Source organism: Silene latifolia, chromosome 9, assembly GCF_048544455.1.
Source record: "Silene latifolia isolate original U9 population chromosome 9, ASM4854445v1, whole genome shotgun sequence".
NCBI lineage: Eukaryota > Viridiplantae > Streptophyta > Magnoliopsida > Caryophyllales > Caryophyllaceae > Silene > Silene latifolia.
Window position 1 is genome coordinate 13,474,051 of NC_133534.1, and position 71,463 is coordinate 13,545,513.

Here is a 71,463-nt window from a genome sequence, read left to right on the forward strand (position 1 = left end):
TATTACAATTTGTTACACGGGGCATTTCCCCGTTTAATTCCCATCAGCTGTCAGTAACCCCTTCGTGGGCTTCTGACTGGAAGACGTCATTTCAGCGATACTGACCGTCCTCTTTGACTTCCACGAGCTTGAATTTCTAAGAGGAGGAGGAACATAATTACAATCTATGTAGGTTCGAACTGCCTTCGTTCTCGCTCCTCTGTCATCTTCTTTCGCATCCTTTGCTCCAGATTGATTGATACTGGTTGCACCCCGTCCCTTGACAGCTCCTTTCTTGCCTTTATCTGTACCTACGAAGGAAAACAACGAATTCTCCTCCTTTTTGCTCTCAGTATGAGGCGGAGGGTCAGCAATAATAGCAATATTCTCCAAAATTGGAGTGTCAATAATAGGGTCAACAGAAGAGAGGGCATTGCAAGGCTGAGCTTGCATGGGAGCCCTTCGGAACTTGGACTGATGAAAGGTCAGCTCCTCATCCCCTACCTGGAAGGTCAAAGTCTTCCCTCCGACATCTATCACTGCACGAGCAGTGGACAAAAATGGTCTCCCTAAAATGATAGGGGTGTGCACATCTTCGGGGATATCTAGGACGACAAAGTCAACGGGAATAAAGAACTTCCCGATCCTAACAGGTACGTCTTCCGCTACACCTAGTGGCCGTGATAGACTACGGTCGGCCATCTGGACAGTCATATTGGTGCAACTCAGCTTGGTCACACCAAGTCTCTTAGCTAGAGACAAAGGTAAAACACTTACGCTAGCGCCTAAATCGCATAGCGCATTATCAATCAACTGCATTCCTATGTGACAAGGGATCGAAAAACTACCCGGGTCTGATTGCTTGAGTGGTAGCTTATTTTGAGACAGGGTTGACCCCATCTCAGTCAAAGCTACAGTCTCATTATCATTTATGGTCCTCTTACGTGCTAAAATATCCTTCATAAATCGTAAATAAGAGGGTACCTTGGTAAGCAACTCAGTGAACGGCACGGAAACTTCCAAACTCTTCAGCAGCTCAACAAATTTGCTAAACTGTTGATTAATCTTGGTATTCTGCAGCCGCCTCGGGAAGGGAACCGTAATTGGAATCTCAAGTCCCTTGTTTCCCGCCTCCAAAGTGTCTTCCGGCGCAAGTTCGGTGTCCTTTGGGCGCTTCTTACCTCTCGAACGAGGCCTTTCTGGTAATTCATCGCTTAAACGAGCACTAGCAGGCTCTCGAATAAGCTTCCCGTCAACAATATCAGTCGATCGAGCAATGTGTCCACTCGATCGACTGTTTCTTCATCAACTTGATCGATCGAGCAACGGTCCCCCTCGATCGACCTTCTTGACTTCGATTCACTCGATCGAGCAGAGTGACTACTCGATCGAGGGCTTTCCTCACCAATTCCACTCGATCGAATCTGTTTTTTGACACGGACTTGATCGATCGAGTAATCGCTTGTCGTGAGTCCCTTTTTCTTAACAGACACTGTTCATTATCGATTCTGACTTCTTGTCCGATTTCGTCATTTCTGGTCCTTCATAAGAACGACCGCTTCTCAACTCTATCAAATGTACCGTCTCATTTGGGTTCTTGTCATTTTGAGTCGGTAAATGACCGGGCTTCCTCGAAGATTGATTTTCAGCCAACTGCGCAACTTGAGTTTCAAGTGCCTTGAATGCCGTGTCCTTTTGTTGTAACTGCTTTGCAATGGACTGCATCATGGTCTTTAGCTCACTTATCTCACTCACCCCACTAGATGACGAAGCACCTTGGTTAGGAGGGTTGAAAGACGGAGGCTTCGATAGCCTTGTTTTCGGTGTGGCGGAATGTAAGGTCACGCTGCTGATTTGGAGGAGCGGTGGGGTTAAGCACGTTGTTCTGATTACTCCACCTCAAATTGGGGTGGATATTCGGCTCATATTGAGCGTTGTTTTGCCTGTAATGTTGGAAGGCAGCACATTGCTCATAAGGACTAGGACAGAAATCAGAGACATGTCCGTCTACCCCACACCTCGCATGCACGAAAGGACCGTCTCGTCATAGCATTAACCTGGTACATCCCTCGGCTTGAAAGCTCCCCCTAGTTCATACTTGTCGAACCTAGCAGTAAGGGCTTCTAATGCAGCCCACCGAAGAGGATTCAGCACTCTCCTTTGGTTTCCCCTTGAATTCCCGTATTGACCCTATGAGTGGATAAATCATCTATGATTTTCCACCCTTCGTCGCCCCAAATTGTCAGAAAATCGACCGTTGGCTGCCGCATCTAGTATAGCTCTCTGATCATCATATAAACCATTGTAAAAATGGTTACATAGACTCCACTTCTCGAAACCGTGGTGCGGTATGGTTCGCACTAGTTTCTTAAAACGAAGCCACGCCTCATGGAAATTCTCGTCGGGCCCTTGTTTGAAGCTAGTTATCTGAGCTCTGATGGCTATGGTTCTCGAAGCAGAGAAATACTTCTTATAAAACGCTAATGCTAGCGAATTCCAATCTGTTATGCCGTGAGCAGCTCGGTCCAAATCCCTGTACCACTCCCTTGCAAAGATCGCGGAGTGAGAAAATAAACATTGTTTCTTTGATTTGATCGTTTGTCACACCGGTGGGAGGAGGTATGGAGCAAAGAGAATCAATGAAAGTCTCCATGTCCGAGCCGCATCTTCCTTCGCAGCTCCCGAACTGGTTTTTCTCTACCATGCTGATGTAAGAAGGCTTCGGTTCGAACTTCCTAGCATCTCCAGGCAGTTCGAACCCTTTATAAAGATTGTCAGCTGTAGGCTCGGAGTGACTAGCAATGGTTGCTTCCTCGGCCATTTCTGGTAATTCTGGAAAAGTGATAGACTCAAGTGATGAATTGGAAACCGGAGAAGACGGTGGATTGTCTTGAAAAGCTCGTTCTCGTAAAAAGCGCCGCGAGAACCGGGCTCTTCCTCTTCTGTTGCTCTTGAAATAGTCTCCTTTTTACGTGCAGAGACCTCTCAATCTCGGGATCAAAAGGTAGTAGTGGACCACCTTGCGACCTGCGCATAAGACGAAACTACAAACAAGATATGAGAACGGTTTAAGGAACGATGTTCCTTAAACCAAAAGAAGAATTAAAAATAAAAACAGCTAGTAATTGGAACAATTGCCTCCCAAGAAACGGCGCCAAAATTTGACACGTCTGTCGCGTACTGTCAAAAATAAAACCTAACGGTCTCAACTAAAAATGTAGTAGAGGCAGTCGAGTATCGAATCCACGGGGAGGAATGCAACTACTGACTATCTATTTCTAATTCTAAGGTAACAATTGGGGTTGATTAATTGTTGGTTCTAAACTACGGAGTTGAAAGGAAGAGAAATAAGGCAAGAGCAGTAAAGCAAGAGGAATGATTTAAAACTATCAATAAGAGGGAGACATGTCGGGAATTTGGTTCACTACGGTAGTACAACAACTTAGCAGTAAATGACTCAGACGAACTAATGCGAGACGGATATTAGAAGGTCCTTTCGGTCCACTTCCCACCCTAAAATACCGCTAACTTAACTTTCGTCCTCATTAGGGTAGTCTACTGTTTATAGCAGGCCTATTTAATCCAATCTTTCGATCCAGGGTTAATTGTAGCCAGATTAATGGGTGACATAGAAGCGTGCACTCAACTAGGTCGAGAATTACAGTTATATTGCTATAGTGACAGAGTCTCTTAAATCGGTTCGTCTAATTCATTTACTACGTCGTCATTATCCTACCGCAGATCCCCTAATCCCAACATGAAGGGGTTTAGCTACTCATATTCGTAATAAAACTAACAGCATGTAAAATTCCAGCAGATGACATAATGAAATGATAATAAAATTTGCTAATAGAAATTAGGGCAGAAAGAGACAATAACATAAAACAAGAATTAAACAACAAGGAAGGTTAATTATTATTAGAAGGGAAAGAGAATTACAATCCAGCAATTTCCGGCGTAAAGAACGAAATCCGAGCAAGGAATTCCAACGTCGGAAGTAACAGTGTCTAATGTAGAAGAGAGTAAAAGCTAGATAAAAAGAATACTCAATGAAAAGAGAAAATAAAAGATAGTTCCAAGATAACTAATAACCTAGTTAAACATAGGTTATATAGCCGAAAAGCCTAAGTGTTTATGCGGAATATACTAAAACACGGACTAATTAAAGCCCACAGACGAAATCCTCTCGATCGAGTAGGCAAAACCACTCGATCGACCAGTATCTCAGCAGGAACTCCTCGATCGAACAGCAGGGTTCTCGATCGAGGACTTGATCAAAGGCAGCTTACTCGATCGAGTAAGGAACAGCTCGATCGAGGACTTGGGAAGCTTAGGGACCATTCGATCATCCCATAAACTGCTCGATAGACCACTTGGTGACTCGATAGACCACTTGGGTCTTCAATTCAGCTCACGTCTTCACCCAAATGCTTCGTAATGCGTGCAACGACACTTCAAGTGCAGCATCTCACTCTGGGACAATCCCGTCTCCTCTAAATGCATGCAAAAAGGACGAAATGGAGCATGGTTCCGCTACTTCCGCGATTATCCCTACAAAAAGGACAAAATACACCAAAGTAGCCAATTCGGGGCAAAATACTATAAAAACAGTATATAAATGCATGGAAATACGTGCTGAAATAGGCCAAAAAGACTATACATTAGGCATGTATCAGTGAATTTGGTGGTTATTAATGGTGTTTATGGAATTATGGATGAATTATTGTGGTGTGAAATTGAATAATTATGGTGGAGAAATGATAAGAAAAGGAAGACAGACAGTTTGGGAGACAGACTCAAAAAATAGAGTGTTGTAAGAAGAAAAAAGGAAAATTTTGAGGGAAAAATAAGAAGTGCTTTGTGAGGAGAAAGGTGAAGATGACAATGGAGTTATATAGTACACTGTTAGTGATAGTGGGTTAACGGCGTTATAACAGAAAAAAAGAAAAGGGTAGATGGTGCACTTAAATGAAAGTTCGGGGGTACCATGTGCACAAACTTAAACGCAGGGGTACCACGTGAATTAAGCCAAACCTCAGGGGCACCACGTGAATTATCCCAAAGAAATTTGAGGGAGTATTTTTTAGGACGATTTTGCCCTTCTACTTTTCTTTATTAACCTTGTGTTTGTTTGATGTTTAACATCTCATTCATTCCCTTCCCTTCCATTCTTCATCTTTCTCTCATATTTTTCCTAAATTGATTTCTTCCATTGTTTTCCTTCTTCATCCTTCTTCATCCCCTAAACCCTATAACCCCAGAAATTTCAAACCCAAACTCAGAAATACAAACCCATAAATGCATAACTATACAATTAAAACCCAGAAATGCATAACTTAATTTAATGGCAACTTATTTTAAACACAAAAATTGAAAACCTATAAATTAGGATGGGCGAAATTAACCTAACTAATTCAATGGGTAGCAATTATAAAGTCGCAAATTAGGATAAACAACATTGAATAATTTCATAGCAATGATTGACAATGAATTTAACGACATTATCAAAGCAACAGAAATCAAAAAATAACCAACAAACAAATTTCAAAGAAGGTATAAAAGGGCAACTTACAGATGATTAGTAAAGTGATTGATGGTGACAGATGATCAATATATCAATAATTAAGATTTAATTGGGATTTATGCGAAAATTTGGGGGAATTTGAAAGGGGAAGATTTTGGGGAAAAATTGGGATGAAATTAGGGTAAAAACTGAAATGGGGAAGTGAAATGTAGAGTCACAGGTTATTCAAAGTTAGAAATACGCAGGGGCAATTTGTCATTTCACATAGTTTTTCGCCTGAAAATGGGTTGAGGTGCAATTTCTAACCTGAGCTATTAACTTGGGTGTAAATTAAAAAAAAAAATTGACGTGAGAGTAAATGTAAAAAAGTGAATTTGACGTGGGTGTAATTGATAATTAATTTACTCTAAAATGAGTAAGGGTGTTATTTTAAAACCGGGTGAAAGTTTAATGAAAAGGGGATGTTTAATGGCCCTAAAAAAAGGGGGTGTTTAATTCATTGCTACTCATCTAAATATCGATTTAGATATAGGAAGCCAAACTCAAAGAAGAAGAAAAAAAATTCCAATGCTAACGGTTATTTTTACTTGTGATGAAAAGGTACATGGTATCTCTCATAGAGTCATAGGTCACAACCACCTTTCCTTTTTTTACATTATTTTAATCGATTATGAGACTGATGGGGCATATTCTGCACCCGCTGACCAAGTCAACATATTGAGCAAGGTCAAAGATATCCACAGCAAGTCAACGACTTAGACAGCCTAACCGACGCACCCTGTCGGCCTGTCTCTTGGGTCCCGGCCGGGGCAACTAGCCAGCCGGGGCACACATCCGCGAACTCATATCCAAGACCCCTCGGCGGCGAGTCAACATGGCCCGCCGGCCTGCCATGGGCCCCTCGGCCGAGGGTAAACAAGTCTTTCCACCTGCTAGCCACTTGGCCACTTGGCCACTACGTGACAAAAGGTGAAAGTCTATAAATACTCCTCAACTCTCATTGAGGAGGAGATCCACAATTTAACCTAAGAATCACTATTCATCTGGTAATATCTTCCTTATCTCTCTACAATATATACTTCGCCAAGTAACAACAACTTCTCTCTCTAAGTTTACTGACTTGAGCGTCGGAGTGAGTACGCTCGGTCCAAGGCCGAGCCCTCAGTTTGTTCATTGTTTCAGGAGACCGCAAGGAGGATTCAACCAAAGACGTCATTCTACAAGCACGGGTGGTAACAAATAACTGCTCCGGAATTACACCCGGAATAATTGGCGCCGTCTGTGGGGAAACGATACTAAAAGCTAGTCACATTCATTCCCAAACAAAAAAAAAAAAAAAAAAAAAAACCTCCAAAAAAGCTAAGAAGATGTCAAAACAACAAGAGGTATTCGTAACTGACGAAACCGAATTCTGCCAAGATGATACCGTCCACAATTCTGGAGTTGCGCAGCCCTCCACCGGCCAGGTAATTCAACCGGAGTACGGGATGCCACTAATACCAGATACGCCGCTGCCCGCCAACTGGCCCTGTCAAGACGCCGGGGGAGCCCAGAATGCTAGTGGTAGACCTGAGTCCTTCCCGCACTCGCGGGAGGACGGCGTCGCCGTAGCATCGACGAGGCATTCCCCAGAGGAGTGAAAGAAGTCCGACTCGCCAGAGTCGGAGAAGGAGTCCGACTCACCAGAGTCGGAGAAGAAGCCCGACTCACCAGAGTCGGAGAAGAAGCCCTTCCCGCCACGGGGAGAGGAGCCGGACTAGGGATGTGAGGAGCCGATCGCCGCATGTCGTTCGACACGTGGTTAGACAGCCCTTCAGCGCCTACGTCCTAGATACCCCAGTGCCGACCAAGCTGAAATTGCCACCCATAGCATACAAAGGAGAGGGCGATCCGACCGACCACACCGAGGCTTTCGAGTCTTACATGTCGGTTTGGGAGCAACCTGATGAGGTTTGGTGCCGAGTCTTCCCAACGACACTGCATGGGATGGCAGAAAGTTGGTACAAGGGGCTACCCGATGGGTCGGTATACTGTTACGCCGACCAAAGGGACACGTTTTTAGCCCAATATTCTTGCAACAAGAGGAGGGTCGAGACATCAGACCTCCTTACTATCAGACGAGTCTCTCCGAAGTTATGTGAAGAGGTTCGACGCCAAGGTTCAGCAGATTCGTGAGCTGAACAGCGAACTGGAGGCCTTCGCGCTGATGAAAGGCCTCCCAAGAGGGGACCTAAAGAATGAACTCATCAAGTGCGGCGGCCTGAACCTGGAGTCCGCCAGGAAGATGGCCGATCAAGCCATAAAAGTGGAGGACTATCACAAAACCTGGGTAGGCCCCAGCGAGGCCGAGCACTCAGAAAGAAAAAGCCGCCGGGAGGACAACCCGGATGAAAGACGCCGTAACAATAATAGGTCACGGTGTGACAGGTCCACCAGGAAACAGAACTCGGCTAACGCCGGGAGGAGTTCGGGAACGAACCGCCAGAAGCGGTACAATGATCACACCCCCCTGGTCGTGTCTGCCGCCGAGGTCTTCGCCCTGAGCAAGAACGAGGGTTAGAAGTGGGAGAGGCCTCCCAGGCCGAGGAGTGACGGTGACACGAGCCAGTACTGTGAGTACCACGGCCACACCGGTCACCTTACTGACAACTGCCGGCATCTGAAGAATGCCATTGAGGAACTCATCCGGAAGGGGAGCCTCGGCAAGTATGTTGACAAAGGCCAAAAAACTGATGCCGGCGGTTCAAATAAGAAATCCGTCTTCGAACGGATAGGAGTAATCCATCTTGTCATCGGGCGCAACGAGAACGGTGGGTCCGCTCATGGGCACAAACGGCACCTGAACGAGCTGTATCAGGCCATCAACTTTGTGCCCAACACAGCGACTCCCGCTTCCAACATCCCCGATATAACTATTGGGAAGAAGGACTACGAGAGAGTCATCGCCCCTCACAGCGACCCACTCGTAGTCCACTTGGACATAGCCAACCATCTGGTGAAGAGGTGCCTGATTGACACAGGCGCTTACACAAACATTATGTACAGCGAATGCTTTCTCAACCTTGGTCTGAAGGTTGAAGACTTGAGCCCCGGCACCAATCCGTTGTACTGACTTTTTTCGGGGCCTACTGGTACCCCTTGGGTCAATCAGGCTGCCGGTGAGGTTCGGCGAGGGAAGTGCGGCCAAGAATGTTATGTCTGAGTTCGTGGTCATTGACGGCTCGTCTGCCTACAACGTTCTTATAGGCCGAGTCACCTTGAGCGAGGCCGATGCAGTAATGTCCATCCGGGCTCTGACATTGATGTATGTCTCGGACCGGGGGGAAGCGCATAAGCTCGTCTCAAAGAACGAAAAGGACGAAGTGGTCAATGTCCAAGTGTCCGCCAGAGGGTGCAACATGCAATCCTTCAAAGTGGCGAAGAAGTCAGAGAAGGGGAAGAGCCCATCCTTGCAACAGGAGGGCGAACGCATGGATACCACCGTCGGCATGGTCGAAGGAGCGGAGACCGAAGAGGTGGAGATTGACCCAGGCCGCACCGTAACTATCGGTGTTAACCTGGAGCCAAAATTCAGAGCCGCCCTCCTAGATCTGCTGAGGGAGAACAAAGACGTCTTCGCCTACTCAGCGGCCGAGATGCCAGGCGTGAGCCGGGAGGTAATTGTTCACAAGCTAAACGTACTCCCCACCGCTCGCCCTATCAAGCAAAGGATGAGGAACTCCTCAGCCGAGAAGGGCGAGGCCATCAAAGCCGAGGTAGATAAATTACTAGCGGCGGGCTTTATCATGCCTTGTACCTATCCTGAGTGGTTAGCTAATGTTGTAATGGTGAGGAAATCATCGGGGGCATGGAGGATGTGCGTGGATTTTACCAATCTTAATAAAGCATGCCCCATAGATTGTTATCCCTTGCCTCGAATAGATAGTTTAATCGACGCGACGGCAGGCTACACTATGCTGAGCCTGCTGGACGCCTTCTCAGGGTATCATCAAGTGTTCATGGCCGAGGAAGACATGCCTAAATGCGCATTCATCACTGCTAACGGCACATACATGTACAAAATGATGTCGTTTGGTTTAAAGAACGCCGGTGCAACTTACACAAGACTGGTGGACAAAGTGTTCCAAAATAAAAAAGGGCGAAACATTGAGGCTTACGTCGACGATGCTATTGTAAAAAGCAAGTCCGACAGCGAGCACTTAGCCGATTTACACGAGACATTTTGTTCACTAAGGAAATACAAGATGAAGCTCAACCCAATGAAATGCAACTTCGGTGTCCAGGCAGGTAAGTTCCTCGGCGTACTTGTCAGCGCCAGGGGAATTGATGCCAATCCAGACAAAGTCCAGGCAATCCTAGACCTGCCGGAGCCGAGGAATCGAAAAGAGGTTATGATGCTGACCGGGAGGATGGCGGCTCTATCCCGTTTCATCTCTCGGTCAGCCGACAAGAGCACCCCATTCTTCAAGGTGTTGAAGGGGAATAAAGACTTCGGCTGGGGGGAGGGAGCGAGCACGCCTTTCAAACAACCGAAAGCTCATCTTCGACTCTCCCAACCCCGTCTGTGCCGATCTTTGGGGGAGACGCTATATATGTACATAGCAGTTACCTCAGCCACGGTCAGTGCCGTGATCGTCAGAGAGGAGGACAAGCAGCAGCACCCAATCTACTTTGTCAGCCATACATTGTTGCCCGCCGAGAGAAATTACCCGCTGATACCCCGTGACGGTCCTAACCGACCAGCCGTTGGAGAAAGCATTGGAAAAATTTGAGCAATCCGGCAGGCTCATCAAATGGGCAGTAGAGCTATCCGGCTTCGGCATTCAGTACAAGCCGAGGCCCTCGATAAAGGGACAGGCACTGGCAGAATTCCTGGCCGAGTGCACATACCAAGAAGAGCAAAACCCCGGAGTATGGGAGGTATACACCGACGGGTCCTCCACGACGAACAGCTCAGGAGCCGGCATACTCATCACCAGCCGTAACGGTGACGAGTTTGAGTACGCCTTGAAATTTACCTTCTCGCCCTCAAACAACGACTCCGAATACGAGGCGGTGATAACCGGAGTCGAGCTAGCTAGGGCTGCAGGGGCGGAGCACATCATTGTGAAAACAGATTCACTTTTAGTGGCTAATCAAATCAGAGGAGAGTACGAGACTCGAGACGACGGAATGGTAAGATACCTGGAAAGGGTAAAAGCTGACACCTCAAAGTTGAAATCTTTTCAGATACAATGCATTCCTGTGTCCGAGAACAACCAAGCCGACGCTCTCTCAAAGCTTGCCGTTCAACCATCAAGAATGTCACCGAACCGTTTGGTGGACATCGGGAATGCCAAGAGCATTACTGAGGCCGTCGGCATGGTGGGTAACATAGAGACCGAGACGACGTGGATGACTCCGATAATGAAATACAAATTGACAAATGAACTACCGGAGGACCGCAGTCTCTCGCAGAAGATAAAGAGGATCGCAGCAAGGTACTTAGTGTTTGAAGGGGAATTGTACAGGAGGTCCGTGACGAGGCCACTCTTGAAATGCGTCGGTCCAGCCGACGCGGAGCTAATACTGACAGAAATTCACGAGGGCATCTGCGGCCATCACATGGGGGCAAGAACACTAGCCCACAAAGCTCTCCGAGCCGGCTACTTCTGGCCCACCATGCTTGCGGATTCCAGAGCCAAAACCAAAAAGTGCAACAACTGTCAAATGCATGCTCTGGTGATACATGCGCCATCCCGAGACCTGCAGCCGGTACTTAATCCCCTTCCTTTCGCACAGTGGGGGATAGATCTACTAGGGCCGTTTCCAACGGCATCCGGCGGAAGAAAGTTCTTGATTGTCGCCGTTGACTACTTCACCAAATGGGTTGAAGTCGAGCGAGCACTGCAAAGACGATGGCGTACCGTAAGAAAGGTAATGGGAAAATGTCATAACTCGTTTTGGGTTACCCAAAGTCATGGTATTCGACCACGGCCGAGAGTTTTGGAGTGACACAATAATGAGCTGGCTGGAGGAACTTGGTATCAAATTTGCATACTCCTCCGTCTGTCACCCACAGAGCAATGGACAAAGCGGAGGGCCTAATAAAACAATCCTCAACGGTTTGAAGAAGACAGTTGAAGACCTAAAGGGAAGATGGGCCGATGAACTACCGGCGTCCGTGGTCCCCTGCGAACCACGGAGAAAGAAGCAATGAGGTACTGATCGTTCCACTTAGTCTACGGTCCGGCGATCCCGCAATTGAAGCAACGGTGTCCGACATTCGAACGGCCACCTTTAACCCGGTTGAAAATGAGGAAGGCTTAAGAACCTCCCTAGACCTGGTCGAAGAAAGCCGAGATACAAAGACGCCTCAACTTGGCAAAGTATACCAAAACCGAATGAGAAGAGCTTACAACCGAAGAGTCCACAAAAGGGACTTGAAAGTAGGGGATCTAGTCCTAAGAAAGTCGGCCGCCACCAACAAAGGAAACATTCATGGTAAACTAACGGCCAACTGGGAGGGTCCCTACAAAGTGGTTGAAGAAATGAGGCCGGGTACATACCGGCTGACCGACATGAAGGGAGTGCCTCTGATGAGCCATTGGAACACTGACAATCTCAGGAAATACTTTGTGTAGCGGCGGAGGTGTCCAAAACAATTGTTGGCACCCCAACGCATGTTTACATCTAATGAAGAATCACCCAATTTTTCCATCAAAGTGTTTATCCCTTCCGCAGTCATATCGAGGTAGACGCCACGGCCCAAGCCAGGCAGTCACCCCAAGAACGCTGTCGCGCCGTAACCCCTAGTCGCCTCGGCCCACCGAAGGCCTGGCAGGGGACACAACGGTCGATACGCCAAAGAACGCCATTTGTCGCGCCAGTAACCCCTAGTCGCCTCGGCCCACCGAAGGCCTGGCAAAGGGCACAACGGTCGATACGCCAAAGAACGTTGTCGCGCCGTAACCCCTAGTCTCCTCGGTCAGCCGAAGGCCTGGCAGGGGACACAACGGTCGATACGCCAATATACGCTCTCGCGCCGTAACCTCTAGTCGCCTCGGCCCACCGAAGGCCTGGCAGGGGACACAACGGTCGATACGCCAAAGAACGCTGTCGCGCCGTAACCCCTAGTCGCCTCGGCCCACCGAAGGCCTGGCAAAGGGCACAACGGTCGATACGCCAAAGAACGTTGTCGCGCCGTAACCCCTAGTCGCCTCGGTCAGCCGAAGGCCTGGCAGGGGACACAACGGTCGATACGCCAATATACGCTCTCGCGCCGTAACCTCTAGTCGCCTCGGCCCACCGAAGGCCTGGCAGGGGACACAACGGTCGATACGCCAAAGAACGCTGTCGCGCCGTAACCCCTAGTCGCCTCGGTCAACCGAAGGCCTGGCAGGGGACACAACGGTCGTTACGCTAATATACGTTGTCGCGCCGTAACCTCTAGTCGCCTCGGCCCACCGAAGGCCTGGCAGAGGACACAACGGTCGATACGCTAACATGTTCACAACGGCGGTTGGGAAGCGCAAATCCGACGCCTCGGCTAGACCGAGAGTGAAAGAGGAAGCGACCAACACGCTAACATGTTCAAGAAAAAGACGTTAAACGCAGTTGAGATACGCATTCTAGCTGCCTCGGCTAAGCCGAATATAAAAATGAAAAAGCGCTCAATTAATAACGCAAGAAGACAAGAAAAGACCTCGGCCAAGCCAGAGGCAAAACAAGCAAACTTTTATTAAAAATGATAACAGGTTACAAGTGAGGAGAATACAGACGACGGCCGTCCCCATAGGGATAAGCCAAAACGCAACCTACCAAAGTTTTACAAAAACAAGGAAAAGAAAAGCAAAAGGTTACAGACATGATAATTTGAAGCGCCAAAAGATGGCAGGGAGGAAAGACTCAATAGTTAGCCCCGAACGCTACGGCCTATCCGAGATGCCGGGTGAGTCCGGTGACGACCGCCCGTCTCCCTATGCTAGTTCTCGCCCTCCATCGGCAGCAGCAGAAAGCAAAGATCATCTTCGGTGGCCGGCCCCAGGAGGGCTCGTCATTTTCACGTGCCTTTAGCCTCTCGGCCTCCTCTTCGGCCTCTTTTACCTTTGCATCGTAGGCCGCCTTGGCCTCGGCTATCTGAGCCGCCTTCGCCGCCTCCGCCTTTTTTTCGCGGCCGCTTTTCGCGGCATCGGCCATCTCATCCAGAAGCTGTTCAAATTTTTCCCACGGGAAGGAGCCTTCAGGAATGAGCTTCTTGATTGCCTCCCTAGTCGCTTCCTCGGCCTGATCCCGGAATTGAGCGCACATGTTAGGGATGATCTCGGTTTGAAGCATCTCGATATCTTTCTCCCTTTGGGCAAGGATATCCCTTGTATCCCTATGTGCCTCCGACTGGGACAAATACAGATCTTTCCATTCGTCTCTCTTGGCAACAACGGCGTCGTAACCGCCCTTATACCTGTCCCGCTCCTCCAAAGAATCGGGCAGAGGTGGCATCGCGACCTCGGCTTTGGCCCTCTCGGCTAGTAGCTGCTTCTCAGCTTCCTCCGCACGCTTCCGAGCAGCAAGGAGGTCAAGCTTAGCCTTCCCGGCTTCTCCCTTTGCAGCGGAAAGATCAAGCTTAAGCCGTTCGATCAATGGCCCAGCTTGGGCCATGACCTTTTCTTGCTCCATAATGTGGGAGCCGGCTAGTTGAGTCCACTTCGCCAGCCTCTTGTATATTCTCGTACCCTCTGCCACAAGCTCGGCGAGGGGAACCTTCTGGAGTAAGGAGTCACGGTGACATTTCTATCACCCGCCTTCTCAGGCTGCTTCTCTAATTGCCGTTCAGTGAGAACGACGGCTGCCGACGGCGGATCTACAAAAAATTCACACAGCGCATCCATGTCAACATTCATTGACACATCAGAGAGTCTGTCATCGGGAATGCATAATGAACCGGCTAAGTCGAACCACGAGTTAGATCCGTACCGTCTGGACCCTCTTAGATGGAGGACCGGGTGAATCATTCTTTTCCCCAAGAACGGTAGAAGAAGCGGCAGTGGCTCTTTTCTCTTCTTTGGAGGAGGAGGGCCCTTCGCAACGGTCACCACCTCCTCGGAGACATCGATGACCTCCACATGCTCCTTCTGGGCCGTTGGGGTCGAAGAGGGAGTTGGGATTGACGCCGTCGCCAACCTGGACGCTGCCTTCGGTTTTCTCTTCGGCACGCCTCCGAGAACCCGTGCTTGAGCCACAGCCGGATCCAGTGCCTTTAGCTGCTTGTCCATAAGTTCGTTGGGAGCCTGTTTACGATCACGCGCGTCAGCCTGAGGGTGCCGCTCAACGACGTTCCCGTCCTTATCAAGCCCTAACCTCTTCAAGGTTCTCTCAGACAGATCCTGGCCAAACCGGTCTGCAAGAAACCAGACAAGAGTTACATAAAAGAAATAAAATAAAGCTCTAAAAACAGGAGCGTAACAGGCAAAGATGGGCCTCACACCGACCCTACTCACCCTGGTTGAGGGCCGGTATGAGGCCGACGCGGCAAAGCAGCTCATCCGAAGAATAATCGAGTCGGGGCACCCATCTCTTCTCAAAGCATCAAACATGATCGCCCGCTCCTCATCCGCACCAAGAGGAACCCTACCGGCATCCATCTTGAGCTTACTCGGGAGACCCATTTTTCACGCTCCCTCTTACTCTCGCACCGCAAGTTGACTTGGTCTTTGGAAGGACCGGGGCAGCGGATAGTCATCCGGCACTTCGACATACACCCACCGCCCCTTCCAGTCCTTGCAAGAAGAAAGCTTATCAAAAGAGAGGACGCCCGGCTCCATCTGCACGCTGTACCACCTCACTTTACCGGGGGTCGATGCCCGAAGATGATGAAGCCGGCGGAATAAGTTAACTGTAGGTACCTCCCCCTTAAAAAGGCAGAGCCACACGAAGCCAACTATCGTCCTAATGGCCAACGGATGCAGTTGAGCCACGGCGACGTTCATAGCTTTGATGATGGTCGTGACGTATTTATTCAAAGGAAACCGGAGCCCATACTCCAGGTGCCTGATATATACGCCGATATGACCCGGAAGAGGGCAACAGACCGCCTGACCCTCCCCAGGGATAACAATTTTGTACCCCTCACCGAAGTAGAAATGACCCTCGAAAAGAGTTCCACCGGAACAACTGGCGAATTTATTGGTCCAGGCACGGTCAGGACCAGTCATGCAGGCCTCGCCGTGATCCAGGATGTGCGACCTCTCTTCACCAGAAGGAATCCTTTCCTCACAGTCATCATCAACATCGTCATCCTCCCAACCCTCCAAAGTTTTTGGATCGACTTCGGGAGACGGAGACCTAGGGCCCCCAGACCTTATCGGGATGGCGTCTAGTATCTCCTCCTCATCAAGACGCGACGGGGAACCCCCCCGGCGCAGACTTACTAGGTCCGGCACCAGCAGAAGACATGTTTACAACAAAACTTACAAGTTAAAAAGAGATAAATTTGGTTGTTTACCTTGAAGAAAAGTACTAGCCGAAGTAACGACTCCGAAGATTAGAAGAGAAAGAAGCCCTTGAAAGTTTAGAGAGAAGAAAATTTTAGAGAAAATGAAATTGGTGCCCAATTTCAGGGACTAACTGCCCTATTTATAGGGGAAGGCCCATGGAGAAGGACCAATCAGGGCACAGCCCATGAAACGTCAGCCAATCAGCGAATAGACACGTGTCAGACATGCAACCACGGAATGTCAATCGTTGCAACAATTGAACGTCAATCAATGCAACAGTGACCAAGCGTCTTCAACACGCCCCTTCAAATCTCTCTGCACTATTCATCTTCCTCAACAAATTCCTAAGTATCCGTTCTCCGCCGGCCACATGATCAACCAAGCCAGAAAGCACCGGCCAGGGGGCAATCAGAAACAACCGGCACTCTCCACCCTGGTCTCAGCCAGCGTCATTGCCTTTTCCACATCGGATGTCCATTACACAACCATGTGGAGGGGGGATATGTTACGGCCATAATACGATCAAGCCGAGGAAGAAGAAGCCGGGGCAGAAATTTTTACTTGCGCAGAATATACGCTCAACATACATCGGAGCCCATACCACGGCATAGGCTACGCTGGGGGCAAATTGATTGGGCATATTCTGCACCCGTTGACCAAGTCAACATATTGAGCAAGGTCAAAGATATCCACAGCAAGTCAACGACTTAGACAGCCTAACCGACGCACCCTGTCGGCCTGTCTCTTGGGTCCCGGCCGGGGCAACTAGCCAGCCGGGGCACACATCCGCGAACTCATATCCAAGACCCCTCGGCGGCGAGTCAACATGGCCCGCCGGCCTGCCATGGGCCCCTCGGCCGAGGGTAAACAAGTCTTTCCACCTGCTAGCCACTTGGCCACTTGGCCACTACGTGACAAAAGGTGAAAGTCTATAAATACTCCTCAACTCTCATTGAGGAGGAGATACACAATTTAACCTAAGAATCACTATTCATCTGGTAATATCTTCCTTATCTCTCTACAATATATACTTCGCCAAGTAACAACAACTTCTCTCTCTAAGTTTACTGACTTGAGCGTCGGAGTGAGTACGCTCGGTCCAAGGCCGAGCCCTCAGTTTGTTCATTGTTTCAGGAGACCGCAAGGAGGATTCAACCAAAGACGTCATTCTACAAGCACGGATGGTAACAAATAACTGCTCTGGAATTACACCCGAAACAGAGACGTCAAAAACTTATGACGTCTCACAAATAAGTTTTTGGCCAATCTTAATTATATAAGTACTTTGGTAGCTTTAATGCACATGATTTAGAAAATCAATAGGAATAAAGGTTGGATATGGTGTAATAATGATGACAGCAAGTCAATGTATTTTAAAGAGCATGAAGAAGCCAAAAAAAACTTGAAATCCAAGCAAAGTTGGTGAACGGATACAAAACTAGGATATTTAAACCTATGTTACTAGCTGGCTAGGTGGACACACCACACACCCTTCTTATTTTATGTTTCAAGTTCTCCACGTAAATACTCTTTCTGTTTCAGTCATTTATTTACTAACACAAATAATAAAGAAAAGAGGAGGGGTTAATTATTGAATAACAAGTTGATCAAATTAAGTGTGAAAGATCAAATTGTTCATCAAAAACATTTCAGAAAAAAAAGGTAAACAATTGACTGAGACATCTCAAAATGAAAAGGAAGAACAGATGATCGGAAATGCGGAGTAAAAATTAAGTGGCCTATGTAAGATGCCAAACCTTCATCACAAATTCTCATTATAGACGGACACTATCCGTCTATAAGTATAGACAGATACCATTTCCCCTCACAAAATACTCATTTGCCATAAAGTGGGAAGCACATGGGGGTGTCCCACCTTGTCCCCCCTACCCATTTTATTAGAGGTCTTTACCCGTCTGTTCACCCCACCCGTCTATACCAAGACCTATTGAACCTTCATTTCAAACATGACACTAATATTATTATGAGTAAGTCTTGCTTAAAACGGGTCGGATTTTAAGACGGGTCGTTGTGTGAGAGGAAATGGGTAGAGGGGACAAAGGTGGGACTCCCCATGTGCTTCTCCACTCACCCTAAATGGGTATTTTGTGAGAGAATATGGTATCCGTCTTATTAATAAGACGGATACCTTGGTCTGAAATAAGAATTGGTGTATTATTATAGTTTTTTTGGTACAAGTAATGTTATTATAGTAGTACTATTAGTAGTACTGACTACTGAATGATAATTACTGGTGATTAAGAAATTTAAAAGCTGGTTGTTAGATATTCTCTTGTTTTAGTCCTAATATAAAATTAATTGGTTGGATCAATTGCAAATGCTTGTTTCAGTTAAGTAGGTGTTGTTAATGTATAAGATCTACTCCGTAATTATTAAGGCTCTGTTTGGTAAAACTAACTGAAAAGGTAACTGAAAACTGAAAAGGTAGCTGAAAACTGAAAAGCTAACTGAAATCTGAATTGGTAACTGATAAGGTAGCTGAAAATTAGGAACTGATAAGGTAGCTGATTATATAAAAAAAATGTTTGGCAAACTAACTGGAAAGGTAACTGATTTTGATGAAATGACGTAAAAGGATATGATAATTATTTAATAGTATAGATTTAAATGGTAAAAGCGGAAAATCAAACCAAATCAGGTACCTGAAATCTCAAATGCTACTCTAGGTAGTATTTCATTTCAGGTAGCTTATTTGGTTAAATAAGCTACTTGCCAAACGCTTACAAAAAAATAAGGTATCTGAAATTTTGGTCAAATAAGCTATTTTGACCAAATCAGGTACCTAAAATACCTTGCCAAACGGAGCCTAAGTCTCAACCACCACTTTAAAGTTTTTGTTGAAATTGACCTTTTAATATGCCCATAGAGCCTATGAGGCCCGAAGTATGATCTTCTCGGAGCCTCTTACCACACAGTGACACAATTGAGAATGTATTGTGTTTATCAACGTTTGACGCTTACGGGCCTTTGTGTGAAGCATTTATCCATGCTTCGACGCTTGCAAGCCTTCACGTGAAAGGGCGTGTGAAGGTATAAGATCCAATTATTCAGTTTCAAGCACCATCTTAAAGTTTTGTTTGAGATTATTTTCTAAAATGTGTTTCCATTTGATTAAGACTTGAGGAAAAGAGTTTTATCCTCTTAAGGTTTTAGATAAATTAAATTTAAACTAACCACCAATTTCGAATTAAAAAAAATCAAAGCTTTAAATATAAGTAATCGTTATATTCATACTAGGTGTTAGCCGACGCCTAGTACACATACAACCACCTTTAGAGGCACCCAAAGAAAATGTATATTATTGTACTCCTATTTAGAGATGACAAAAGCTGATCTATATTCGACGGATCTGACTCGATAGAACCCACAAATTGGCTGAATCGAAACCGATCTAACCTGACCTAGAAGGTTAAACTCATAACTGATTTAAATGTTATTGTCTCCAACCCAAACCAACCTTTAACCGGCCCATGAACCATTTCATTATTATATCCTTATATATACTCCTCCTGTTCCAGTAAATGTATATAATCAAATGAGATTGGGAGAGTAAATATTTTTATATTATAATAGGAAATGATATGTTAATCAATGATGAAAACCCAAAAATGTGATTAAAAAAACAACATATAAATACTATTTTTTTAACCAAGCAAATAAATAGCAATATGCTCTAAATAAATAATAAAATAATCACAAAATCTCATTGAAGACGACACGTATCCGTCACCTTGGAGTGACGGATACCATTTCCTCTCACAAATGACCCAAATAGAGGAGAGAGGGAAGCACAAGGGGGTGCCCCCACCTTGTCCCCCTATCCGTTTTGTGAGTGACATTACCCGTCACTTGCTCCGACCCGTCTTCAGCAAGACTAACGGTAAAATAATAGTAGTATATACAAATACAATGATATGGACAAATAATGTGGAGGGCCTATGAAATTGTATTACAGCAAAATAAGTTACAACCAAGATGCCCTGGAGACAATAGTCACCCAACCCCTTCCTCCAACAACTTGCATTTTTTGCAACCAAACAACTTCTCAAGTACCCCCTTCTTCTACTGCTTTACAGCTTATACTCCCTCTATTTCTTTGTTTTTCTCCATAATTTCATATTTTTAAAATTCAATTGTTTACATTTACATTTATTTATTTTCTGGGTTTTATCAATTAAGTTCAAATTTGCAATCTTTTTGGTTTAATTCTCTGTTTTTAACTTGATAAATGTAATTTACAATCTGGGTTTTATTAAATTTTATCAATCAAGTTGAAAGAATCAATCTTTTATGTGAAATTCCTTGTTTTTTCACTGAATTTAATGATATATTATCTGGGTTTTATCAATTAAGTTCAAAGTTGCAATCTTTTTGGGTAAATTCCTCTGTTTTTACTGAATTCAATAAATTATTTTCTGGGTTTTATCAATCAAGGTGAAAAAACTCAACTTTTGGGTAAAATTCTCTGATTATTACTGAATTTAATAATTTATTATCTGGGTTTTATCAATTAAGTTGAAAAAAACAATCATTCGGGTAAAATTCTCTGTTTTTTACCCTGACAAATAAGTTTATTGAATTTGGGTTGGTAGGTGTTGAGTAAATTGCATAAAGATTGAAACTTTTGATTATATCTCGCAAGATTTCACTAAAAATAATTAATTTACAAAACCCCCCCAAAAAAACTTAATTTTTTTTGAGAAAAAGAGTGAAATAAGTTGTAATGTGGATTGTGAGTGTTGTGATTGTGTGAGTGTGTGTCGGCGCATAGTCACTTTCTGTCAACATTGTCTTGTATATCCACCAACAACAACAAATAACAAAAAAAGAAGAAAAAAAAAGCATATTTTTTAATATTTTATTTTTGAATTAATTTGGATTAATTGTAAGTATAACTTTTGTTGGAAGTGGATTGATTAGCTGCCATTGCCAGAAAATCTAACTAATTCCCTTTATTCTAAAAGATATTCACTTCATTCGGCGCGCCGGGTTCGATTCCAATTATTATAATTATTGATTATTGATTGATTATTGAGTTTGTGTTGTAATTATATAAAAGGGCATTTTTATTTTTATAAGTATACATACCCTTTTGTCAATGGGAAGACCAAGTTCTTGTATTTATTGAATTTTTTGTTTTTGGGAGGATTTGAAGATCAATATATATAATTTTGTGTGGTGGGTTGGGGCAAATGCAAGCTCAAGGTTTCAAATAAAATCACATTTGGTTATTTTGTGTCGTTTTTGGACGATAATGGTTAGTACTTCTCATATCAGTTTCCCAATTTTTTCAAATGTTGTTGTGTTGATAGTTCATAGTTGGAGTATTGATTATATCCACCATTTTTGATGATATGTTTTGTATGGTGTTGCTTGTGTTTCTGCAATGTATTATCATTAATTCATCATTTCTTTCGATTTTGCTTCATTGTTTTTCAAAAGTTTTAAGAATGTGGTTTGCATGCATTGGCTGGCATTGCTATGTTTCAATTACTGCCCCTGTCCCAATCATTTGTTTACCTTCTACATTCTTTGTGAAAGGTAAACAAATGATTGGGGAGGAGGGAGTATTATTTTGTTTAATTTGGGAGCAATGTTGATCAAAACATCCACATATTTGATGAATTTAATTATTGATTGGAAGCAATTAGAGCTATATTATCAGTTGGAAATGTATCAACTGCACTTGATATTCGAAAATGAAATTACCAACTTGTTTCGATTATTGATGAATGCTTCTGCATTTGGTTGATTGTTTGTTGTGTGCCATGTGCAGCATTTGATTTTATTTTTCGTCCACATCCAGATAATTGTCTAGCATTGTGATTTTCCATTGAATTTTGTGTTGTATTTCAGGTTTGATGAGTGATATAGTAGTGTACTATATTTAGCTGAAGTGGTACTGGTGCCGAGTGGCGGATGCAAGTTATAAGCCCAGGGGTGTCCAAGGACACCGGAAAGTTAAATATACTGCGCATTTTGCCGATTATTTGTGCGTATAAATTTTAAAATTTAAAGTTGTTATAGTAATTTCTGCAAAAATATTGAAAAGAACCCAAGAGCAAAATTGTTTGGGTGCCAAATGTCAGGGCCTCTTGCAGCTATAGTAGGAGGTGCTGCAGGAGCCGCGGCATTGGTGGTGATACTAGTTATTCTTATATGGTTTTGCATATTCCGTAGTAGAAGTGTTTCAAGAACTTCTGAAACCGGATCATCCGACCCTTCTTACCAAGGTAGGTCTAAATTCTAATGCTTATATATCGAATTTGTGTGCTTTAATTTTCTCTTGTCCATTAAGCTCATACTCGGATTTTCTTTGTCTCATTAATATTAGTAGGAAAATCTAGTGTAGAGTTGTCCTTTCGAGAAGCAAAGCGTTTTAGCTGGGAAGAGTTGGCAGGAGCAACTAGAAATTTTGTTGATCAAAGTTTGATTGGTGAAGGAAAGTTTGGAGCTGTTTACAAGGGATTGCTTAAAGATGGTATGCTAGTAGCCGTTAAGAAGCGGTCTGCTGCACCTACTCAGGAGTTTGTTGAGGAGGTAATCATTTTTATGAAACTAGTATTCTTTTCTTGAGGGGAGAAACCATATAGTAACTGAAGATTAAGCGAGAAGCATCAATTCACCCATTCAATGTGATATGATTCTTGGTGCAGCTCTTGATAAACTGGTTATGTGCTTGCCCTATGTGAGTAATGTGACCAACACATTTAGAAGTATCCAGCACGGTTGTGCGTCCTAGCGTAGAATTCCTTTTTTTTTTTTAAATGAAAAAATGCACGGTTTTTTGGCTTAAAATGAAGTGCCAGAAACTCAGAATGATATACCCATGTCCAAGTGTCAAGAGCTGGACACGGGTACGCCAGGTAATGAGGAGTCAAAGCAACATGCGTGCCACATTTTTTACGTCCCTGTTATTATGTTGTTAGCCTTGGAAAATTTGAGGAACACGGTCAATTATTGATGAACTCAATGCTGTCTGTAATTGTAACAGATGGCATGTGAGTATGTGACCCGTTCAGGGTTATAAATCTTAGATTATTTGATTTGTAGTCTGTGGAGAAAATATATAAGATTAACTTATCTGTGGTCGTATACTCGTATTTTGAATTTTCAAAAGTAGCTCATTCTGCCTGTCTGGGAAATTTCTTTTTTAATGCAACTTTAAATACCGGTTTTGATGAGCAGTAGGTATGGTGGATACTTTCTGTAATTCACCAAGGATCAAGAAACTTGTGGTGCATTGTATCTTAATTGTAGACTTTCTGAAAACCTTTACGGTATAAGTTGGAGTATTGAACTAGCCATTGATGTCGGCACTCATCTTCTTTTTCAAAACTACTGTCTAATAGCCAAACTCGTTTCACTGCTTTATGTCGTGGCTTTGTTTACATTGGCTTACATAATGTTTCAGGATAGTGATTCCCATGTATTTCACATTGTATCGACCATTAGTGTGATTATTGTGCTATTTTTCCCCTATACCATCTTTTCTCAAGGTTCTACTTTGGTGAGAGGCATTTGCTCTTGTAGTTTTGTCTCGATTTGCAAAATTCAAATGACCGATTTCATTTGACATGACATTATGTAAATATGTTGGAAGTTTTTATTAATATGAAACCTAAGGCAGCACTAGAAAACGCCCTTTCAAACACTTCGATTCCAACTTTTCTTGTGCTCTGGTTTATCTACTGAGAGTTGTAATTATTCAGTCACCTTCTGCATCTAACGAGTCTCTCACATGGGCCGTGCGGGGTAAATAGCAACTTGCAAGCAGGACACTCTATTATTGACAGCTATGCAGTTTGTTTTTTGCTTTGATTTACTTGACTAGTAATTGTCAATCAGGTACGATATCTGTCATCTATTCAGCATCGGAACATTGTGGCACTTATGGGTTACTGCCAAGAAAATAACCAACAAATTCTTGTTTACGAGTACATACCAAATGGAAGTGTTTCCATTCATTTATATGGTAATTTTAGTGACCTGTTTGATTTTTTTCTTTCGCATTTTTCTCTGATTTGGTGGTGGATTATTTATCGAGAGAATTTACAGGCCCCAGTTCTAGTTCACGGGAGAAGCTGGAATTCAAGCACAGACTTGCAATAGCATTAGGGGCAGCTAAAGGTGATCCTTTGCCTAATCTGTGAGCATTTGTAACACATCCTGGTATTAGTTCTTCTTTCCCTTGTACACCGTGCAAGCCGAAACTAAGACAAAGGAATTTGAAACGGAAGACAAGTGGAAAAATAAAATGACGCATATAAAAGAAGATAACAAAAAAAAAATGAAAAAAAAAATTACCATAGGGCTTTCATTCTTTGATCATACAAATAACATTCGTCCCTTGATTTTAGACACTTTTTTTCTTCCTTAGTAATATACTCCGTTAACTGTATTTCTGTTACTTTGATAACCGTAATTTGTGTTCAATGCCTTACAGGTTTGGCTCATCTCCACTCCATTAGTCCCCGCTTGTTACACAAGGACTTCAAAACATCCAATGTGCTTGTTGATGAAAATTTCATTGCAAAGGTTGCAGATGCAGGGATTCGAAATTTCCTCGGAAGATTTGATGTAGCAGGCCCGTCTTCTCAACAGGAAGCTGATGCCATTTTTCTAGCCCCAGAGTATGATCCCTACTTTTACAAACAAAAATTATATTACTACAATGTCTCAAAGGCTCTTGCCTATCGATAGGACTATAGGAGGTCGGATGTCAACACAGTGCGGTTGCTTCCAGAATTACAAATTGCATCACATATTCTCATATGTGGCAGCAACATAATAAATATATCAAGAGACTGATATATAATCATGAACTTCACACGGTTCGTCAGTCTCGATTAAAATAAAGAGAGACCGTCGGCTAATTTGAATTTCTTGACCTTGTAGGGTGAAGGAATTCAGACAGTTTTCTGAAAGAAGTGACGTGTACAGTTTCGGAGTTTTTCTGCTGGAGTTGGTTTGTGGTCAGGAGGCAACAGAATCATATTCACCAGAGTCGGACCAAAATTTGGTTGAATGGGTAAGAATCTAAATCTCTAGCCCATACTCTTGTCATGTTTTTTTCTTTCCAGCTTCTCTTCTATGGCATGCTGAAGAATGAAATGTCATATCAATTACTAAAAGACAACTACAATGTGCTGTCAATTTCACCCCACACTGCAACTTTTTGCCATGGTTAAAAACATTGTGTCCTTCGGCGAAAGTAGGGTACGTGAATGGAGTAAAAACTCCGATATTCGACTTATATCCGTAAAGTCATGATTGTTGTTGCATGTGAGCATGCAGTGGCAGAGAAGACGAGGGAGGGTACATAGGGGCCATGAGTCCCCAACAAGACTGTCCGTGATTTTATGTAAATATCGGAAAATTCAAGAAATTTATCTGTCGCTCCAGCTAGTTTTTTCTCGCTTAAAGAATTTGTTAGCAAACTATCAACGGACCATTTCACAACTATTAGTGTTTTAAGCAATTTGTTTTTTTTTTCTCACTTTAGATCATGGTTTCCGTTGATGGGTAAATAATTGTTTTTTGCGCAATTAGGTGCAAAATTACCACGACTTCAGCTCAATATCGAGCATGGTTGATAAAAAATTGGGAAATAAGTTCACAATTGAAGGAATGGAAGAGTTTGTACAGCTAATCATGCGTTGTATAGACGCTTCAAGCGAACTTCGGCCGCCCATGAGCTACGTGGTCTCAGAATTGGATCGGATATTGGAAAAAGAGATGAACTTGACGACCGGAATGGGGGAAGGAACCCCAACAGTGACCCTTGGAAGCCAACTTTTTAGGTCTTTAAAATAAAGGGCATCATTAGTATACAATCTCCTCTTTTTAGTGTGATTTTTGTTAAATAGTTCATTCATCTTGTCCATGTTTATTCTCTATATCTTTGTTATTTATTTAATTGGAAAAAAAAAAGTCGAAAGAGACGAGCAGCTGTTTGATAATTGTATAAAGAATAGCTGCCATAATTTGTGTTTTTTTGGTTTGCCTTCAATCATTTATATGTATTGAATTAAAAACTTTGTTAATTTGCTTGATTATGTATTTTAATGTATAGGGTGGTGGTGGGCTGGTGGCATTGTGAGGAATGATTTCGGTCCGTTATGGCGTTATCTAATGAAATTTTTAATCAACAGTTTTGTATGATTTATTTATTTATTTATTCAACCTAAATTATTGGTAGGATTAGTAACATATTATTATTTTGGTTGACTACTAAGCACGGATTTTATACACATAAATTTTTGTTTAAGACGGACATATAGTCTTAAACATTAGAACTTAGAAGGTCTCATGGTCACAATTATTGCAACACTTCCCTGCTGTGCCCTTGTTTGAAGGTTAGTAGTTGACATTGCTGGTGATGGTGATCGTGTACGACACCGCCGTGGATTGGTCCGTGGTCTTCACGACTTAACATTAGCTATGTCGTCTTGGGGACACGAACTAATAGTGGTTGATGTCGCGTGTGGGCCATGATTTTACCATGGCTTTATCTTCTAACATGCACGAACACTCCCTCCCACCCCATACCAGTCACCGGACCTCCCCGAGACGGCCACAGTCCATAGTCCATACAACAGTTGCATATCGTTCGAAATTTCAGTCCAAAAGTTCAGTCCTCTACTGCCATACGCAAGTAGTGTATATTTTCTAATGAAGATCAAAAACGAAAATTTAAGAAAGTGTATGATTGAATCCGATTAATTACCTCATTTCTCAATTGCGAATTGTGGTTGCTCATGATTAAAAGTTATGTGATGTGATAGAGTTAATAAGTTTGGAGATATATAAGTGTTATAATTTGAAAGTCAAGAGATAAGTTAGACTAGGGGTAGAATTGGAAATTCAATGGCATAATTCGGGCGACATTAATAAAACACGGGCGACAAAAAACACTCCTTTTAGACAGTTTCTGGGCAATGGCGATCCATCACCTAACGATACCCTTCATTAATCAAATGGATTAATCTTACTCTCTCTCTTCAAACCAGATCCAAATCCTCCTAATTCTTCAATTATGTACATTAAAGCCTTGTTTGGTTCATACGGGAATAGAACTCATGTGTTAATTTGCAATTCACTAGAGTCCAACTCCAATATTCAATTCCCATGAAATGATAAAAACATGTTTGGTTGCCTTGGGGGAGTTTGTTTTTCCCATGAATTAATCTCCCGTATAGTGTTTGGTTGAACCATGTCAATTCACGTGATTTTAATTTCTAATTACCAATATACCCTTCCGCAGTATTACTAACACCTAATTTGTAGGGGTAAATGGGTAATTTTGAAAGAGATAAGATGGGGAGTTTCCAATTACCTAGGGAGAGGTTGGTAATCAAACTCCTACATCATGTTGGAGTTGAAAACTCCCTTGGAATTGTAAACTCCCCCATTTTGCAATATAAGGGGTAACCAAACAAGTTACCAAAAACTCAATTCACGGGAGTTTAGAATTCCCATGAATTGAGAGGGTAACCAAACAAGCACTAATTCTCAAATCGAATAAGTAATTACTTTGTTTAATCGTTACGTTTTCTTGAGTTAAGTTAATTTATTTGTTTTTTTTTTTAATTAAAGTTTAATTCTTCAGTTAGGATTTTAATTGGGAAAAGGTGATGGTGGTGGAGTGGGGAAGAATGGTGGTTGCAAGATGGCGACAGGGTGACAACCGGTCATCAGTTAGTGGGAGAGGCGGGTGACGGATCTGGGAGGGATGAGTCTAAGCGGGTGGGTGTTCCATGAAGTCATGAACAATAGTTAAGTAAATACTACTATGTAAAATTTATCAAGACATTTTCTGTATCACGGTAAATCCGCATCATTAATTCTGGCCGTGTTTGGTAACGACGAATTAATATTTGTAGAAGCAGATTTGAGTACCAGGATGATGTAGCAGGTTTGTCTAGCAGAATTTGTGTTGTTTTAGAGTAGTTTGTTAATATACAGTTTTAGATTAACAAATTGTTTAGCTTCTTTGTAAAATGACAAATAAGGACATAAATAAATTATTTATTAATTAAATATATAAAAGTAGGGTTAGTATTTTTTAAAGGGATAAAGAAGACAATTGATTATTTTTTCAGGTGTGTTTGGATTGAGGGGTTGAGAGAGAAAAGAAAGGGAGGAAGAGTAGGAGATATAAAAGCCCTTGTTTGGATAACAAAGGGTGGAAAGAAATGGAGAGGGAGAGGTTTAGAGGTATAGCCCTTGTTTGGATACTACTCCTTTCGCAAAACTGTTTTTACCCCCATTTCTCTAATATACGTGAGGAGTATTTTATTAAAATGGGGTGAAAGCAGTTGTGCGGAAGGAATAACATCGTAATTTATTTTCGCAGTATACATTTTACTCATTTCAGTACATTTTGCACCATACTTTCCATTTACTTACCCTTGACTAAAAAAACATCAACTCAATTCTCTCTATTGTCAACCCTAATTCTTATCAAAATAACAAATTTCTTCAATAGATATGATAATTTGGGTGTTGAATAAGTATTTAATTTGCTAATACAGTAATTAATAAAATTAAAGTTTACAATTTTGATATCTTTTGTAATTAATTTAGGGTTTAGGTTGAAATTGAATTAGGGGCTGTGATAATTATGGATTTATGGATAGAAGGATTAGAGGATTGTGGCACGTGGTGGCTACATGGCGGAGAAACGGTGTCGCCAGCGAGAGAGGGGATCTGACTAGGCGGAAGGAGAAGGTGCGACGGTTGACTGGTACATATTGGTTCGCCTCTGGTCGTCGGTGAAGGGAACGACGGTGGTATGGTAGTGGGGCTATGTGTAGCTGAGGAAGGGGTGGTGGTGATGCTAGTGTTGGTGGTGGTGGTGGTAGAAGATGTGGGACTTGGGAGGTTTATGTTACGTGAAGTAATTGTTTGCAATTTTTTTTTCTTTTTTTTCATGTGTAGTATACATGGTCTGACATGGAGAGGATGGAATGAGAGGGGTACTATGGTCAAAGTCGTACTGTAATGAGTAAAATGTGTACTGCAAAAATCAATACCCAATAGCATTTATCAAACTTATCTGTTAAACTAAACCACTAGACCTGCAAAATTCAACTATACCGGATTGATCTAACTTGGGACAAGAAATGTCGAGCCCAAATAAGAGTCAAAGTTCAATTGACCCTAGTGTATCCAAACTTGACTTGCCCGATTAAAAATAACTCGAACTAACTTAAAATAATTAATTTGAAATCATGTTTAGTATTGTCAAAACATTTAAATCAATCATCAAATCAAACTCATAAATAAATAATTTTCAAACCGCATTTTCATGGTCAAATTAACTAATAAATCAAATCTCTCTCAATTACTTACCCGAAAATGATCCAACCCAAGATAGCCAAAAACGATTGACCTGAGTCCTAAAATAACATACCCGAAACCCAAAATGATCTGACTTGACCCAACATCCCCAATTGTATGACATACCCAAAATCACATAACCAGTACTCGACCCAAATTGACTCAACCGGAACCCGACCCGCATACTAAGGAACAAAAACAACAATTCCCAATGCAAAACAGCAAAGAAGATGCCAAGATGCTACTCTATTCCTAGTCTCCTAATTTTACTCCACCTGTAATAACAAACAAACTGGGATACCACTCTCTACAGTCACACTCCCTTCACCACTTCCACCCTTTCTTACATTCTCTTCCTAAATTTACCATTTTACCCCTCGAATGCCTCTCCTCGAACCCACCACCTAAAACGATGTCGTTTCCCCTCTTCTTCTCCCTCTTCTCCTTCTTCCTCCTCTCCCACATTTCCACCGCTTCTCCCTCAAACGACACCGTTTCACTCCTCTCCGTCAAATCCGCCGTTACACTCGATCCCACGCGCTTCCTCTCCACCTGGCTCTCAACCACCGACCACTGCACGTGGCCCGGCGTCACATGCTCCTCCTCCTCCAACTCTCACGTGACATCACTCAACCTCGCCGGGAAAAACCTCGCCGGAACCCTACATTCCGCCGCCGGAAACTTGTCTGAACTCAGGTTTCTCTCTCTTCAGAATAACGCGTTTTCCGGCGATATTCCGCCGGAGATCGGTAATCTCCGGCGGCTTGAAACGCTAGAACTCCAATCGAATAACTTTAGTGGAAGAATTCCTAATCTTGTTGTTAGTTCGGTTAGAGTCGTTAATTTGTCGTTTAATTTGTTGACCGGACCGATTCCCGAGGGTTTAATCGGGTTTGGTAGGGTTAGGGTTCTTGATTTGTCGAATAATCAGTTATCTGGTAAGATTAATTTAGGTAACGGTGATTGTTTGTTTTTACAGCATTTGAAGCTTTCTAATAATTTTATTGTTGGTAATGTGGTTAGAGAGATTGGGAGATGTGTGAATTTGAGGACGTTGTTGTTGGATGGGAATATCTTGGAGGGGAGTATACCGCCGGAGATTGGCGCGATTTCGGAGCTTAGGGTTTTGGATTTGTCTAGGAATAGCTTGACGGATGAGATTCCGAAAGGGTTGGGGAAATGCAGGAAGTTGAGTGTGATTGTTTTGACTAATTTGGAGGAGTATAGGGATGATCGGTCGTTGAGTGTTTTTCGAGGAGAGTATAATGCGTTTGTTGGTGGGATTCCGGAGGAGGTGTTTATGATTCCGGGTTTGAGGGTTTTGTGGGCGCCTAGGGCGAATATTGGAGGTAGGTTGTGGGGTGGTTGGGGCGAGGGTTGCTCGTTGGAGGTGGTTAATTTAGGGCAGAATTATATGGAGGGAATGATACCTAGGAGGTTGGGTTTGTGTAGGAATTTGAGTTTCTTGGATTTGAGCTCGAATCTTTTTGAGGGGGACTTCCCTTCGTTAGTTCGTGTCCCTTGTGTAGTGTTTTTGAATGTTAGTCGGAACTCTTTATCCGGGGTTCTTACACCATATGTGAATAGCAGTTGTGGTAAAGGTGGAGTTTTGGAGGAGAAAGATTTGGGTTTTCTCGATGAAGAAGATATTTGGTATGCTTACTCAACTGTGAGCATTTGGAGTTCAAAAATGAATGGTCGAATAGGGCTAATGCCGGATGATGGTGTGATAATAACCCATGATTTTGGTTGGAATAATTTCAGTGGTCCGCTGCCTCTGTTTACTTTACCAGATGAGTTATTCGTGTCTAATTGGAGTATATCGTATAATCTTCTGCTGAACGATAATGGCTTCAATGGGTCTATTCCACTTGAGCTGTTGTCAGAATGTAGCCGTCTTCATATCTTCTCGGTAAACTTGACGGCCAACAAGTTATCTGGTGAGATTTACCCGACATTACTTCAAGAGTGTATGCAGCTTACAAGATTCGAAGCTGCAGAAAATCAGATTACGGGATCAATTTCAGCGAGAATCAACAGCTTGATTATGCTCAATTATCTTGATTTGAACGAGAATCGCTTATCTGGACCTCTGCCTGAGCAGCTAGGAGACTTGAAACATCTGAAATCACTACTTCTCGGTCACAATAACTTCACGGGGCCAATTCCTTCAAAACTAAGCCAACTGACTCTCCTCGAGGTATTGGATTTATCTGAAAACAATCTTAGTGGAGCAATTCCTACCACATTGGGAAACACAAGTAATCTTGAAATTCTCTTGTTAGATCACAATATGCTCACTCGTGATATACCTGAATCATTCTCGTTGTTGTCTCATTTGGTGCTACTAGACGTGTCTTATAACAACCTCACTGGTCGTATTCCGCCACTACGACATATTAATGATTGTGAAAGCTTCAAAGGGAATAGCTTTCTGCATTCATGTCCCGAACCATATTCATTGCCACCAGCTGGCTTACCATACCCTCTTGAAGTTCATAATGATCATCATCACAGGAAAATGAAGTCTTTAATAATTGCGACAGCAGCTTCTATATCTGTTGTGCTTGGTGTTCTCCTAATGATAGTGCTTGGTCTCACTCTTGGTCGAAAGAAACTCCGTGGACTTACTCGCCTGAGGAGGAAAGTAGTGGTGACTTTTACTGACACCCCAATTGAACTGACTTATGATAATGTTGTCAGCGCGACTGGAAATTTCAGCATTCGGAATTTGATAGGTACTGGAGGATTCGGGTCGACTTACAAGGCTGAATTAGTTCCAGGCTATCTTGTAGCAGTAAAGAGGCTCTCCATGGGGAGGTTTCAGGGGATTCAACAGTTTGAAGCTGAAATTAAGACATTAGGTAGGGTTCGACATAGGAACCTTGTCACTCTTATTGGGTACTATGTAGGAGATACCGAGATGTTCTTGATTTACAATTATCTTTCTGGTGGAAATCTGGAGACATTCATTCACAACAGGTCGGCAGGGAATGTCAAATGGGCAGAAATCTACAAGATAACTGATGATGTGGCTCATGCCCTTGCTTGCCTTCACTATTCATGTGTTCCTCGGATAGTTCATCGGGATATCAAGCCAAGCAACATTCTTCTTGACGAGGAGCTTAATGCCTACTTGTCTGACTTTGGGTTAGCTCGGCTTTTAGAAGTTTCTCAGACACATGCTACAACAGATGTGGCTGGCACATTTGGTTATGTGGCACCGGAGTATGCGACCACGTGTAGAGTGTCTGACAAGGCCGATGTTTATAGCTTTGGTGTCGTACTTCTAGAATTGATGTCGGGTAAAAAATCGTTCGATCCTTCATTTTCTGAATATAACAATGGTTTCAATATTGTTCGTTGGGCCACGTTGTTGGTGGACGAGGACCGCAGTTCTGAGTTCTTCTGTTCAGACTTATGGGAAGCAGGGCCTGAGGAGAATTTATTGAAGATGTTGCGCCTTGCATTATCTTGCACGGTAGAGGCACTTTCTGTTAGGCCATCAATGAAGCAAGTTCTTGAGAAATTAAAACAGCTAAGCACTTGAGAGAATGATGGGGGCTGGTCTTGAGATTTCTGTTCGCAGCTTAAGATGGTAATCGGGAGGGGATCAGATGACTGATTTCGAATACATTGGATATTCTTACACTTCAGGTATGTTCACCTGCTAGTGTTTTCTTAGAAGTTCCTTCTGCTATTATCGAGCTGCTCTTTGATTTTAAAGTAACTAAAAGGCAGACTAATGCTCTTTGGTATACCTAGCTGGAAGAGCTAATATGTTCCCTATATTTCAGGGTAATTGAATTGCATGAGAGACATACTCGGGAAGTGCGATTAATTGTAATTGTGAATTTGTGTTACTTAGTCATGCGGCCATGGAACGTTGGCTCAGAGTAGGCCACTTATGAATTTGACTTCTTGGTAAAGTATGTTTACGCTCTAAGGCGGACAAACCTCATTGGGTTAAAGATCTGTCTTCGATTCCAGAGGGGTGACTGAAATTCATGATGCAGTTCACAGGCGTGATGTAACTATCGGTTGAAAATCAAGTGACTGATAAAATGAAGACTATTAGCAGGTAATTCCTCTTCAATCCCTGCCTTGTTGATGTGATATTGTCGACTATGTTGTCATTTGTAGGCCAACGAGGCAACAATTTGCTACATTGTCTGATTGCATGGTGTGTGTTTTTTTCGGTTTGTGAAGCTAGATGAAGAAGCTCACATCAAGGGTTACTGTTGGGCATAACAAGAGTTGGATGAAGACATTGGTGATCTTTCCCTGTCAATGGCTGTGCCGAAGTCTGGCAGATACTCCGTATCATCAATCTTTTGAAGTCGGCATTGGTAATTGTTGGGCGACAATGTAGGAAGATGTCGCACACCCGTCTCATAATCACCTTGGTCGGCTGGTTGCGCCACCTCTATCTTATTTTCTGTTGTATGTAAATCTATGTAGACTTTAAATTGAGAATGCTAATGTTCTTGTTCAGATTAGCAATGCTATGTTACTTTTGTTGATGAAGTTGCTAATAGAACTTCTAAAACCAGTTGATCTGCTACACGGAAAATGCCGGAAAATTCTTCAAGAGTGCATTTAGATAAACTCTTGCTTAAAGATGACCTTTCAATCATTTAGTAGTTTTTAATAGGGACAAAGCTGAAGGCGATATAGTAAATCTAAACAGTGTCAAATCGTGCATAAATGAACCTGAAATGACCAATTCAGGAATTATTGTGCTGAGTTGCTGAAAATATACAGAAAGGCTTAAATAACTTGGCAAAACATCATGGTTATCCTAGACCAATTCAGGAATTATGGTAATTGTCATTAATATCGCGCTGACAATATACAGAAAGGCTTAAATCACTTGGCAAAACGTGGTTATCCTAGAACTGAACAATTACCGCAAAAACCTAAGCTAGAAGAGTATTTCTCCTGACTAGCAAAATCAACAAAGCTAGCTACCATTAGCCGCCTGCTTAACCTTCATAACGAGTTCCTCTGTTGTCGTTCCTATTATCTCATTAGCTCGCTTCAGGCTTACTGTATAGTATCTTCCGATTGAATCCTGACATATATCATTCCTTCAAAGCATTAGTGGATAGCGAAACCATACTAGAATCATGCCAGACTTCTAAATTCTAACCCTAATATATTCGAAAAGACGAAAACACATCGATTAAATAATCCACTTATCAAGTGCTACAGCGCACAGGTCATCGTGTCAGTGCCATACAACTAGACCTGACAAACACGCCATTTGCTCCGGCTACTTTTGGTCAGGATTTTGTGTTAGGATTTCGTGTTAGGTCGGGTGTCAAATGTGCTACAATCGGGTCATTTTGGATACGAGTCAGTTGGTACATGTTTAGGGGTCAATAGGGTATGAGCCGGGTCATCTCGAGTCATGTCTATTAGGTCCCTCATATATTTACGTAAAAAGGTGACAATTTCAAATTAATCATTTTAGGGAATTTCCTGTCCATTAAAGTATAGGCCGTATATAGATATGGATTACGTCAACTCGGGTTTTGATATATTCGGGATATATTCTGGTTGTTCTATTCGGGTTAAGTTGAGTTTTTTTTTTTCTTTGATCAGTTCCGTCTAATATCTGAGTATCTGACAGCCAATCAACAAATGAAATGCAGCTGTTAAGTAGGTACAAGAAACTTACCCTAGAAACAATCCCCAGCCTCTCCAGTTTCCGAACTGCATCATCCACTTCGAAGTTGCACCTCTCACTAAACTCTTCCTTGATTAATTCCTCACAGCGTATATCAAGATCCTACATCAGGTCACCATAATAACTCAAAAAGATCAATACAAAGTTCTTTCCATTTACTCTTCAGCTATCTTGCTCAAAGATTTCATGATAATTCATGTGCCCGTGGTATCGGTGGACGGTGGTATCGGACAAATAGACCCTCATATTCATCATACATGACTTTGACACTTCATTTTGAGCATAAACAAGAGGGTTTTCATAAAACAGACGAATCCGAGACTTAATATGCACCTATGTCAGATCGCGTATAGGTAACACCGTAACATATCTTATCAGAAATAGGGTTCAGGGAGAATAAGTCGTCATTATGGATATCTCGATTACCTGTCTAGTAGATTTACCCTGTTCCATCAATATGAAGAACGATATGATCACTTCTTTGACCTACAATGAAAAAGCTCTGTAAGAAAATACTCCTTAGTTAAGAATAAAACCACAAGAGAAGCAGTGAAGCACATGCTTACTTCTTGCTGAATCACGTCATCACACAAGTGTAGAAGAGTTCCCTTTCCACTGTCAAGTTGTTTGTCATACATCGATTGAGTTACTAAGTTCTGATATGCAGCCAGGTTTTGCTGAAATCTGAAAACGAACGCTCATGGGGCTTTAGCAAATATAATAAACTTTTTCGTACAGATATTGAAGACAAAAATTTACCTAAATGACAAAATTCAATATAACTACCACCACCAAGAGACCTAACAATCAATTAGGCTCAGAGTCTCGTGTTAATATAAGAGTATAAACTGACAACTTCCCATTTCGATTTCACAAAGGTCGGCCTCATGATAATAAATCACGAGACTATTCCATATAAGAATTTGTGACTAACAAGGATAAGAACGTAACCTGTACAAAGAATCACAAAATTTTGAATGAAACGTCTTATATGTGAAACCAACCCATTGACACCTAATTAAATGAGCCCCATACAGTCATACACAAGTAATTAGAACTGATAATTACTTGTGTATGACTTTCACTTAGACTCATTGATGGAAAGAATACGACACTTACGCAAAATATGTCTTCGCGCAGTAACCAACTACTGTGGAGACGACGGCAAAAGCGACCCAAAAATCAGCTTTAATTTCAAGTGAACTCACAACAGCAACCTGTTAACACATGCAACTCCAATAAACAACTAATAAGGAGGATGAATGATACGAATCATCAAATCCTCAGGTTCATTTGTGAGATAGACAACTGACCAAACCAACAATAGCTGATCCAAGGAACTTGACCCAGTCCATTGGCGTAAGACCTGGGTTCTTTTTCTCCGGCTGGTAAATGAAAATAAGCAACAACATGGTCAAGGGTACGTATGACTTAGCATCAAATGGTGGGAACAAAAAAATCACTACTACAAGACATTGTATAGTAAGATGAAGCGACGAGCATGGAGTACCCAAAGAATACTCACCAGCACAATCTCCATATCGGCCATTGGGATATTTTTAAAATGTTTCACGTATATACCCCTTTCCTGTTTTCCTTTTGGACTTGCTCGCCTGACATATTATACCACTGTTAATTGTACTTTCCCTAAGATAAGAAACGTGACATTATTTCAGTGCCTAAAGCCCCCGCAGACATTATTTCAGTGCCTAAAGCCCCCGCATATGCCGGGGTAGGGGGAATCTGGAATAAAAGCTCTGCCATAAGCCCATAATCATGAACTATTCGAGGGAAATGAAAGTCTTTCCACTCAACCAACAAAAGAAGACGCATAATAACACAATGATGAAGGAGTTCATCCAAACGTGTCAAAAAATCTAAAATGTAGACCAGAAACATGGGTACCGTAAGGATTAAGGAAAAATAAAGGTGATACCTATAAACAACGATAATTCTGTCAAAAGTAGGTTCCTGGATGGTAATTTTGCTCAGCAGATTACGGAAACTGGAGAAATACAGAAGTACATCATTAAAAGCAATAGAGTGAAAATATTAAGTCAGAGATTGGACTACAGATCTTGCGACAATGTTCAACCACCCATAGAGGCTCAAGACAATATAAAAGCAAAAAGGCCCAATAATTGTGTCCCGGAGTCAAACATACTAGTCTAGAAAACTCCGAGAGTAGTATCATCGAAACAGGAAATTATCTTTAGAAAACGATTCAAGACACACTTCTATGGGACATTAGCTAGTCAGTGGTGCTTCACAGCTTGTTACTGCACAAAGTTGTTTCTCACGACAAACAATATGAAAGAAGCCGTGTGTTCCATAACAAAAACATATCTTCCACTCCCCTCTTCGCAGGTGAATATTTTCTGTTATGTATAGGGTTTGCAAAAATTATAACATTTGACCATACGACCAATATTACCGATACAACCGATACATAGCCATTACGACCAATAACAGGCTAACATAGTAGACAATCTAGACACTAGAGGAACTGTGATCACTACGACATATACGAACAATCCAAAAACAAAGCAGTGAGAAACCAAAACATTGAACATGCAACTTAGTCATAGTACGGATCACTAAGCCACCACAATTGCAGTCTTTATCACAATATACAACCGCACATACCGCTATATAATACCACGCCTACGGGGATACAAAAAGGAATTTCTGGGGAGAGGGGTTATTTGGGTGGTCATCTCACCCCAATCACAAAAGGGTAGACACACACTTCATCATAATATGAGACACTACAGAGTACAGGCAAATATTGGAACTTCAATGGTTACTTTACTTCAACTCCAAGTGTGCCCTGCAAGAGGCACGTGTATTCTGGTATATTATACTTAAATTGTAAAATAAAGAACTTATGCGAAGTCAAATAACTTTTAGTCAGGACAAAGTTTCATGGTCAAGTAACGTCAAAGAAATACATGACGATTCCAAGGTCCAAACCTTATTTCCAAATTCTGAATTCGGACTCGTTCGACAAAGAGATCATCCTGATCAGAGTCAGCACTAATCTCATCATCATTCTTTTTTTCTTTCATAGATCGTTGCCGTGGCTTTGAAAACTTGGATCTAAGTTTCTCTATCCTGCAAACATATTTTTTAAGGACGACAAATTAGAGCAAATAGTATCACTGTATCAGTAACAGGAATGGCAATTTTTGCAGTAGCCTTAGTGGATATCCGAGGTTCTACTGAAAAGGATTTATAAGCTTTTCCACAATTCTACTTGGTTACAGAAAACTCAAAACTATTTTTAACAATCATCACTACTTTTTAAAAAGTATTAAAACAAATATTTTTAAAGCAATAAACAAGCAACAGAAGATAAGAGTTTTTTCAGTTCTACAAGATTAATTTCTACTGAACAATTATGCTCTTGTCAGGACAAAGATGTGTCATGCAAAGATAACATCCTCGTAGCATCATTAAGATAAGCATGCATCCATGCGTACATGATGAACTTTGGCTCCTGAGATTAATCCTAGTTGTATCTAGCTAACAAGACACACAATTTCAATTGTAGAACTTTCAACTCAATCAAACGTACAAGACTTCAATTGTGCTCACCCAGTCACTCTCAGAAGCTTCGCCCATATCCGAGAAATGATCATATCCACTTTCTCCATGAAAAAGTAATCCGTAGTGCGATCAAGACCAATGCCACGCCGGAAAATGACGTACTGAAAGTAAAAACATAGGTATTAAGCATCTGATAAAAATAGAAGAGAACAGAGAGATCAGTTTCTTCATCCAATATAGAGAGTTTGAGACAGAAACAACTAATTGGACATATCACTAAATCTCAACATTAAAGTGAGCAAAAGAAATTTTGTGAAGCTCTACATTTCGGATGCAAAGATTATGCAAAGAACTACCAAAAATAAGGCCTAAACGTTGATATCATAATATAGCTAGAAGATATCTAATAGGACGAGCATTCGAACAAACTTCACATTTATGATCTACCAGTCGCCAAAACATATTACTACAACTGCATCCATAAAGAAAGGGGAAAAGCACCAAAAAACTATTCATCCTGTTCTTTTAGGGCTCCTTTAGAGCTGAGAAGAAAACACCAAAAACATTACAATATAGGAGTTTTGTTTAGATGACTACGAAAAGGAAGGGTCTAAAGCGCAAGGAAAACTCCGAAATTCTGTCATTAAAATGTTAAATTTGAGAAATAACAAATCAAAAGGAAACGGCTTTCTTGTCATGTCTATCGAGTATGTAGTACTATGTACCCAAAATAAAGGCAATTTTAGCATGAAACGCTCTAATCGTACAAGAAAACAGACACTTAAAGTTATTCTTCTTAGTTTCAAAAGTAACTTTGACATATTTTGGCTGGTGAGTTGAGGATTACATGCAAAGTTTAAAGAAGTTACTGTGTTTTCATACAGAAGTTTGAAAACAAAAAAATTAACGGCCATATAATATACCTACAAATTACCTTATCGGCAAACTCCGGAATATTTTCATGACGATGCACCGAAAAGTACTTTCCCAGGAGTTTCTTGTCAAGCTGCCGTCACCACGAAACAAATTCGAGCGATGAAAAAGAGAGTATCAGATGCTGAACAGGAAAAAAAATTGATAATTACAAATTTTCAAGAACTTAACACGAAGACCAGTGGAAGTAGTGCAAAAGAACCTTGGATTCATCCACAGTGATAGGAAGATTCAACAGATACTGGCCAGATTGTGCAACTTCAGTCTCCTCATCACTAACGATCTTGAAATTACTTTTCTCCATTACCTGAATGTAAAGCATCACAACAATAATACATTAATACATATAGTGTATTAAGAGCTAGAATTCAAAATACTATTTCTCACATATCCTAGGTCGAATCTTCTGGAGAAAGAAACCTATCATTAAAACGTAACTATCCTTCTAAAGACGAAAGGAGGAAATTACCTCAAACATGTAGCTTAAAAAATTCTGTTCGAGAATATCAATCTCCTCAGGAGACAATTTCTGTTGCTCCAACTTTTGAGCTCCATGAACAGGATCAAAGAGAGAGTATAATTGCTGTATCAATTAATTAGCAATCAGTCATATTATAATGTAAACAAATGACATTAAATTAGATCAAATCTTCAATCAGAAGCTATATATCATATTCATAACAGTACCATCAAATCTTCAAACTGTAGGAGATACCATGCCCGTATAGTGTACTCAATTCTCTTGCACAACTTCAAAAACTCATTTCGATCCGAACTGAGCTCTGCGTGAAAACAGCATTACACTTGTTTACTTTCAGCCAAACCCATAAAGACTTGTATGATAAGCGGAGCTATACGAAGATGGGTGGCGGATGCTACTCCAAATCCTAAAATATTGTGTGAAAATAATAAAATCTGCTACCCCATTTTATGGCGATCCCGAAAAACAAGGACAATTGAAGCCTTGAGGGCAATATTTATATTGCCAGCTGAGTAGAACTCGATATTAATGGTTACGATTGGATGCTAGGTACACTAGACCTAAAGAACTCATCCTCTATCTTCTTGGGGACAAAAAAAAAGTTATACACAGAAGATGGTAAAGAAATTTCAACGTCTTAATTGAATCCGCCTCTGAACACGGAGAACTAGTCCCTCTCCCCCAGTCACTCAAAAGACTCAAACATCCAAGTCATGATGCAAGTCTGCAACACAAAGAAATATTTCACATAACCTCATGTCTAGAGAAGAAACTGTACACCTAAATGGATGTTTTACTAACCAAGTATGCATCACTGTAACCCGTATAAATTATCACATAAGAACTAGCCTCTCGATAAATTCAGGTAGTTGCCAAAACTAGAGATCACATCCCAAGATCCTAAAACAAAAGCCGCCATGTATATACAATGTAGTTGCTTGCTTGCCTACATTTTGTACAACATTCTTTTTAATAGTTAGCACTCCTCAAGTGTATTCTTACACTACAACTCGTAAATGCGCTAGAAGCTGCCTCAAAATCCCAACATAGATAAATGCAACATCAGGACATCACATATCAAGCCAAAGAACAGTGAACACTACTTAAGGATTTCTTCAAAACTTAGCTTTCACAGAGAAAATCCCAAAATACAGCCCCTACTTCCAATAGTGAATTGCTATAATAGACCACAGCTAGTGGTGGAACTGAGGGGGCTAGCAAGGGCAGTCGCCCCCTAAACACTAAACTAATTAAAAATTTCCGACTTTTTTCTAGTTTACCTTATAACATTACTAGTTTACCCACTCAAAGCTTCTCTCCCCAATTACAAATCCTGGCTACGCCATTGACTATGGCTTAAGTTACAAAATCATGCAACACCAATTTCACATAATACAAAAACAAACAAACCCATTTCACATAATACAAAAACAAACAAACCCATTTCACATAATACAAAAACAAACAAACCCATTTCACAAAATACAATAACAAACAAAACCCCCATTCTAAATATTACAAAACAATTAAAACCCATTTCAAATATTATACGAAACAAACTCAATTCATCATATATTACAAAAGGCATACCGAAGCAATGTCAACTAGCTTAGTTGGTAAAGTCGTGGGTTCAAATCCCGTAAGCATAAAAAAAAACATAAAATTGAAAATAGTAATAACATACCAATGAGATTAGCCAGAGTCATGATTAATTTAGGCTTTAAAATAGGAATAACAGATTCTCTTTCCAATCTAATTACATCTTTATTATTCTCCTTATTATTATGCTTCACTCGTTCCGTCTCCATCTCCATCTCTTGCGTGTTATTCACATACGACATTGTCACCAAATACAGAAATATTAACAAACCAAATTATAATTTATATACTATTGAGCGCTTTTTTGTTTTACAGGGTAAATTACGGGGGATAAAGTCATAAAGATGAATAATTTGAAGAAAATGAATGTTGGGTATGTTGTTTTAATGGCGGTTGTTGATGAATTGAGGAAGAAGATGAAGGTGGTTTGTTAGAATGGTGATGGTGATTTGCAATTAATTAGGGAAGTTGGTATCAAATCAAAAGTGGTGATGTGTTTTGTTGTTTGTAAAACTTGTGTCGTGTTTTTAGGTTGATTTGCTGTAACGGTCGCTTTTATTGGGTCCATACCATTTACCTTTATTTAATTCATCAGTTACTCTTGTACTTTTGTTCCCTCCTGTCCAGGAGTTAGACCTGGTAAACGGGTTAATCGAGTCAGATTTGAGTCAGGATAATTTTGAGTCGGATTATTTCAGGTTTGTAGAGTTCAGGTCAGGTCGGGTTATTTCGGTATCGGATCATTTTGGGTCAGTTATTATTAAGTTATTTATGGATAATAATGATTTTGCACAACAATAAATATTCGGATCCGGTTATGCTGGGGCGGGCCAATTTGGGTTCGGGTGTCTGGTCGGGTCTACTTATAGTCTTGCCTACAACGATTCTGATCATCTGTCCCGCAGCTCCCGCTTTCGCATCTTATCTTATACTCTCAATGCCTTAAGATCGAGTGTTGATTTAGGAGTTTGAGTTTGGATTAAGCTCAATTTTTAATACAAGCTATTCTTGAAATTTGTTTATTTCAGCTAGAGTTTATTACATACTCCCTCTGTCCCGCTCATTTGTTGTCCTTTTTCATTTTGGGATGTCTCAGTTATTTGTTATCCTTTCTATTTTAAGAATGAATTTGATGAGTAATTTGATCATTCTCATTTAGTTTGTTCCACTTGTCATTTAGTTATTGACCTTCTCCTCTTTCCTTGGTCTTTGTGCCAAAACCAAAGGACAATAATTGACCGGGACGAAGGAGTACTTAATTACCTATGTATGTGGGCAAATGTTAATTTAAAAAAGGTATATCCGTCTAAGCTTAAGACAAGTTAAATATGGCAATAAGACAAAAACAGGGGAAAAGTAAACGAATTTGTCATATATGTCAATGTGGGATGATATTTAATCCGTTTTTAATATTAAGACGGATGTCTGTCTCAAGGAAGACTAATTCATGTGTGAGTAAATTTGTTTTATAAAAACTTCAGTTTCTTTCGTTTCTTCTACTCCCTCCGAATTAAAGTGTTTGCCTCATTTCATTGAAATGCTCCTCACATATAATAGGAAAATGGGACAAACACTATAATTCGGAAGGAGTATTAAATTTAAACCCACTCGATTTTTTTTTTTTCTTTTTTCTCAATGATGTGCACGTAGAACAAGTACCGAATTTTGGAACCACACTTTAGGAATTCTCTCTGTTTTCTGGAAGTTTTAGATGTCACAATAAGGGTTTTGTAATGCTGTAAATACATTTCCGAATCATCGGTCCTAAAGATCGTAGTCATGATCAGCTAAATCGAGGGGAAACATATAAGCTTGGTTCGGAATGCCTCCATATCAGAAGTGACTTCCGAGAAACCAGATACACAACATTTTGATGATCCGAATATCTGATATACTGGCAAAACATATTAACATTGACAATAAGGCGGCACAATTATAACGAAACCTACAAAGACGATTACAGTACAAGGGAAAATACATTGCTAAAAGAAAATCGGCTGGCAAATTATTGAACTGTAATGTCAATACCAACTCAACAAGTTAAAGAGTTACAAACTCAAAATTACACAAGCATTTTTGGCATGCTTCAACCGCGAATAAATTTATCTGAAGACTCGCAGAATATATCCAACACCCGAGTTTAAAAACAAAGAACAAAATACAATACTAGATAGTACGAGTAGATGTGGCCGTTGTTACACTGAGAATGAACCCCATCTAACTCTTTAACCAATCAACAACTTGTTGTCTTCAATGAATTTGTATGTTGGTACCTCAAGGTTGAGAGGAGCGGGACCCTTGCGAATTCTACCTGAGATATCATAGTGAGAACCATGGCAAGGGCAAAACCATCCATGGAAGTCACCGGCATTTGGCAATGGAATGCAACCCAAGTGAGTGCAGACACCGATCACTATGAGCCATTCGGGGTCCACGACCCTGTCAGCATCTGGCTGTGGGTCCCGGAGGGAGTTAACGTCAACACTGTTTGCAAGCTTAATGTCGTCTTCAGTACGACGCCTGATAAACACAGGCTTCCCACGCCACTTAACAGTCACGGTGCTGCCGGGCTCGATGCTTGACAGGTCAACCTCAATTGAGGCCATTGCAAGGACATCCTTACTGGCTGACATGCTCAGCACAAACTTAAGAACGAGCAACCGAACAAGGGAAGCATATACAAATCTCCCACCTGTGAGAACAAAGTAGGCAAAAGCTCTCTTGCTAGGATCACCAGGAGGGTATCGCTCATGATTGTATTCATCATAAGTTATTTTTGAAGAGGGGTTCTTGATGGCAGCCACAGTAGCCGGGACATCAGAAATCATGCCATGTTCAGCTTTCGGGATAAGATGCTCGGTAGCAAAGCCTACAGCAGATAAACAAGTCCGAGAAATCAATGATGGTGTTTATCTTTCATTTAGATTTCAGATTTTCACGGCTCAACTTTTGATAAATACAATATGGAGTACAAAGGGTCACAATAATAAAAGAATTGCTGAGTAGGGATGTGAAAAACTTTACTCTTAGAACGTAACACAAGAAGCATACAGTGAGTCTTGTACAAGATGCAATCAAACCCTTGTGTTAACTATAGAGTTGATGGGTTGGTAAGTATTTTTGAGAAGTGAATAACCAAAATTTCAAATCGGCAGGAACATCTTTAGGAATGATATGACCTATTTGGTAAATCGTATAGTAGTATCCGAACCATGGCTACAGTGAGTTGGAGACAAAAACGAGCCTCAAAGCTGGTTCTGATTTCCAAGGGATAGAAGATGCAATTGGCCATGGTAGAAACACAATGAAGAGCTATAAAGCCATCTGATAAAATGAATAAGCAGAACAGAGACAGACAAAATATATGGCCAAAACACGCCAAGGGTATAAAGCACGAAAGTTGAAAATACATAACAATCAATAAATCAAATGCTTGCACAAAAGGCTGCAACAACAAACTAGGAAGAACTGCCAACAGCAATAAACTGATATTACTCAATATTCCTCTATAGCTTACCAAACCAACCAACCATACACGGAGAAAACCCACCCAAACACATCTCAGTTTGATCATGTTGACACAGAATATTAGCTCCAAGAAAGAAATCCATGGAGCAATGACGACTTTATTCTCTGACAACTACAAATAAGAAAAATTATTGAACAACGCCTTCTGTCAAAAAAATGATTCGAGGGTACGGCTAACATGAAACATCATTTGGGGCCATCACTTGTAGAGTTGTAGGTGGAAAATGAATAAAGGGGTAGAAAGATAAAGGCAAAGGAAGATACACATAAAAATCCTAATGCACAAGATACATATGGTACGTGCCAAAAACAATCAGGGGCCAAAATATAAACACAGTATGCCCATTCAAAGAAAATAACACATAATGGAGAATAAATCAAAAGTGTGTTTCCCAAAAACGGAGCTTGTCCCTAGTAGCCTCAAGAAGAAGCCACAGACATAGATTTGAAACTGGAGAACACTAAATCATGGTTAAACAACTAGCCATTTTCATGTAGTTCATTAAACTTCTGAGAATCCAACATCCACCGCTTTTCAAGACTGATTTAAGATGCAACTGACTGAAAATTATAAACTCCCATATAATATGTATACTTGCATGAGCGTGGATGTCAAACCTACTAGGAGTCTACGACACAAGATTACTAGAGTAACAAAATGTGCTTTCTTTAGCGTAACCTAAACAGAAAATAATAATGATTTCATTTTTCTGCTATAATAAAAATACATACAACACTGAGTAAGCACAAGTGTCTGAAAAATGTTTATTGTTAATTATTGACGAAACTTTACTCGCTTGACAAATATCGCACACAAATCAGTGTACATACGGAGCTATGATGTAGTAACCAAGCTTCAATTTAAGTGAGATTAGTAAAGGGAATATGACTGTAAAAAAAAAATCAAATTGCATAGGTTTTATGCCCGATAAAAAATCATCTCAGTCAATAGCTTCTATGCCCAATATCATCTATCAGCCAATAGCTTCTATATGCCCAATTATCACCTATCAGCCAATAACTTCTATTCCTAATAATCACCCACCAGCTGATTGCTTTTATGCCCAATTATCATAGCTTCTATGCCCAATTATCATATATCGGCTGATAAAACAAGCATAGATAGTGTATACCCAGGCAGCTCCATGCCAATCCATAAACATAAAACATCTCACCAGAACAAGATTATACAAACAAACACCTCTACACCAATTTAAATACCTATAACACCTCAAAAACACCTAAAAATTATCCTCCTCAGATAAAACGTGCATCATATTACTCGAATCCATCGATCTACATTCTCCGTGATAGCAGCATAACAATAAATACTGACCCCAAATTACTTTGGGAATAAATAGGAAATATCCCAACTCTGAAGCTTACACAACATTAACCTCCTCTAAAGCTTAAATCTTACTACTTGCTACACCAAATGAAACCAAATCATATTGGCACAATGGCACTAAACACAACATAAATTGGTTTCTTCAATCTACACATTTCAGCAATAGAATTCAAACAATAAATACCCAGCCCTATTTAATTTGGGATTAAAAACGAAATATCCCAATACCGAAGCTTACACCACACTAAATTCCTTTAAAGTTCAAATTTTTACTTCTTGTACCAAAGGAACCCAAATCATCATATTCGCATTAAGCTCGACTTGAATTGATTCCTTCAATCTACAATTTCCTCAAGAGCATTCAACCAATAAATACCCGACCCCATTTAATTTGGGATTAAAAACGAAATATCCCAAGACCGAAGCTTCAACCACACTAAATTCCTCTAAAAGTTCAAATTTTTACTTGATATCAAATGAACCCAAATCATATTGGCATTAAGCTCAACATAAATTAAATCCTTCAATCTACAAATTTCAAACAATAAATACCCGGCCCCATTTAATTTGGGATTAAAAACGAAATATCCCAAGACCGAAGCTTACACCACACTAAATTTCTCTAAAGTTCAAATTTTTACTTCTTGTAGCAAAGGAACCCAAATCATCATATTCGCATTAAGCTCGACTTGAATTGATTCCTTCAATCTACAATTTCCTCAAGAGCATTCAAACAATAAATACCCGACCCCATTTAATTTGGGATTAAAAACGAAATATCCCAAGACCGAAGCTTCAACCACACTAAATTCCTCTAAAAGTTCAAATTTTTACTTGATATCAAATGAACCCAAATCATATTGGCATTAACCTCAACATAAATTGATTCCTTCAATCTACAAATTTCAAACAATAAATCACCGACCCTAAATCATTTTGTTCAAATGTTGATCTACCTTCGCCCCAAGCATTTGTCTACCATTTCTACTCCATTCCGTCCCTTCCCCGCAATCATTTGTTTACCATTTCTATTCCATCCCGTGCGAGGAGTATTTTAATCAAAGTGAGACGGAGATCTTAATAAAACAACAAATAAACAGAAAATCAAATGTAAACCCTAATCAATAGGCAGATGAAGGAGAAATGATTAACCTCGGTAAGGAAGGTAGAAATGGGGGGTGGATATTGGCTGATCATCACGGCCAACGGCGAACGGAGAGTTGGAGACGGCGTTGGACGCGGCGGCGGAGGCAGCGGTGGGGAGGCGGGAAGGGGAAGAGAGAGAAGAGAGACGCCGTGCCGCTAATCGAAGCATCTTCGGTTATTCAATTCAATTTTCAATCAATTGGATTTGCGGAAAAATAAATTGGGGGAAATTAGAAGAAGGGGAAAACAAATTGGGGATAATCTCCGAGTTTTGTGAGGGTGTCCAGTCCAGGAGGATTCCACGTTGGTGGGAAGCTAAGTAAGTGACACACCAATTTCCTATTCCTATACGCTATCGAGAATTTTTTTAATAAAAAATAGAGCCCAAAATAAAATAAAAAATAAAAATGTAATTTATTTTGGATGTACATATTTGATTTCACTTTATTCAGAGCAATAATAATAGTTATTCTTATTTTTTGGTTTGTTAATAAGAACTCAAAATAAAAAGTTCTTCTATTACAACTATAAGTTCTAAAATAAGAACTTTATTTGTTTATATATGGGAATTTGGCGAGCAATAAACATGACTTTGAAAATTGTGAATACCAATTACATATTTACTATTTTTTATTTAAGAATTTTACAAAAAAATGTACAAACTTTTATTCACAATAGATAACTGCATATTTTTCTTAAATTTGTTAACAACTATTTAAGAAATAAAATATATATATATATAATGTTTTTTTAATTTTTATTGTGAAAAGATTAGAAATACAAAAAATATACTGCCTTTTTATTAATTAAAATGTTTTTTAATTAATTTTTATTAAAATACAAAAAGATGAGTATAAGCTAAACACCTAAAATATATTAATTTTTATTAATTAATTTTAAAAAAAAATATTAATTAATTAATTTTAAAAATATTAATTTATTAAAAAACATAACCTATTTGAGTTTTTAAAAATATTAATTTATTAAAAATATATTCATAAGTATTTATTAAAAACTTATATAATCTTACTGGCCATATTTATTAATATTCTAAAAAAACATAACCTATTTTAAAAATATTTATTAATTAATTTTAAAAAATATAATGTTTTTTAATTAATTTTTATTGACATAATATTTTTTTAGGTAATAGGGATGTATTTTAATAAATAATAACTATTTTAACACAAGTTTTCATTTTTTTTTCATAAATTTTAAATATTATCTTTGTTTAAGGTATGAGAAAATGAGTTTTTCGTGAAATTTTGGATAAGGGGCTTAATTTCGCCTTTTGCAAAACTTAAGAAGTTTAATTGCTACAATTTACACTTAAGGGGTCTAATCTCACGATTAGCCAAAGTAATAGGCCTCAATTACCACTTTTGCGTTCGCGTTAAATATCGAGCAAGCAAATAAAATCATTAAAACGTTACGATAACTAAATTTCACACTTAATATTTTATAATTCCAGTTGAATTGTATCTATTTTATTATTCCACTTCAATTAAGTTTAGGTCACGTAAATCAAGTTAAAATATTATTGTTCTGGTCCCAACAAACGAAGCTATTGGGTTGGTCACTTGGTCCTATAATAAATTAAAAGATGTTAGATGTACACGACGTGTACAAGAGCTTGGTACACGGCCAGTCAACGCGCGCCAAGTGTAAAGGTGAGTTAAAGATTCTTTTTTTGTTTGAAGGGGGAATATGGGAGGGATTTTTTCGGTTTTGGCGGCAATTACCAATATTAATTAACACTTAATTTAATCTAATCTCTATAATTAATAACACTTATTTTAATCTAATCTTTATAATTAACACTTATCACTCTTATTATTTTCATTACTATAACAACTCTAAAATTAAATACAGTAACTTCTACTAAAAAAAAACAGTGATTAATATTGTAAAATTAAAAATTTTGAAACCTTATTTTTTTTATACTCGTTCAACATTTGATTAAATGGCGCTCGATTTTGATCTCAATAACGTGTATGAAGATGGCGAATGTTCACGAGCAGCATAAACTAATGGCAATGGTGAAGCAGAAGATAATGGCAATGGTGATTTAATCAGAGACTTTGTCCAATTGTATGGCGACGGCCCAGTGGACGATGAGGACACCGTCGTGACTGCTGCTGAGAACGATAACATTGTTGAACCTGTTGTAGGTTTGGCTTACAAGTCATCTGAAGAACTCACAACTTTCGCCCACTCATACGCATATAAGAAGGGGTTTTCATGGTACATTCGTTGTAATAAACTCTTTGACAAGTACAGGGAAGACGGTGTTTCAAAAAAAGGTTCCTTTAAGAATGAACCACGGTATCATATGTATGAAAGATTAAGGCTTTGTTGTGGTCATGGTGCTAAAACCAAGGATGCCTGCCAGGTTTACATTGAATCCCGTTATTTCGACGACGAAGACGTAGTGAAGATAACGAGATGCCATTTAGAGCACAACCATGAGATAGATCCTAAGAAAAGCCGTTTTTTTGTTGGGTTTAGACATATAAATGACTACTTCAAAAAGAGGATGATGATCAATGATGTTGCTGGTATTTCAATATTAAATAATTACAAGTTGTCGGTCTTGGAGGGGGGAGGTCATGATAACTTTGGCTTTAAGTTGAGTGAAAGTCGAAACGTCGTCAATCAAGAACGAAGATGTAGTCTTATAGATGGCAATGCTGAAGAATTAAGGGCATATTTTGAGAAGATGAAAGAGGAGGATCACATCCTAATTATTTCTATGCAACTGAGCTCGACGATGTTGGGGCTCCAATGAATGTTTGTTGGTGTGATTCACGCTGCCGAGCTATGTTTAAAGCGTACGGCGACGCTGTGACGTACGATACAACTTTCTTGACGAATATGTAAGATGTTATATCTCAATTTATTTGTGTTAAAATGTTATTTTGATTAATCATATTTGTTTGTTTGGTTATGTAAGAATTCAAGTGTTTTTGTATGGAGTATATATGTAAAATTACTGATAGGATGTCGCAACCTAATCAAAGATAAATACCCTAGTAACAAATGAATGTAGTAATAGGGGTCTGTGGACAGCGGGCCGCCCACGGGGGCGCTTGGTGAGAAACGGGACAAGCGTTTGCATTTTGTAAGGAGTCGCCACCAATTTTTATGGGAAATTGGAACCGTTCGAATACCTCGTGTCATGTCAAGACACAAAGTAGTGACATGAACACTAAGCAATCGTTACCCTTAGCATTCTATGTCTAGAATGACTCTCGTGGATGCCAATGAACACGGGTGCTCACGGAGATCTGGAGTAAGGGGTGAGGGTACGTATTAGGAAGCTCTTTTGATCGAACACCTAATCCCGCCCGCCTCGATAGCGGCCTCTACTAATGATTAGGGAAGTTATTCGTACTTGATATATCGTCGGCTATAATGCATGCAATGCAACATCCATAGATTAATCCTATCATGTGAGAATTTAACTAAGTCGGTGAACAATTAATTAGCATACAATTAGGGTCGAAGTAGGATTTAAGTTCAGTTACATGTGAAAACATACAAATGATAAAAGAAATACAATAATTGAAAATTACAAGAATGATGATTACATTAATTACATTGGAATAGGCGATTTATGTCGAAAATACCTTTAAAACGGATGATTTGAGAAAAAGGAATAAAAGAATAAATAACGAAATAAACGAACAGGAATTAGCGTGATATTACGGATAATAGTTAATTAATATGTAGACTAATTAATCTATGTCAAGGCAGAAAAGGAGTTCAGGGACAGAACTCATCCTGGAACAGGCGCAGCAGGACTGCGCCCTCTGGAAGAGGCGCAGCAGTTGCTGCGTCTGTTCCAAGGGTGAGTTCTGGCTGTGAAGCCGGAACTGCAAATCGTTAATTTGAATTGATGAATTTAATGGATTGATTGGCGATATCTACTCGGATGGAAGTGATTAATAGGTTATTTACATATGAATGAGGTCATGAAAACAGTAAAACATGAACGAGACGGAATTAAACGGATTAATTACATGAGATTATGATGAAAGTGAAAAGATATTAATGAGTCCTCTATTGAAATCAATTAACTAGTCTAAACATGATGATATATGACGAATATATGATGAACATGACAAAGGACAGATGAAAACTATATCAAAGATGAATTCCAGAAACCCAATATGAACAAATTGAATCTCTACAACCCGGAATTGAATTTAATGACGAAAACCCGCAAATATTGGATTAATTGGGATTTAAGTCGGATTTGATGAATTAAACATGGGAATGACGATGAATAATATACACATGTGATTTATATGTTATCATGACGAAGAATAGACAAACGAATAAGCAAAAGAAGGATTTTGAACACGAATTACGAGAGGACAACGAAGAAGAAAGGAAAGGAAGGCTGCGGCGGCCCTCACGAAGAGGCGAGCTGCGCTCCTTCGAAGAGAGGCGGCGATTCTTTGCGTCCTTTCTCGATGGTTATCTCGGAAATCCGCAAAAACAGGTTTTAACAAAGGGTTTTAGAAATCGATTTTAACGGTATTTTCGACGTAAACCTTACAATTGATGATACGAAAAGTAAAGTACAATAAATAAATAAGGATTGACACCCTCATACTTACATGTTGACGAAACGAGAAGAACTAAGATATCGATTAGTGATGCTCGACGCGAATGCAAAGAAAGTGCCCTCGTAAGAGGAAAACGATTGATTAATTAAGTTGATTGAGTGTAGTTGGTCAAATTGGTCGGTCATGCAACGGAGAGGTTGGTACCCGGAAAGATCCGAGCTTACGTGGTCGGAAGTCCAAGCACGTAGGCGCCAATTAGTAAGAACGAAGTCTAGAATGCAAAGGGAGAAGAGAAGGGCGGACACTCGCGTGAGAAATATGAGGAACGAAAGCTCCTATTTATACTAATCACGTGAAGGAATAGGGTTTCGGAGACTCTTTGGAAGTGAATCTCGGAAAGATATGAAAAAGATACGTAAATCATGCAAAGAAGGGCTGGGAAGAGGCGCGCGCGCAGCAGCCATCTGCGTCCCTTGGAAGAGGCGCAAAGACTGGCTGTTGCGTCTATTCCCAGGAGGTTTCCTCTGCTGAAGAAAGATTTCGCGTTTGAGTTATGGTAGGACGGAAATAATTCGATTATCTCGTAAATATTGCGGGATATTATTTGCCAAAAGATAAAATTTGTAAAATATGGAATAGAAATATCGGAACATTCCGAACATTCCGACTCGGGATTTAACAACTATCGAGAAAATGGAGACGGTTTTTGACCAGGACTCGAATGTACTCTAATTATCGCCAAAACGACCGTATCGGGACGTAGATGACAACTAAGAGGTTGACATTAATATTTGAGCAAACACTTGACGATAATCTTACGAACTGTCACAAATCGTTCCGCGTACCAAACATGCGGTCCAATCATCACCGGGTGGTTTGCGGGAGGTGCAGAAACGAGGTGTCTACAGAGCCCCCACTTTGACTGAGGCTTGGACAAGGCGAAAGTCAAAGTATAGCCATCAGGTCAATCGAAGATTACAACCTGACGACTATGGCGACGCGAGGCGGCTCAAGGGGTCTAAGCCAAGGACCTATCGTCGGGAACATTTTAGAGTCTGTCGACTTCCGGGGAGGGTCGTTTAAAGTCCGTTAGACTACGTAAGGAGGCTCGCCAGCCATAAGAAGAGACCATACCTGAGACTTCTTTCTCGAGATGCTTCTGGAGGTGCATAGGAGCTAAGGTTGAGCATGGGAGCTAAGGTTAAGACCTAAAGGATATATAAGGATTGTGCTAGGGTGTGGGGCCCTAAAGGAAAGCATCGGCGGGAAGGAGGCCAAATATAAGTTCAACTTAAGGGGTAACCAAGGTTTGGGTGTAGGAACTTTAAGAAAAGGTGATCCTAAAGGAATATGATCCTAAGGGGTATAAGTATATGAACTTTAGGGATTTTGGGAACTTAAAATAAGCTAGGTGTGTGAACCTGGGTATATGAAACTAAAAGGACGGCTGGTATGAGAACTTAAAGGCTTGTGAACCTAAGAGGATTTGGGATCCTAGGGTTAAGTTTAGGAACTACTGGTTTACTAATTCTTGTTTTAAACACGTGTGTTTAAGCTTTCTGAGATATGAGAACTCCAAAAGGATTTATGGGTTTATGAACCTAAGGATGTAAGAATCTAGGGATAAGAATCTTAACTTTGGGTTTACGAACCTAAGGAAGGAGTGCTGGTTTGGGAACTTCTGGAGAACGACACCTTTGCCGAACTCTGTGTGGAAACAATAATATCGAGGGTAGCAGGACGTCGGTAGAAACTGCTGGGGAATCTGCTTGCGTCGGTCTCAAGCGAACTCTGGCAAAAACTTGAGGTTGAATCTGCTTGCGTCGGTCTCAAGCGAACTCTTGTTGGGGAATATATTGACGATTAGGAACATCTTGATCGCCATGGAAGAAATCTTGAGTGAGCAATCTTGCAAAAATCTTTCTTATTTGCTGGGAGAATGAAGACTTGGGTGAAGCCCCGGTCGGAGTGAGCAACGCTTCGATACTTACCTGCATGGATATTAGCCACACAAGAATGCAATCTAATATGCAAATAGAACATAAACACATATGCACGTAAGCAATTATCACATGGACCTCGAATGAGGAAACACATAGGTTTTGCAAAAGGCGTTTCTTTTTAAAAGTCGTTTAAAACTTGTGTAAAGGAAATTTGTCGTTTGTAATGCGTATATGCATATTAAAATGGGCTTTAGACATAGGACTGACGTGGACGCAGACCTTATATGGATGCAAAATATAGACTTAGGTTTGACGCGACACAGGGATGACTTTGACAGACTTTGTTTAAGTATGCGCAACCCCTAGCCGAGTGTGGGTGACAATGCGTATCGATTCCAAAGGTAGAATAATTGCAAGGATGATGAAGGCATATTAAAGTCAAGGCATGAGCCATGGATCATCTGTCTACTAGGACATCTTTTGCTGCCACTTGCTGTAAAAGAGACCCCTCTCGAGGCACGATAACTTCAAGAATCGATCTAAGACCTTATCATCGCCTGGACCGAGCACTAGCTAGACTCAAATGAGAGAGGAATAAAGGAAGGGTGGCATCTCGGAAGAGAAACCCCCAGGATGAGAAGATGACTCTGGACCTTTGGTAAAAGAGAGGTTGGGCGACAATAAGGAGCCCCCAGTATAGAGGTATTGGTTGTGGAAGGGATGTTAATTGAGGTTGGAAGGTTGAAAATTGGGATGGTTGATAATTGAGCTAAAAAGTTGGAAGTGGGGATGGTTGTGTCCTTGAGGACTGCCTACGTATTCACGTGAAGTGAAATCAAACCAGATCGTAGTTCTGAGGTTTGGTTAATTTTGTTTGGGTGTTGTGGTTGTATCCTTCTTGTGTAAGAAAGGATTGCCTACGTATCCACCTGAAAAGGTGAAATCAAACCATGCTCGTAGTTCAAGTGTGTGCCTAAGCTACGTTGTTAGGGCCTTAAAGTGCATGGGTCAGGAGAGTATTTTCCTTTGGTGACTCGAAGAATCGATTTGAGATAACTCCCTCTGATCATAGACCAAAGAGGTATAATTAATTTTGTAAAAAATTTCCTTGTCGTGTGAGCACACTCAAAAGTGGACCCTAAGGATGAATATGGGTATGTCCCGTCCTAGATAGCAAAGTATTTGAAGATTCCGTGTTTGGGTAAAGGTGAAACTGGATTGGATATTTGGAATGTGGAGCTTGGTAATAAGAGGCTTTGATGAACAAATCTCTGGAGTTTCGATTTTGTGGAGTTAAGGCTTAATGGGGTTATGGCTTGTAATATGGCTTGGAAATGGAGTCTCTTGGCTTGATGTAGCCTGAGCACATAAAGGTGGGTTAAAAATGACGTGGGATCAAGTTTCCATGTCTTGGCCCTAAAGGATAGGTATATTTGACAAGCTTTGGAGGATTCTCAAAATTCCTAACTATTTCCCCGTAACGGTCTCGAGAAGGACTTAGGGTGTGATGTGTGAAAGGCTTAGTGAGGTGCTAGATGACCATCTTGATTGATGTCTTGATTCTACCTAGACTTCAGCAGTATTCCGTATAGCATTTGATTCCAGGCTTGTTCTTGATTCAGACTTAGATTCTTGGTCTAGGGTATATCTTGGATTTCTGCTCAGATTTTTGATTTAGGTTTTTTCGAAGATAACTTTGATTTTCGATATTGACATCGCGGATTGAGCCTTGTTCTTTTGACTCTTTTGTGTCGGATATTGTTCTTGGTCATTTCTCTTGATTGAGCCTTGGTCTTTGATCGTGGCTCGTATCGTCTTGGATTTTCTTGTTACCATGGATTTGGGTCAGACTAGCACCTTTAGTGTTAAACGGGTTGGTCTTTTTAGTAACACGGGTTGTTTATTGTGGGGAATGGGCTTACCTTCCGTCATGGATAGTCAACAAGGGAGATGGTCTGGATTCTTCCTAGAATCTCTTGAGATGGGCTCGTCCTAAACTGGGGTTATATTGTGGTTTCTATTGCAAGACATGGAATAGGTAAGAAAAGAACACGGAGTTTCAGGTCCTCTATAACTTTGAACGGAACATCATCTAAGTGCACTCACATCGACAGACATGCGTTGTCGTTATTCATTTAAAATGTCTCAAACCAATTCTTGTTGTCACAGGAAAAAGGGTAAAGGAAGAGATATGATAGAATATGTGGAGTGAAAAGTGTGCTTTTATTGAAATGAATAATGAATGTATTTAACATAGATATGAGAAGACACGTGACTCATGGGACAGCCCCCAGGTTGCCACTAGAACTGGAAATGAACACAAAGAAGGACACTATGACAAAATTATGGGGAAGAAAGCCTAAGACTCGGACTGAGATTCGGACTTTGACTCGATTTCAGATCTAGCCTCGTAATCATCGGCCCACGCTTGAACGTTTACTCTTCTAGCAACCGGCTTCGGCATCTGACTTTGAGCATTCACCCATTTGAGCATCTCGTCCTCATCATTAGGAACATTGGAAGGATAACAGTCAAGAAGAGTTTCTTGATAAGTGGTATATCCACGAGGATTGCCTAAGCTACCTTGTGGGTTAAAAGTTGAGAGGGACAACTTCCCGTTTTCGATCATATCCTGAATGACATGTTTTAATTTGAAACATTTCTCTGTATCATGCCCTTTGCCTCTATGGTATTTGCAGTAGGCATTCTCGTCCCAGAACTTGGATTTCCCCTCTGGGTTAGGCGTAGGTCCTATAGGCTTCAAGATTCGTCGCTCCATGAGTCTCTGAAGGACATCGGTGTATGTAATACCAATGTTGGTAAATTTCCTAGGAGGTGTGCCCTTATTTTCGGAAGCCTTTGTAAATGACCCCGAAGGCTCCATGAGATTGCCTTTGTCGATTTTGATTCTTGGATGAGAAGAACTAAGAATAGATTGTCCATTTGTTGCTTTCTCCTTAGGACTGTCAAGCTGAGGGTTTGTCTGGACGCTTTTCATCTTGAGAGGTCGGGCATCAAGCTTCTTACCCATTTCAGCAAAGTGGTTCTCTATGTTGGAAAGCCGAGAGTTTAGGCTATCAATAGCTCCCTCTATTTTGGAGAATTTGTTGTCGAAGGCCATGGAAAGCATGAGCATTCCATTTTGGATATCTTCATCTTCGAGGACATTGATTTCTGTATCATCATGATGATCGAGGAGATGAGAACAGTCTAGAGATGATTCTTCACGGTCATGTTTAATAATATTAGACCCAAGAGGGTCGGTCTTCTTGGATTTCTTGGCGGAAGGTGGCTTAGGAAGCTTGCCCTCTTCGATCATATCTTCGATGGTGTGTTTCAAGAGAAAACACTCTTCAATATCATGGCCTCTACCTTGGTGATATAAGCAATATTTGTTGCCCTTCCAGAGGTTCACCTGTTTCTCTAATGGTGGATCCGGAGTCGGTCCTATTGGATGTAGCATGCCTTGGGCAGAAAGTCTCTTCAAAGCATCGGCATAAGACATGCCTAAATCGGTAAGCACCCTTTGATGCCTCCCAGGTTTCTTTTCAGCTGTTTTTGGCTTTCTAGGACGATTGTTATTGCAAGAGGTAAGCTTTGGATGACCTAGACTAGAGGTTTCTCTAGGTGGTGTGTTCTTTTCCACCATTCCATTCTCGAGGGTGAAGACGCGAATGCTCAAATTTTCCACTGTATCTTGCACTCGTAGGACCATGGCATAAACATCTTGGAGAGACACAGTGATTGTGGCTTGAACTTCTTCGTGACCTTGCTGATTGACAGAACTTGCTGGATTCCTACTCGACAGAAATGACGCACATTACAACTCGATTCGACGTGGGATCACGCATACTAAGGCAACCAACAAAGGAAGGGACAAGATGACAAATCTAGAGTTGACTTGTGAATTCATGAAATGTCGTGAGCGACTTCTCGTGTTTGAATCCACGGTGCTTGACTTTAATTTAGACTCGAGTGTTGACTTTGACGGAGTGACATTTATACATTTGACCTTATTGACGGGATTGATGACACGTGTTGATTCTGGACTCGAGGTTTGCTTATAGGTGTTAAGAAGACTGTTGTAGTTTAGACTCAAATATGAGGCTCATTGAGACTCGTGTGTTGAGCCTCGGAACGTGTGATTCGAGTGTTTCGGAAATGTTTAGATCCTAACTAAATTGGGGTAGGGGGTCCAAAATGACGGCGTGACGCCTTAGGATTTGACTTGAATTTTGAAAAGACCCAAAATGTAAAGGAAGACGGGTTTATGACTCGACGGAGTTCCGACTAGGATATAGTCGGTTTGGACTTTGACTCTAACTTAGCCCAATTGAATTTACATATTTACATGTACATGGTTTGAAAATTTTTTGATTAAAACGTTTTTTTTGTTTTTTGTTCTCTTTTTGTTTTATGTTTTTTTTTTCGGATTTTTTTGTTTCTTTTATTTTACACGGATTTTGAAATGGGTTTTAGGCCCGAAGTTTGACTCGACATATGGACAGAGTTTCGGCTTTGTTTTGCGCTATTTTGAAAGTGTTTATATTTTGAAAAGGATTTTATTTTACAAAATTTCATCATGGTTTTGTTTGCAAAAATGGTGATCACGTAATGTACAAGCATTTATACAAGCATTATAACGGGATGCTGAGTGCATTTAAGAAGGGTTTTGGTTTAAAGGGTGGGTTGCCATACCGAACCATCAAACCCGAAGTCTGTGGAGAGGCTCGTGCCAAACAAGAGTAAGGCCGATTCCTAGTCCATTTCCTCAAGTAGTGAAGGCCCTTGATACAAACAAGAGTAAGCATCATGGTATGGATGACGTCAATCGCTATCCATCCTTAGGCCCAAATAAGAATTAGGACCGTTTAGACGGGACGATTGGTCGACTTGGTTGGGTTGGGCCTAGGAAGGCCGAATAAACGATCTAGGAAGACCGAGTTATGAAAACCGACAATTGTCTTGTACAAACTTATTCCCTAACCTTGTTCAAGTTTCACCCTTGGCTACACGTAAGTGTATTATCCCCAGCGGAGTCGCCAAACTGTGGACAGCGGGCCGCCCACGGGGGCGCTTGGTGAGAAACGGGACAAGCGTTTGCATTTTGTAAGGAGTCGCCACCAATTTTTATGGGAAATTGGAACCGTTCGAATACCTCGTGTCATGTCAAGACACAAAGTAGTGACATGAACACTAAGCAATCGTTACCCTTAGCATTCTATGTCTAGAATGACTCTCGTGGATGCCAATGAACACGGGTGGTCACGGAGATCTGGAGTAAGGGGTGAGGGTACGTATTAGGAAGCTCTTTTGATCGAACACCTAATCCCGCCCGCCTCGATAGCGGCCTCTACTAATGATTAGGGAAGTTATTCGTACTTGATATATCGTCGGCTATAATGCATGCAATGCAACATCCATAGATTAATCCTATCATGTGAGAATTTAACTAAGTCAGTGAACAATTAATTAGCATACAATTAGGGTCGAAGTAGGATTTAAGTTCAGTTACATGTGAAAACATACAAATGATAAAAGAAATACAATAATTGAAAATTACAAGAATGATGATTACATTAATTACATTGGAATAGGCGATTTATGTCGAAAATACCTTTAAAACGGATGATTTGAGAAAAAGGAATAAAAGAATAAATAACGAAATAAACGAACAGGAATTAGCGTGATATTACGGATAATAGTTAATTAATATGTAGACTAATTAATCTATGTCAAGGCGAGTAAAAGGAGTTCGGACGTAACTCATCTCGAACAGCAAAGCAGAGGCGCGCCCTGGAAGAGGCGCAGCGATTCTTTGCGTCATTCAAGGGTGAGTTCTGGCCGTGAAGTTTTAAATCGCAAATCGTTAATTTGAATTGATGAATTTAATGGATTGATTGGCGATATCTACTCGGATGGAAGTGATTAATAGGTTATTTACATATGAATGAGGTCATGAAAACAGTAAAACATGAACGAGACGGAATTAAACGGATTAATTACATGAGATTATGATGAAAGTGAAAAGATATTAATGAGTCCTCTATTGAAATCAATTAACTAGTCTAAACATGATGATATATGACGAATATATGATGAACATGACAAAGGACAGATGAAAACTATATCAAAGATGTCCAGAAACCCAATATGAACAAATTGAATCTCTACAACCCGGAATTGAATTTAATGACGAAAACCCGCAAATATTGGATTAATTGGGATTTAAGTCGGATTTGATGAATTAAACATGGGAATGACGATGAATAATATACACATGTGATTTATATGTTATCATGACGAAGAATAGACAAACGAATAAGCAAAAGAAGGATTTTGAACACGAATTACAGAGGACAAACGAAGAAGAAAGGAAGCAGGAACTGCGGCAGCCTCACGAAGAGGCGCAGCAGGAACTGCGCTCCTTCGAAGAGGCGCAGCAGTTGCTGCGTCCTTTCTCGATGGTTATCTACTGGAAATCCGCAAAACAGGTTTTAACAAAGGGTTTTAGAAATCGATTTTAACGGTATTTTCGACGTAAACCTTACAATTGATGATACGAAAAGTAAAGTACAATAAATAAATAAGGATTGACACCCTCATACTTACATGTTGACGAAACGAGAAGAACTAAGATATCGATTAGTGATGCTCGACGCGAATGCAAAGAAAGTGCCCTCGTAAGAGGAAAACGATTGATTAATTAAGTTGATTGAGTGTAGTTGGTCAAATTGGTCGGTCATGCAACGGAGAGGCTGGTACCCGGAAAGATCCGAGCTTACGTGGTCGGAAGTCCAAGCACGTAGGCGCCAATTAGTAAGAACGAAGTCTAGAATGCAAAGGGAGAAGAGAAGGGCGGACACTCGCGTGAGAAATATGAGGAACGAAAGCTCCTATTTATACTAATCACGTGAAGGAATAGGGTTTCGGAGACTCTTTGGAAGTGAATCTCGGAAAGATATGAAAAAGATACGTAAATCATGCAAAGAAGGGCTCGGGGAGGCGCAAAGAGCCCACTGCGTCCCTTGGAAGAGGCGCGGCAGACTGCTGCGTCTATTCCCAGGAGGTTTCCTCCTGCTGAAGAAAGATTTCCGCGTTTGAGTTATGGTAGGACGGAAATAATTCGATTATCTCGTAAATATTGCGGGATATTATTTGCCAAAAGATAAAATTTGTAAAATATGGAATAGAAATATCCGAAACATTCTAGAACATTCCGACTCGGGATTTAACAGCTATCAGAAAATGGAGACGGTTTTTGACCCGGACTCCGAATGTACTCTAATTACTGCCAAAACGACCGTATCAGGACGTAGATGACAACTAAGAGGTTGACATTAATATTTGAGCAAACACTTGACGATAATCTTACGAACTGTCACAAATCGTTCCGCGTACCAAACATGCGGTCCAATCATCACCGGGTGGTTTGCGGGAGGTGCAGAAACGAGGTGTCTACAGGGTCGAACACAAGGAGACGGGAGCTGCTATATAAGTTGTTATGGAGTGAATTATATCTAGGTCGGTTATCGATTGATTATATGATTGGGTTTGTAAACAATAATAAAAGAAGAGTCTAGAGAGGTAGTCGGGTCACATATGCAAATTATGTAAATGCTCAAATTAAACTAGGAGTTGATAATATCGTTAATTGTTTAGGCTTAAAGACAACCACCTCTCGGCCTTATTGTCAACCATAGATCGGGTCCTAGCGAACTCTCGTTATGACTAGGTCTTCTACTAAAACATGCTTAGTCTAATTCAGTTTCATGCCTCTCGACTTATAAAGGTGAATTAACAAATTTAATCTAAAATAGTGATCATTTATCAAAAGATTAACACAACAAAGCAAACATGTAATAGAAACTTTTAATCGATTACTATAACATCCTAATTCAACAATTGCAAAAACTATTTGTGCATGGCTTCCCTATTCCATAGACAAGTAAATTACTCATGCATAATGTAAACTAATCTAATAACAAATGATATAATAAAGTTGAACATACTAACTAGTAATGTAAATGACAAAAGAATAACAAAACAAAACTAGAAATAAGATTACCTTAACAATTGGAATGGACTTGAAAATGAAGAACAAGTTAGAACAAATGGAAGTAACTTGTAGATTAACTTGTAATATAAATTGAAATGCTTAAAGAAATTTATTTATAATTGTTCCGGGTGTAATTCCGGAGCAGAGTTGTGACCACGTAAGCTTGTTGAATGACGTCTTTGACTTGTCTCTTCCTTTCTGTTCCGGGTGTGATTACGGAGCAGATTTGTTACCACGTAAGCTCTGTAGAATGATGACTTTGCTTGACTCTTCCTTTCGGCCTCTCCTGAAACAATGAACAAACTGAGGGCTCGGCTTTGTACCGAGCGAACTCACTCCGACGCTCAAGTCAGTAAACTTAAAGGGATTAAGTTGTGTGAAACTTGGCAAAGTATATTGTAGAGAGAGAAGGGAGTTTATACCAGATTAATGTGTTTAACTGATTATTTTCGGATCCTTTTCTCGTTGAGAGAAGTGGAGTATTTATAGACTTTCACCTTTTGTCACGTAGTGGCCAAGTGGCCAAGTGGCTAGCAGGTGGAAAGACTGTTCTACCCTCGGCCGAGGGACCCATGGCAGGCCGGCGGGCCCTGTTGACTCCATGCCGAGGGGTCTTGGATGTGAGTACGCGGATGTGTGTCCCGGCTGGCTGATTGACTAGCCGAGACCCAAGTGACAGGCCGACAGGATGCGTCGGTGAGGCTGTCCAAGGTGTTGACTTGCTGTGGATATCTTTGACCTTGCTCAATATGTTGACTCGGTCAGGAGGTGCAGAATATGCCCCATCAATTTGCCCCCAGCGTAGTCTATGCCGTGGTATGGATCTTCGATGAATGTTGAGCGTATTCTGCGCAAGTAAAAATTTCTGCCTCGGCTTGGTTCTGCTTAGGCCGTACCGTATCCCCCCTCCACATGGATGTGTAAAGGGCATCAAATGTGGAAAAGAAAATGGCGCTGGCTGAGACCGAGGTTGTGAGTGCCGTGTGCTTTTGATTGCCCCCAGCCGGTGCTGCCAAGCTTGGTTGAGTCAGCGGGCCGCTTGGCAAGTAGATACCAAGGAGCGTGTTGAAGAAGATACGTCGATTGGTATTCTGTCAAGGAGTGTGTTGAGGAAGTTTTGTAAGTGTTTGTCGATTGACATTCCGTGGCTGCATGCTTGACACGTGTCTCGGTGTTGATTGGTTGACGCTTCATGGCCTTTGCCCTGATTGGTCGGATTGAGTGGGCTTTGCCCTATAAATAGGGTAGTTAGCCCCTGAATTTGGCCTTCCAAATTCATTCTCTCAAAAAATTTTCTTCTTCTTGCTTAGTTTTCTTTGACGAAACTTCTCTCTAGTCTTTGAAGCGTTACTCGGCGTAACACTCTTCCCAAGGTAAACAAACAAATTTGCCAACCTTTAATTGTTAAGTTTTTTGTTGTGAACATGTCTTCTGCTGATGCCGGACCTAGTAATCCTGCGTCGGGGGGTTCCCCGTCGCGTCTTAATGAAGAGGAGGCACTAGCCGCCATCCCGATAAGGTCCGGGGGCCCTAGGTCTCCCTCTCCTGAAGTTGATCCAAAAGTTCTGGAGGATTAGGAGGATGATGATGATGTTGATGATGACGGTGATGATGAGGAAAGGGCTCATTCTAATGACGAGAGGCCGTACATCCTGGATCACGGCGACGCCTGTAAGATCGGCCCTGACCGTACTTGGACCCACAAGTTTGCCAGTTGTTCTGGTCCTGACTTCTTCGAACATCATTTCTCCTTTGGAAGGGAGTATAGGATTGTTATTCCTAAAGAGGGTCAGGCTGTCTGTTGTCCTCCTCCGGGTTGTATCGGCGTGTACATGAGACACCTGGAGTATGGGCTCCGGTTTCCTCTCAATGTATACGTTGCTTCCATTATTAAAGCAATGAACGTCGCTGTGGCACAGCTGCATCCGTTGGCCATTAGGACGATCGTTGGTTTTGTGTGGCTATGCCAGTTCAAGGGGGAGGTTCCAACGGTGAACCTATTCCGCCGGCTTCATCACCTTCGACTGAACGTCGCCGGTGGCAGGGGGTGGTATAGCGTACAGACCGAGCCAGGTTATATCACCGTCCCTAAGCTTACTTCCTGCAAGGACTGGAAGGCACGGTGGGTATGTTGAGGTTCCAGGGGATTATCCACTGCCCCGGTCTTTCCAAAGCCGCGTCTATTTGCGGTGTGAGAGTCGGGGGGAGCGCAAAAAATATGTCTCCCGGAGTAAGCTCAAAATGGACGCCTCTAAGGTCTCTCTCAATGAGGACGAACGGCGGGCGATGAAGTTGTTTGAGGCTGACAAGGATGGGACGTCGAAGGGATGGATGCCCCCGACGCAGATCATTCTTCAGGATGAGCCGCTCTGCCATGTCGGCCTCATACCGGCCCTTGAACAGGGTGAGTGGGGTCGGTGTGAGGCCCATCTCTGCTTTCAATGTTTCTGTTTTTGAACTTGGATTTATTTCTTTCACTTAACTCTTGTTTCGTTTCCTTTGCAGACCGTTTCGGCTCGGATCTGTCTGAGGAAATCCTCAAGAGGATGGGACTTGGCAAAGATAAGCAAGTCATTGAGAGGCATCCGAAGGCCGATATACGTGATCGCAGGCCGGCGCCAAACGACCTCATGGATCAGCAGCTGAAGACATTGGATGTAACAGCGGCCCAGGCGAAGGTTGCCAGTAAAGTGTCGCGCCGAACGCGAAAAACAACATCTTCGGCGGCGACGGCGTCAACTTCAGTTCCACCTCCAATCCCTGCAGTCCAAAAGGAGACGGTGGTGGTCGTCGATATTACCGACGAGGAGACCACCGTGGCAGAGGAATCTCCTCTCTTACATAAGAGAAAAGAGACTGCTGCTGCCGCTGCCGCCACTGCTACTGCTACTGCTGCTACTGCTACCGAGGCCGGCAAAGGAATGGGGCCAGCCGGCCCTCCGTCTAAGAAGCCCAGGACTGGTACAGATTTAACCTGTGGCTCAGATTTAGCTGGTTCATTAGGCGTTCCTGATGACAGGCTCTCTGGTATGTCCATGAATGTTGACATGGATGCTTTGTCCGAATTTTTTGTAGATCAACCGCCGCCGTCCACCGGTCCTACTGAACGGCGTACTGAGAAGCAACCTGCGCAGACGGGTGGTAAAGATGCCACCGTCGTCTCCTCCTTCCCGAAACCTTCCCCCGCCCAGATTAGGTCGGAGGGCCTAAGTTTGTCCAGGATGCTGGCGAAGTGGGCTGATGTGGCCGGTGCTCATATTATGAAGCAAGAAAAGGTCATGGCTGAAGTTGCCCCACAGCTTGAGCGGCTCAGGCTTGAGCTCGCTGCTGCGAAGGAGGAAACTGAGAGGGCTAAGGCTGAGGCTGAAAAGGCGGTCCTTGCCGAGCGAAAACTTAGGGAGGACGCTGAAAAGGCGGTCCTTGCCGAGAGAGATAAGGTTGAGGCTGCGGGGGCTGAAGCCGCTAAGCTGCTGGCGGAGCGTGACAAGCTTCAGGCTGTCGTCGACTTCACTGCTACGAAGAGGGACGAATGGAAGTCCATGTTTAGGGCCCAGGGGAAGGTGCTCCGGAATACGCAGGCTATCATCGCCCAGAGGGAGTTGGACATTGAAACGCTCCAAAGCGTCATCCTCCCTAACATGTGCGCTTAATACCGCGACCTGGCCGAAGAAGCCGCCAGAGAAGTGATCGGAGAGCTCTTTCCTGATGGCTCCTTCCCGTGGCCGAGATTTGACGAGCTTTTTGATGACAAGCTTGATGCTAAGGCGAAGGCCGCGGAGGAGAAGTCTGCTGAGGAGGCAAAGGTGAAGAAGGAGGAGGAGGAGGCTGCGGAGAAGGCGGCCCGGGATGCCAAGGCGAAGGAGGCCAAAGAAGAGGCCGAGAGGGCAAGGGCACGCGAAGTTGCCGGATCTCCTTCTGAGTCGCCTATCAAAGATGATGCTGCTGCGGCTGCCAGTGGTGAGCAGCAACAGGCATAGGGAGACGGGCGGCCGTTACCAGACTCACCCGGCATCTCGGATAGCTTTAGCTGTTCGGGGGCCAACTATCGAGCCTTTCCTCCCTGCCATCTTTTGGCACTTCAAAGTTTTAAGTCTGTACCCTTTTGCTGTTACTTCTTTTTTGTAAACTTTGGTAGGTAGTGTTTAGGCTATCCCTATGGGGACGGCCGTCGACTTCTTCCTTGTAACCTGTAAACATTTTAATAAGAGTTTGTTTACTTTGCCTCTGGCTTGGCCGAGGTCTTTTTTTCATTTTTGCCTGAGTTGTCTTCTTACGTTATTAATTGAGCGCTTCTTTTTCGATTCTACCTTCGGCTTGGCCGAGGCAGTTAGAATGCGTATCTCAACTGTACTTAACGTTTTTAAACATGTTGGCGTGTCGGTCGCTTCCTCCACCGCCCGAGGCGGTCAGATTTGCGTTTCCCAACCACCGTTGTGAACATGTTAGCGTATCGGTCGTTGTGTCCCCGCTGCTTCCCGGCTTTGGCCGGGGGAATCAGGGTTACGGCGCGACAACGTTCGTATCTGTAGACTATATTGGTTGCTTCCTCGCGTTCACTCTCGGTCTTAGTTAGCCGAGGCGTCAGATTTGCATCTCAACTGTACTTATACGTTCCTAAGCATGTTGTTCACTCTCGGTCTTAATTAGCCGAGGCGTCACATTTGACTATTGTTGTAAATATCTTGGTATGATCATGGAGAGGACTCTTTATTTTGATGGAAAACATGGAACACTCTTTATTAGATGTAATCATACGTTGGGGTGCCCACATCGGTCTCGGACACCTCCACCGTTATATGAAATATTTCCTTAGGTTGTCTGTGTTCCAGTGGCTCATCAGAGGCACTCCCTCCATATCAGTCAGCCGGTATGTACCCGGCCTTATTTCTTCAACCACTTTGTAGGGTCCTTCCCAGTTGGCCGTCATCTTGCCATGGATGTTTCCTTTGTTGGTGGCGGCTGACTTTCTTAGGACTAGATCTCCTACTCTTAAGTCTCTTTTGTGGACCCTACGGTTGTATGCTCTTCTCATTCGATTTTGATATACTGCCAAGTTAAGTCGTGCTGTGTCTCGGCTTTCATCGACCAGGTCTAGGGAGACTCTTAGGCCTTCCTCGTTCTCGACCGGGTCAAAGGTTTGCCTTCTGAATGTCGGCATCGATGTTTCAATTGGCAGGACGACTTCAGACCCATAGACTAGGTAGAATGGACTGTACCCCGTTGCTTCTTTCTCCGTGGTTCTAAGGGACCACAGGACGCCGAGTAGTTCATCGGCTCACCTTCCCTTTAGATCTTCAACCTTCTTTTTCAGCCCGTTTAGAATTGTCTTATTAGCTGCTTCCGCCTGCCCGTTGCTCTGAGGGTGGCAGACGGAGGAGTATGCAAACTTGATACCGAGCTCTTCTAGCCAGTTCATCACCATGTCACTCCAAAACTCTCGGCCGTGGTCAAACACCATGACTTGGGGTAACCCAAATCGAGTTATGACGTTCTCCCATATTACCTTTCTTACGGCCGCGTGGTTTTGGCGGTACCATGACCGCCTCGACCCATTTGGTGAAGTAGTCAACGGCGACAATCAGGTACTTTCTTCCTCCGGAGGCCATTGGAAATGGCCCCAATAAATCCATCCCCCACTGTGCAAAAGGAAGGGGACTAAGCACCGGTTGCAGGTCTCGGGAAGGTGCATGTATCACGGAGCATGCATCGACGGTTTTACACTTTACGGTCTTAGCTCGGAATCCTCAAGCATGGTAGGCCGAAGTAGCCGGCTCGGAGAGCTTTGTGGGCTAGTGTTCTTGCCCCATGTGATGTCCACAGATGCCTTCGTGAATCTCTGTCAAGTATAAGCTCGCGTCGGTACCGGGCCGACACATTTCAGAAGTGGCCTTATTACGGACCTTCTATACAATTCTCCTTCAAACACCAAGTACCTTGCGGCGATCCTTCTTATCTTCTGGGAGAGACTGCGGTCCTCCGGCAACTCATTTGTAAGTTTAAATTTCATTATTGGAGTCATCCACGTCGTCTCGGCTTCTATGTCGCCCACCATGCCGACGGTCTCAGTGATGCTTTTAGCATTCCTGATATCTACCAGCACGGTTCGACTGACATTCTTGATGCTTGAACTGGCAAGCTTTGAGAGAGCGTCGGCTCGGTTGTTCTCAGACCTGGGAATGCATTGATCTGGAAAGACTTTAATTTTGCCGTGTCAGCTTTTACCCTTTCCAGGTACCTTACCATTCCGTCGTCCCGAGCCTCGAACTCTCCTCTGATTTGGTTAGTAACCAATAGTGAGTCTGTCTTCAACACAATGTGCTCTGCTCCGGTAGCTCTAGCTAGCTCGACTCCGGTTATCACCGCCTCGTATTCGGATTCGTTGTTTGAGGCCGAGAAGGTAAATTTCAAGGCGTACTCAAAATCGTCCCCGTTTGGGCTGATGATAAGGATGTCGGCTCCTGAGCTGTTCGCCGTGGAGGACCCGTCGGTGTATACTTCCCAAACTCCGGGGTTTGGTTCTTCTTGATATGTGCACTCGGCCAGGAAGTCTTCAAGTGCCTGCCCCTTTATCGAGGGCCTCGGCTTGTATTGAATGCCGAAGCCGGATAGTTCTACTGCCCATTTGATGAGCCTGCCGGATTGTTCAAATTTTTCCAGTGCTTTCTCCAATGGTTGGTCGGTTAAGACCGTCACGGGATGTGCGTCGAAGTAAGGTTTTAGTTTCCTTGCGGCAACGACGACAACAAAGGCTGCTTTTTCAATCAGTGGGTAATTTCTTTCGGCGGGCAATAATGTATGGCTGACAAAGTAGATCGGGTGCTGCTACTTGTTTTCTTCTCTGACGATTACGGCGCTGACCGTGGCCGAGGTAACTGCTAAGTATAGATATAGAGTTTCCCCCAGCGTCGGCCTGGACAGGGTCGGGAGAGTAATAAGATGAGCTTTCAGTTGCCTGAAAGCTGTGCTTTATTCCTCCCCCCAGTTGAAGTCTTTATTCCCCTTCAACACTTTGAAGAATGGGGTGCTCTTGTCGGCTGACTGAGAGATAAAACGGGCTAGAGCCGCCATCCTCTCGGTCAACATCATAACCTCTTTTCGATTCCTCGGCTCCGGTAGGTCCAGTATTGCTTGGACTTTCTCTGGATTGGCATCAATTCCCCTGGCACTGACAAGCACGCCGAGGAACTTACCTGCCCAGACACCGAAGTTGCATTTCATTGGGTTAAGTTTCATCTTGTATTTCCTTAGTGAACAAAATGTTTCGCTCAAGTCGGCTAAGTGCTCGCCGTCAGACTTGCTTTTTACAATAGCATCGTCGACGTAAGCCTCGATGTTTCACCCTTTTTTATCTTGAAACACTTTGTCCACCAGCCTAGTGTAAGTTGCGCCAGCGTTTTTCAAACCGAACGGCATCATTTTATACATGTATGTGCCGTGTATGGTGATGAATGCGCATTTAGGCATGTCTTCTTCGGCCATGAATACCGATGGTACCACGAGAAGGCGTCGGCGAGGCTCAAGATAGTGTAGCTCTTTGTTGCGTCTATTAAACTATCTATTCGAGGCAAGGGATAACAATCTTTAGGACATGCTTTATTAAGATTTGTGAAATCTACACATATCCTTCACCCCCCCGATGATTTCTTCACCATTACAACATTTGTTAGCAACTCGGGGTAAGTACAAGGCATGATAAAGCCTGCCTCTAATAGTTTGTCTACCTCGGCCTTGATGGCCTCATCTTTCTCGGCCGAGGAGTTCCGCATCTTCTGCTTGACAGGGCGAGCGTTGGAGAGCACGTTCAGCTTGTGAACGATCACCTCTCGGCTCACTCCTGGCATCTCGGCGGCTGAGTACGCGAAGACGTCTTTGTTCTTCCTCGGCGGAGTCCAGGAGGTCGGCTCGAATTTTGGCTCCGGCCGACAAGCGATTACGGTGCGTCCTGGGTCAATTTCTATTTGTTCGGTCTCGGCCCCCTCGACCATGCTGACGCTGTTGGTGCTCATTGGATCACCCTCCTGTCGTAAGGATGGGCTCTTCCCCTTCTCTGATTTCTTTGCCACTTTGAGGGATTGCATGTTACACCCTCTGGCAGATACTTGGATGTTGACAACTTCGTCTTTCTCGTCCTTTGAGACGAGCTTTTGTGCCTCCCCCGGTCCGAGACATACATCAATGTCAGGGCCCGGATGGACATTACAGCATCGGCCTCGCTCAGAGTGACTCGGCCTATAAGGACATTGTAGGCAGACGAGCCATCAATGACCACGAACTCGGACCAAACATTCTTAGCCGCATCCTCCTGGCCAAACATCACTGGCAACTTGATTGATCCCAGGGGCACCAGGCCGGCCCCCGAGAAGCTGTATAGTGGATTGGTACAGGGGCTTAGGTCCTCAATCTTCAGACCAAGATTGAGGAAGCATTCCCTGAACATGATGTTTGTATAGGCGCCTGTATCAATTAGGCACCTCTTAACCAAGTGGTTGGCTATGTCTAGGTGGACCACCAGCGGATCACTGTGTGGGGCTACGACTCCTTCGTAGTCTTTCTTTCCGATGGTTATATCGGGGACGGTGGAAGCGGGGGTCGCTGTGGCGGGCACAAAGTTGATGGCTTGGTAAAGCTCATTTAGGTGCCGTTTGTGCCCATTAGCGGACCCTCCGTTCTCGTTACCCCCGGTAACCATCTGGATCACTCCTATCCTCTGGAACACCGATTTCCTATTCGCCCCGTCGGAGCTTGACTCCGGAGCCTTAGCCACATACTTGTTGAGGGCCCCCTTTCGGATAAGCTCCTCGATGGCGTTCTTCAGGTGCCGACAGTCGTCGGTCTTATGGCCGGGCTGGCCGTGGTAATCGCAAAATTGGCTTGCGTCGCCTTCCCCCTTCATCTTGGGGGGTCTTGCCCATTTCTGCCCTTCGTTCTTGCTCAGGGCGAAGACCTCGGCCGGTGATTTGACCAGAGGGGTGGGACCGTTGTACCGCTTATGGGTGTATGGTCCCGAACTTCCCCCGGCGCCCGCCGAGTTCTGTTTCCTGTTAGATCTCTCGGGCCGTGACCGATTGCTGTCACGTCGTCCTTCATCAGTGTTGTCTCGGCGACTCCTCCTTTCCGAGTGCCCAGATTCACTGTGCCATACCCAGGTCTTGTGGTAGTCCTCCACCTTTATGGCTTGGTCGGCCATCCTCCTGGCGGAGTCCAGGTTGAGGTCCCCGCACTTGATCAACTCATCTTTGAGCTCGCCTCTCGGGAGGCCCTTCATCAGTGC

The 71,463-nt window shown here is 42.1% G+C and overlaps 4 protein-coding genes across 11 annotated transcripts; 2 read left to right on the forward strand and 2 right to left on the reverse strand.

Moving 5' to 3' along the window:
* Positions 1-19,929: 19,929 nt before the first annotated feature.
* Positions 19,930-26,102, forward strand: LOC141599125 (proline-rich receptor-like protein kinase PERK8). Of its 7 annotated transcripts, none has more exons than XM_074419041.1 (10): positions 19,933-20,045; positions 21,152-21,253; positions 21,853-21,988; positions 22,086-22,229; positions 22,331-22,536; positions 23,845-23,971; positions 24,055-24,126; positions 24,443-24,629; positions 24,895-25,027; positions 25,549-26,102. In XM_074419041.1, the coding sequence occupies exons 3-10, from the start codon at positions 21,916-21,918 to the stop codon at positions 25,810-25,812; spliced, it is 1,206 nt and encodes a 401-aa protein (XP_074275142.1). In that variant the 5' UTR covers positions 19,933-20,045; positions 21,152-21,253; positions 21,853-21,915; the 3' UTR covers positions 25,813-26,102. The 7 variants fall into 7 exon arrangements, with proteins under 7 accessions (XP_074275146.1, XP_074275144.1, XP_074275142.1 ...); XM_074419040.1 differs by having other exon boundaries at positions 19,936-20,045; positions 21,143-21,253; XM_074419045.1 differs by having other exon boundaries at positions 19,930-21,253; positions 22,334-22,536.
* Positions 26,103-29,588: 3,486 nt separating this feature from the next.
* On the forward strand, positions 29,589-33,864 carry LOC141599126 (LRR receptor-like serine/threonine-protein kinase RPK2). 2 transcript variants are annotated; one of them, XM_074419048.1, is made up of 3 exons: positions 29,589-32,997; positions 33,138-33,421; positions 33,550-33,864. In XM_074419048.1, exon 1 carries the CDS (start codon positions 29,753-29,755, stop codon positions 32,888-32,890), a length of 3,138 nt encoding a protein of 1,045 aa, XP_074275149.1. In that variant the 5' UTR covers positions 29,589-29,752; the 3' UTR covers positions 32,891-32,997; positions 33,138-33,421; positions 33,550-33,864. The 2 variants fall into 2 exon arrangements, with proteins under 2 accessions (XP_074275149.1, XP_074275150.1); XM_074419049.1 differs by having other exon boundaries at positions 33,554-33,864.
* A 272-nt stretch (positions 33,865-34,136) lies between these two features.
* LOC141599127 (uncharacterized) lies at positions 34,137-42,145 on the reverse strand. The gene is made up of 15 exons (XM_074419050.1): positions 41,680-42,145; positions 40,202-40,296; positions 39,984-40,097; positions 39,717-39,821; positions 39,516-39,587; positions 38,630-38,742; positions 38,006-38,146; positions 36,969-37,037; positions 36,558-36,645; positions 36,346-36,417; positions 36,152-36,249; positions 35,599-35,716; positions 35,459-35,518; positions 35,024-35,134; positions 34,137-34,414 (listed from the first exon to the last, which is right to left on the reverse strand). The coding sequence occupies exons 1-15, from the start codon at positions 41,834-41,836 to the stop codon at positions 34,304-34,306; spliced, it is 1,524 nt and encodes a 507-aa protein (XP_074275151.1). The 5' UTR covers positions 41,837-42,145; the 3' UTR covers positions 34,137-34,303.
* Positions 42,146-43,577: 1,432 nt separating this feature from the next.
* LOC141599128 (cytochrome b-c1 complex subunit Rieske-4, mitochondrial-like) lies at positions 43,578-47,963 on the reverse strand. The gene is made up of 2 exons (XM_074419051.1): positions 47,623-47,963; positions 43,578-44,463 (listed from the first exon to the last, which is right to left on the reverse strand). Exons 1-2 carry the CDS (start codon positions 47,783-47,785, stop codon positions 43,820-43,822), a joined length of 807 nt encoding a protein of 268 aa, XP_074275152.1. The 5' UTR covers positions 47,786-47,963; the 3' UTR covers positions 43,578-43,819.
* Positions 47,964-71,463: the final 23,500 nt, after the last annotated feature.

Coding starts and splice junctions, on each gene's coding strand:
- LOC141599125 (XM_074419043.1), top strand. CDS start 21,916: ATGCAAGTTATAAGCCCAGGGGTGTCCAAGGACACCGGAAAGTTAAAT. Junction 22,537..23,844: donor CTCAGGAGTTTGTTGAGGAG/GTAATCATTTTT, acceptor ATTGTCAATCAG/GTACGATATCTGTCATCTAT. Junction 24,630..24,894: donor GCCATTTTTCTAGCCCCAGA/GTATGATCCCTA, acceptor TTGACCTTGTAG/GGTGAAGGAATTCAGACAGT.
- LOC141599126 (XM_074419048.1), top strand. CDS start 29,753: ATGTCGTTTCCCCTCTTCTTCTCCCTCTTCTCCTTCTTCCTCCTCTCC.
- LOC141599127 (XM_074419050.1), bottom strand. CDS start 41,836: ATGTCGTATGTGAATAACACGCAAGAGATGGAGATGGAGACGGAACGA. Junction 40,098..40,201: donor TACAGTTTGAAGATTTGATG/GTACTGTTATGA, acceptor TAATTGATACAG/CAATTATACTCTCTCTTTGA. Junction 34,415..35,023: donor GGCTGGGGATTGTTTCTAGG/GTAAGTTTCTTG, acceptor GATATATGTCAG/GATTCAATCGGAAGATACTA.
- LOC141599128 (XM_074419051.1), bottom strand. CDS start 47,785: ATGCTTCGATTAGCGGCACGGCGTCTCTCTTCTCTCTCTTCCCCTTCC. Junction 44,464..47,622: donor TTTCTACCTTCCTTACCGAG/GTTAATCATTTC, acceptor TATCTGCTGTAG/GCTTTGCTACCGAGCATCTT.